Raw genomic sequence first — 71610 nt, forward strand, 5'->3', positions numbered from 1 at the left:
ATAGGGGTTGCAAATGACAGACAGATACAGATAGTGACACAGGAGGAGGAGAGAACCCTGCCCCGAAGAGCTTACAATCTAGGGAGTGGGGGAAGTAACACACAATAGTTGGAAACTATTAATATTATAGTAATAAAATAAAAAATAAATATTAGTAAAAAAATAAAAACTTTATTTTAGAACACAACAATTGTATAAAGTTTAAATATTAAAAACATGACAATTTGAGGTAGGACGATCTCAGTTATTGTTCAACGCGTTCCATTTCATCAAGAACTTAGTTGAGATCTACAAATTACACATTCTATGTGTAATTTCTATGTGTAATTTTTAGATCTCAATAAAGTCCCTGATGAAGTGGACTCTGTCTATGAAACGGGTTAAACAATAATTTAGATTGCTGTATCTAATATGGTCATGTTTTAAATATTTAAAATTTTATACAATTGTTGTGTGTGTTGTAAAATAAAATCTTTATTTTATTACTAATATTTAGATTGAAATATCATGGCTTAAAAATCCTTTCTTTTTTCTTTTGCTTGTATTTGTGTATATCCCCAGATATTGACCAAATATTAGTACATGAGTATGATATTCATGTAGTATAGGGTAATACTTAAAGCTCCACTGTGCCAAGATCTCCCTTTATCCCCTGAAGGCCCCATCAGCTATATTTTATTTTATTTTTAAATATTAAGCTTTTCCAGATGTCTTCAGGCCTGGCACATGACCAACATTGCTCTCTTCTTCAGCACTGGGTGAATCTTAAAAAATATGAAGAGCTGAAGTGATGGCGTCAGCACTACTTCCTACCGACATTGGATGTCTGCTGGTTCCAAGGTTTATAATGCAGAGTAATATTCAACCGAAAAAGACTTTAAATATCTAGCAATAAAAATAGATTACTGCAGGGGACAACACTAGAGAGAAGGCGAGTGTTGCAGCAAAAGAGCTGCTTTTTTATTTTAAACTTGCTAGGGAACATTTAAAAAATATTAAAAAGTCATGGTGCCCTTTTTACCTTAGGGGAGCTTATCTTCTCTCCTGATGTCAAACTGCGACGAATACAGGAAAAAAAAATGTTTTTGTATATTTATGTTAACTGTTTGGCTAACTCTGTTTGTTGGGACTTTTTTTTAATTTTTATTGTTTATTTTTTTTAATTGATTTATTACATTTTTTTTTGTTTTAACTTCAGCATTAACTTATACAAGTGAACCATTGTAGGTTAGCATTATAGAGCTTTGTTGTTATTGGGGAGGCAGAGTTAGATCAAATCTAATTAAAGATGCTTGCTACTTACAAGACGTTCTTATGATGTCACTGATGACGTCACGGCACTTCTCCTTCAAACCCAATATAAAGAATACGTAGCTGAAGCCCATACTAGGAAGACCTTGTAAGGTGCACCAGGCACAAATCAGCTTTTCAAGTGAAACAGTTTTGTTGAGAAACCAAAAATTTAGGAATAAAATAATTTTAGTCTTTTTGTTTTGGTTCATTTGTTGTTTAGGTTTTAGATTTGTATTTAGATTTGTTTAGTTTATTTATTTAGCATTTTTGTATTTTGTTTTCCCCTTATTTGTGTGTACCTTTATTTATTTATTTTTCAGCTTTACTGTTTGTGTTTTTTCTGTGAAAGAAACATAAAATAATAAGGTCAATGCAGGGTTGCGTTTTTGGTACAAGAACTAATCCAGGATAGCTGAAAGGAACTGCTGTACCCTATTTCACTCCTAAGGAGACCCCAATACTCTCACTTATTGAAGAATTTTTAATAAAACAAGTACTTGTAAGAAGATAATGATGTCACTAGGGTTGGTGTTGCCCAGTGCACTCATTGTACTTGATTATAAAAGCTCTCCAAGGCTGGAGAAGATACACTTTCATCAGCAAACCTGGACTGGATCTGGTCCAGGATTAAAAATACTTGCTTGCAAATAGCAAATTACTTTGGAGAAATCCATTCCAGGTTCGCTGGATCACCCAGCTTCACTGATAAAAGTGTATCCTCTCCAGCCTTGGAGAGCTTTTATAAACCAGACTCATTGTGTCACCCGACATAGACTTCCTATACCAAGCCCTAAAGCACCAATATTCTGGAACATTGGACATCAAAAGAGCAGCCAAGCAGGAACTAAGAAAGGTGGGAAAAAGGATAAGTGTATCATCTTTTCATTATCGCAGCCAAATCATCCAATAACCCTTGGAGTAGGAAAAAAGACCCTCTGCATAGCTAAATCTTTTTATTTCTTGGAGTTCAGTTTTTGTCCCAGTTATTTCCATGCACCCAAGGCAAGAATGGCAAAGTGCACTCTCCCGAACTTGAGCTCGTAACTTTTAAATTCAGTGTTGAGAATTTGTAACTACAATAAAGGTTAGGTAAAATTCTAACTACAAACTTCAGGGTTAAAGAAAATAATTAAGAACCTTGTTACTAATACAAAGCATTCTATTTTTGTAATCAGTGCTACAAACGCCAAACTATCAATTAATAAATAGAATAGGATAAAGTAACTAATAAAAACATATTTGGGTTAACTAATATTCATTAGGGGTTAATAAATGTTTTTAAAAAGTAAGTTTTTTTATTTACACATAAAAGTCAGTAAAGAATAAAAACTACAATAATAGTTTTAAATAAAAATAAATAATGTAAAAATGAATGCAAGGCAAGACCCCAGCTGTCAAACTAATAGCTCAGTCCTGCAGATTACACAGGGAGAATATGGCTCTCCTTTGTAATCATGGGAGCCTTCGTGACAGCCAGGTGCTGGGCTCAGTTTACTGAACAGGCGTCTGTCTCTAGCGGGAAGATTTCAGCAAAATTTAGATTGGCAGTGAGGTTGCAATGCTGCTACCACTTCCTCATGCCGCTGAATCACTACCTTGATGGAGATACTACATTTAGCGTCTACCCATTACAGCCCAATAGAAAATGAATGGGGTGGCAATGAGCGGTATTAGTACTGCTCACTTTTGCCCAGTGCCCGAGGTGTGGGCAGCCAAGCGTTTGCCAGCTGCTGAGAGCCGTGTGGGTATTCTTGTTATGGACACAGGTCTGAATTTACCTTTACACTCTCTGGTTGTACTGACCACCACTGTGTTTGTAACAATGTGTTTGTATCCAATGGGCATACTTGTTCCAGTGACAACTCTCTAAGGCAGGCCATATACAGTTCAATTGTTTTGTTCAATTGTAAAGCCCATTCAATTATTTTACAGAATCCACCATGAATCAAATCTTTATTTTTGAATTTGATCGACCAAACAATGATTAATTTTAACTTTAGAATTGAAAGAGCCTCAATTGGTAAAATCGAAATATTTCCTTCAGTCATCAAAGTATTTGATGGTTTTCTAAGATCTTTCGATCCATTTCTGTTCAATCAAATTTTGAAGCATGAGCACATAGACCCATATTCATTAGCTGAGAAGTCAGGCAAATGAAAACAAAATGATCAATTAGCATTGCAATCTTGGATGACTGAAGGAAATATCTCGATTTTACCAATTGAGAATTACTACTAAAGAATTAATACTAAAGAATTGGTTTAGTGTGTGTATTAGTCTGATAGATTTTGAACAAGGTGATTGAATTGAAAACTGATCTAACTAAAGTCATATAGTAAATTGCTAGCTTTACAGTGCACTTTTCTCATAGTGGACTTTCTTACTTTTTTTTTTTTTTTTTTTTACAAAAGAGGAGTTTTCCTGATTTGGCTGCAGTAATCTGTAATACAATTGGCTGGTATGGGTTCATGCCCCCTATGCTGCTTTACTAAGCAAGTCTGTTACACGAAGGGTTCATTCCTCCATTGTAATAGATGAGTTTCAGGGTTCATACAGACAATACAAGCATGGGCCCAATCCAGATCTCGCCCCAGGCTCTAGTCCCATCTGACCCTATTATTGTCCCATATTGTTAGCAACAATGACTGGGTGCCCCCCTCATGTGCTACTATAACCTAATGACATTTTAATACCACCGTGACAGAGATAATAACATCTGTTTCAGCCATGGAGCTGCTTCTGGACAGACTGCCATATAAACCATATATTTATTTCTACACTGATGTCAGGTCAGAAGTATGAACGCATCCCTAAGCAAAGAACTGACTAATCTGGGGACTATTCAAAGCAGATTTACAAGTTGTTTGCTGATTTTTTACATTTATTTGCTGTATATACCTTTTTCATTTCTTGTAACATATTAGTGATGTTGATCTCCTGCAGCCCCTCTGGATGTCTCAGGTTCAATTGTAACACAAGACGGTAACACGGGAGCACAAGGAGAGACAGTGATCTTTACCAGCACACTTTGGTATAGTGATGATCCCCTTTATTCACATATTGGGCTGATTTATTAAAGCTCTCCAAGGAACGAGAGGATAGACTTTCATCAGTGAAGCTGGGTGATCCAGCAAACCTGGGACGGATCTGTTCCAGGATTGAAAAGTTTTACTAACAAATAGCAAATAACTGTTAGGAAACCCATTCCAGGATTGCTGGATCACCCAGCATTATTATGAAAATGTACCCTTTCCGGCTTTAGGGAGCTTTAATAACTCAAGCCCAAAGCATCAGGCATTACATGCCAATGTTTCAGGACTGCACCGAATTCCTTTCTCACAATTTGTTTTCTTGTTTATAAATTGAAACCGATTCATCAGAATAACAGCCAGCCAACTGGCATTCTTAGAGGCTGCCAACAATGGCAACCTCCACATTTTAGTCATGGCTGCGGTAGATTATAGAGAGCATTTTGTGCATCACCATGACTTTTTTCAGCTGATTTATATGTCTGATGGGCCACCCAGGAACAAAGAACTGTCCCTTGTATGTGGTGCTGACATCTCCCAAAAAATACATAGGCTTACATAGAAGAGGAGTATGCTATGGGAATATTTTGCAGCACTATAAGAGGGTTCTTTCTATTTTGTTTTATATTATATATATATATATATATATATATATATATATATATATAATGCAGATTGCAGAAAGTAAAATGGCTTCCTAATATTTTTCTATGTATTCACTGTTTGCCTGGAGTCTTGTTTTATAGGTACATTTAGGCTTTAAATCATGCCTTTCAACCTAAGAAGGCCCCAGAACTGTTTATGTGCCAAAGGGAAACCTCAATATTAACCTCAATATTAAAAAACAAAAAAAAGCAAAGTAAATAAATAAAATAAAACTCAAAAAGAAAATTAAATTAGGAAAACATTAAAATATACAAAAAAACCTAAATGCTCTTAAAATGGGAACAAAAACAAAAATACAAGTAATAATAAACAAAATACCATCTAAAAGAAAAATGTTGCATTTTTGAGCTCAGCGAGTGAATTTTAGAAATGTGCCTGAAAATTATTATTTTTGTAGTTAAAATTGCCTGACCAAGTGACCACAGCAGATCCGCGTGAGTCTGTATAGGTGTTGTATAGCCAATATTAGTAAGCCCCTTTGGGGTCAGGGATTGGCATAAAAGGTCTTCCACGTAATATGTTGGTGCCCCGGAAATAAATAAGCAGTGTCACTACATTGCAAACATTTTGCTATCAGCCCAAGTAAGCTGGCCGGGTTTGTGTATCAGCGGCTTGAGCTGTAGAAGAGGCCAGAAATAAAGATCTGATGATGGATGGCTGGCTGCAGCTACTCTTTATAAAAGAATAAACTCTGTTTCGGCTCTTGGCAATTGTGCATTTTGACTTAGGGGGCCTTCTGCCAAAGAGGCTTATTTCCCGCTACTCGTCCGCTAACCCCTTGGTACGCTGCAAGCTTTATGAGGCATTTAGATAACCCAGGTCCTAGGAGAGGCCTTGGCTGTTTAAAAGCCGTAAAGCAAAGCATTGGAAATTCGGCTGGAGCAGAGAAAAAATAAATAGACCTATTTAGAGTAAAAACACACTGGGGGTCATTCATAAAAATCAAACCTGAGAGGAGGAAAAATAGGGCTGTTTCCTATAGCAACCAACTGGCATGCTAGGCTAAAATAGTCAGTGGTCAGGGCCTATGCCCCTGAGGCAGTGCTAATGGCTAATGCACCCGTGTGGGCATGAAGCCTGGGTTCCCCCCAAACTATGTATCTTCCTCTTCCATTATTCATTTTCATAACTCAATATAATGTTACAGGTAGCATAAAACCCAAACAACTGCAGTACACACATTTGGTGCAAGGTGCTGCATGTGTAATTGGCAACGTACAGATTGTAAAGGCAACATAAAGTTTACATGAAGCCAAAACAAATTTGGGTTGGGGACGCAGGAGGGAACAATTAGGGCCCTTTCACACTCCTGGTATAAAACTGTGCAGTTTTCTACTGCTGCTGTGCTGGCTGGGAGAGGCAAACTGCACCACGGACAACCAGTTTTGCACGCGGCCACAGTGCAAATCTTCAAGCAACAACAGCATGGCCAAAAGCATCATGTGGCTTTTGGGAACTCCCCTATTCACTTGAATGGAAGAGGCTGCCAACTCATCTTCATACAATTTACATTGCATGCCTAAAGGTAATTGAATCTTTACAATTTATTCTAAGAGAGTAAAGATGGGGTCAGGAGCCAAAGGATGGGTACATATTGCTGAATATGGGGACACTCCCTGCTTTTTATTACAGCTGTACATATCAAGGGTAAATGTTGGATATAAACCCTAATGGAACAACATATAGGTTGCTAAAACATTGTGTATCATGAGCAATGCCTTATTTTTTCCTTATGTCATCCTGTGCTGGATCTGGTCTATGGCAGGATTTCAGCTATTTCCTGTCTACATGCATTACAGTGCCTAGAGTTCCTCATGGTGACAACATTGGCAATACCATTGTACAGAGTGCTGAAATGGTCACTTGTAGTGTCCATCAGACAGGACATGGGAGCATGACTAGAAGGCATAGATAGAGTGTTGTCACCTACCAACAGGAAGTGCCTGACCTAGGTTTCTTTAAGCAGGATCACCAGGTAATACTTTAATCAGACTATAAATATCAATATTTGAAATTACATGAAGATGTCAAGGTGTATATGTGATTTTTTTATTTTTTTCCTGCAAATGCTTTAATTATTTATTAAGAATAATGGTAGAAAAGTTTCTGAAGAACAGTTTTTGCTCCATGAATCGTCCAGTGATTTTCTGACTTTGGCAATGCAGTAATGGCGGATGAAAGGGAATATCTAGTTACATTGGGTTACTGGCACTATAGATGCAATAAAGTATGCGTCTCAATGTTGCAATGTGCAATAACGTACAGCTGACCACCTATAGATGACCCTTGTGCCTTGCAGTCTGGTTGCTATGGGTTATGACACTGAGCAGAGAGGAGGCTCTGTCTGTATATGGTGAGTGTCTGTCCCATGCCCGTCTGTCTGTCTAGATGCCCCTCTGTCATTGATGGAGATGATGTGCGTTCGGGGCTCGGAGGGCCGCTCCACAGCTGTCAGCCTAAGATATAGATATGGACCGGATTACAAATTGCACGCAGCGCAGGAGAGAGAAGAGCCATCAATAAGGCAATTTCTAATGTCATAACAGCTGTGCTTTTTGCAAACCACCTTTCAAAAAATTTCCTTCTGAAAATGCTACAGCCGACCATTAGGGCTGGATTGTGAATTTAATGGATCTCGTACAAATAATATTCCATCGGAATGGAAAAGGTTGAAGCCACCGAAGACAGATGAAGCCATAAACACGTATAATTGAGAATCAAAGACCGATAAATTTTAAACTGCTATTCATTTTGCCTTTTAGATGATGATCTATGGCGTGGAGCTGCCGGGAAAATGGAGGAGATTACTCGGGGAAAATTATAACAATAAATTTTCCAAACATACACCTTGATTATGCTTCGATTTTTTGGAGGCTAGGATTGCCGAGGAGCTCGCTGGCTAAATGGCTCCATAAAGCAGAAGCTGTGCAGAGTGCTGGGAGCAGGCTGTGCCCGCAGGCTGGATTCTCTCCGGGAAGCCGGCCCTGTAATTTATAGCGGAACGCAAGCCAGTCAGATCAGGCTCTATATCCCATCAAAAGGAGCGCTATTCATCAAACTCTAGTTAACAGCTTGAAACGCATAAACTGGACCTGCTAATAGCTTTCCAATTTATTAGATTGATAGACTAATGGCTTCCCAGGGGAGGAATTAAAACAAGGCAACAAAAAAAAGATTCACCCCTATCGGGACTCAATGTCCCCTTCTCTTCATCCTGTAATTTAACTACATATCCTTTCTGCCCTGGGGATCAGGCCAAGGAACAGATGAATGCCAGACTGGGCATACAGATGTAGTAGACTGGCCCATGGGGACAAAGTTTGCCAAGGGAGAGCTACGTGTCTTCCCATTGAGCCTTTTAACTTATTGGCCATATCTTAAAATAGCAATGTTGGTAAAGTAGAGAATCTCTTGGGTATTTTGGCAGCCCGTGGTGATGGTGACTGAATTCAGACATGTGCCCAGTCCATATACCTTTATGTACCATAACTGGCACCTATGTTATATGGTATAAAACCCATGGAGGTAGGTATTATAAAATAATATAATGATAACCCTATTATTGTCACAGCTACATAGACTGGCACAATTGTGTCTTATAAGACCTGTGATAAGGGGTAAGATAGCCATAGCCCTGTTTATGTTTCAGCATCATATATTTGCACCTTTGTGTCTTAAAAAACCCATGGAAGTTGGTATTATAGCGCTATTTAGGTGTCAGAACATGGACTGGCACCTTTGTGGGTTATAAAACCCATGGCAGTGTGTATTCTATTGTAATAAAATGATAGTCTTATTTATGTGTCAGCCATATAGACTGGCAGAATTGTATCTTATCAGACCCATGGTAGTATTCTATTGTAATAAAACCACAGACATATTTATGTTTGAGAACATAGACTGGCATACTGGCATCCTATACAATGAATGACAGTGGATCTTCTATTATAATATAATGACAACTTAATGTTATGTGTCAGGCACATTGTGTGTTAGGCACAATTTTGTATTTTAAAATTTGTGTCAGGGGGTATTCTATTGTAATATAATATAATATAATATAACACAGGTCCTTTTTTTCTGTCAGCCACATAGACTGACAATACTATGACTTTCAAAAGACTTTGCCCGTCTATATTATTTACAGCATGGCCAGCTGCCCCTAGTGCCATTTCTTAGTCACATATCTGCCTGACTCTGTATTGTTTGCTAACCAAGTACCACCAAGTTAATACCAAGCTCTTAATACTTACACATACACTCACCTAGCTGGTAACTGTTAAGTGACATATTGCAAATCTTGGCATGAAATAAAGGCTTCTATTTACCATGACTTCAATATGAACTGTCTGTGTGGCCCCATAGCAATAAGAATGGAGCTTATTTATCAGACACTCTGCAGTATGGACTATTTGTGTTACGCAATAGAAATCAAGGTTTAGTGAAGGAATCAGGCAGATAGCTAGGGAAATTCTCAGATAGGCAAAGTGGAGGTATTATTGGGAAAGTTGGGGCAGGTAAAATTAGGAGATAGGAGAGGTATTGGGCTGGGAAGGCAGGCAGATTGGAGGTATTGGGCAGAAAGTTGAGGCTAGTAAAAGGCAGGCAGTGGAGGGATTATTGTGAAAGTTGAGGAGGTAAAATCAAGAGATAGGAAAAGTATTGAGCAGGGAAGGTGGACAGACTGGAGGTATTGGCCAGAAGGTTGTGGGAAGGTAAAAGGCAGGCATAGTGGAGGTATTGGCCAGAAGGTTGTGGGAAGGTGGGGGCAGTTTGGGGCAGCTATACAGTGGATGGTAAAGGCAGGCAGCAAACAGAAGGAGTGGAGGTATTGAAGATGTTGGAGGTATCAGCCAGAAGACAAGTGGCAGACAGGTAATAGTATACAGGGTATAAGTCATGTGAAGTCAGAAGCAACCAATTTGCAGCAAATATAAAAAAATAAGACAAAGTATAACCAGGAGGAGGAGCTCAGGTTTGAAAACCAGAAGACAAAGCAATTGCAAACCAAAGTAATCAAACACATCCTTCACTGCTATACAAAGAGAATTTCATCCTATATACTTTATTTGCCATGTGTCAAATATGCAATTAATGTGTGCAGTAACTAGCATTACTTATCAAGAGAAAGGTCACCATTGGAACCAACAACTCTAAATCATTTATTGCCGATTAATTTATTCTTTAAATGTGTTTGATTGCTCTTTCAAGTACTTTCAAGTACATCTAAACCCAGAACCAAGAATTATATATACTCCAGCTTAGCAATTCTCAGATATTTGGCTGCCTTGGTTTCCTTTTTCTCTTTATTTTACTAGTAATTTATTTGTTATTGGTAAATTATTTTTAACAGGTAATCCTCCAGGAACACGATTCCTGTCCTTGAGTGACAACACTAATTCAATGCACTGTATCTAAGGAAGAACCGGTCTCCTGATTTGGACTACAAGGACCTCCTCCTCTCAATTACATAGGGCTATGTAGATCACATTAGACAGCTTGCAAAGCTAATATCAAATGTTGACACTTCTGTTCACCTATTGTTTGACAGTAGGCAACAAACGCCGTTGTAAAATATCTGTAGTCTGAACTTTGCCTAAGGACTGGTAATCAGCTATATATTACATTTTTTGTGTTTAGGTATACTTTCTGTTCTTTATAAATTTTTTCCTCAGTTATCTGTTTTCCAAGTGTTGTGGGTAACAAGACAAATTAAAAAGATTACACAGTATGCTGTCCCTGCCAGTGTGCTCTGCATGTGTGTGACTTTCTGCCGGGGTCAGAATCCGTCCTCATCTGGTGCTGTGGGTATTAGTGGGTGCCAGGTTGTGGCATTTAAATGCCCCAGTGTGCCATCTGACATTGGCAGTGAACAGGTTAACACTTCTTGCAGATTTTCTCACTCACAAATAAATTTGCTTCATATTGGCTCATTTAAGAGTGAAATGACTCTAAACTCTCCTCACCCCCCTTCCTCCTGTGCCCCTGATTTATAGAAAGACTTTTTTCCTTCTCTTTTTTCCTGGCGTCTGGCCGTATTTTATTTTTATCCCCCTGCATTTTATCGGCATCTGTCTCGTCACGCGTTCCGCGGCAAAGGGATCCCCAGTGTGCTTCCCCAATTTATTTCGGCATTATGTTCTGAAAGCTTTTGCATGCTCAGTTACCTTCCCACTTTCTGCTGCGTTTAAACACGAGCAGGATATCTCCCAATCAGCGCAATGTGATGTGTGATGGATGGGGCGCTCTACGGCTTCAGAAGGACGAGGCCGCTCTTCAAGCCTCTATTTGGAGGGCACTGTAACCTTCAAAGGAGCCCTTCACTGAACACTGTAAAGGGCCAGTAAACATCAATTACAAGTTAGTTTATATACAAGGCTGATGGTGTCATTCATGGATAAATATGGAAAAGTTTCAAGAACTTCTCAGAACTAAAGATAATTTGTGGTAAAAATGGGTTTGGAAAGGAAGGGGATGATGTTCCTCTATGCACGGATGACTTCCTGTCTTGGGGGACTATAGACTGATCCTCAAAGGACATGTGACCACCTAAAGCATTGGCAGGGCCTATATGAATTAATGATCAAGGATTTCTCAACGTCTTGACAAATGTGAGTAGCCAATGGTCAACAGGTCAAAGAGAACCAATCCTTTTTAACAGAGTTCAGGAGTTGGAACCATAGGGTCTGCTATTGCGACAAGTTCTTTTTGCAATATTTTTTTGGCTGAGGCATTCAAGATAGCTAGAAATACCTTTACCACCTTTTCTCTCCTTTGTTGTATCCCATTGTTGCTGCTCTCTGCCTGTTTGTTGTATTGCGTATTCTTGATCCAAAAGTTGGTTTGAGTTGTGTGGATCTCTTGATCCATTCTTGGTCGCTTGTATAAGTTGGAGTGTTTTCTTGAACTGTCCTTGGTCACACATACTTGGAGTTGTGTATTCCTGATCTGTTTTCGGTCACACATACTTGGAGTTGTGTATTCCTGATCTGTTCCTGATCTGTTTTCGGTCACACATACTTGGAGTTGTGTATTCCTGATCTGTTCTCGGTCACACATACTTGGAGTTGTGTATTCCTGATCTGTTCTTGGTCACACATTTAGGCAGCAGTTGGATAGTCTTGATTTGTTCTCAGTCACACATGGAGGCTGGAGTTGTGTATCCCTGAACCATTTTCAGTAACACATGTAGTTTAGAGTTTTGTATTCCTGATTTGTTCTTGGTCACACGTGTAAGTCGGGGTGGTGTATTCCTGATCTATTCTTGGTCACACATGTAGTTTAGAGTTGTCTATACCTGATCCGTTCTCAGTCACACATGTAGGTTGGGGTTGTAAATTTGTGATCTGTTCTCAGTCATGCATGTAGCTGGATTTGTGTATCTCTGAACCATTCTCAGTCACACATGTAGTTTAGAGTTGTGTATTGCTGATCCGATGTCAGTCACACATGTAAGCTGGAGTTTTGTATTCCTCACCTGTTTTTGGTCACATGTATAAGTTAGATTTGTGTATTTCTAATCCACTCTGGGTCACACATGTAGGCTGGATTTGTGTATTCCTTATCTGTTCTAGATCACATGTGTAAGTTATGAAATCCTTATCTGACATCAGTCACACATGTGGCTTGGAGTTGTCTATACTGCATGTATATTATATACTATCATGCATGTAGATTGGAGTTGTGTATTCCTGATCCATTCTTGGTCACACATGTATATTGTAGTTGTGTATTCCTGACCTGTTCTAGATCACACGTGTAAGCTGGAGTTATGCATACCTGATCCATTTTCTGTCACATGTGTGGGCTGGGTGTTTTGGGTGCTGTGTGCACTGGTTGTCTCCCAGTCACCCTCGGAAGGTTATTGATGACGATGACATTGGGGCTTTCAATTTCTCCTCAGCTGACCGGTCTGCAGAGCGCAGCTGTGTCCCGGGACTCCAATCTATAGAGGTCAGGGATCAGTCACCGTTCCTTGCTATCAATCCCTATACAGAGACGGCTGCCTGGTGTTCACCTCATTGTTGCTTGTTTACTTCAGGCCTGTAATTAAACAACTCCACTCTCATTAAAAAGCCGCAGTTCATTTTCAAATGGGCTGTTAAAAACACTAAATGCAACCAATTAACAGTTTTAACTACTTCCCTTGTAATGGAGAGTAGTTACTGGTATGATGTTTATGTCATTCAGAATGACAGCACTGCTTATGCAGTAGCAGAGCCCAGAGAGGAGCCACTACTGGTGATGGGTAACACAGCTATGACATATATAGAAAGAAATGGCTAAAGCTAAATTGTGGACAACAACATCTCTCAAGGGGAGCAGAGTCCGGAATGAGGCAGGGGGATCTCTGCTGATACTGTTGAAGTTTAACTGCAATAACTGCAATTTAACTTTTCAGTGAATGAATCATTTAGTTATTATGTGATATCATACTATATCATCATATTTATATCTTTCATATTTAGAGACCATAACAAGAAAACTACACCCTATAAAGGACAATTCATGTGAAAACCTCTGCACCTTGGATTGGTAACCAAAGCTCTCTGTATGTGTTGGGTCTCAGCAAAGGTCCTGCACACTCCCTGCTGAGCCAGGGCTTTCCATTCAGCAAATTTCATTCGGAGAGCTGTACCTCTCACTCATTTAGGGTGTTGTGGATCTGTGCAGGGAGACTACTGCTTTCCCGTCGAGAGAAAAGGTCAAGAAACATTTATTATATATGCAGGTATTAAACAGTGATCACATATATACCAATGACACTAGACCAGAGGAGGTGTATGGAGGACTGTAACACCATGATAGCAAGAGGGTTACAAGCAAAATTGGACCCTGCAGTATCAATCTGCTCCCCCCCCCTCTTCTAACCATGATGCCATCAGGTATTGCACCATAACAGGCTGCCCTACCATGGCAAGAAAAAGTACAAGGAAATCTGTTGTGTGAGAAATATGCAGCTCAACCATCTTAGTTAAATAATTGTGAACTTGTTGGTAGGTTTGTTTTTTTTCTGCAGAAAATACATTGCCTGACTCTTCTGCAATAAAAACCTACCTGCTTGCACTTTCTTTTGATTTTTTGATTTACTTTTTGATTTAGTTTTGCTTTAAAGACCTGGTGCTACCTGAAGGTAACTCTACATTCTTGCACATTGCTGCACATTTTAAAGCAGAGAAGAAAAAATAAAGCAGTAATATGTTTTTTTTTTTAAATACATACTTTAAAATGCAACTACCGTCAGCCAACAGCTTTCTGCAACTCCAGTGTAATGGAAGAAGCAGGACCAGCCCCAGGGGCTCCTTCATTGTCCAATCACAGGCTATAGGGAGAGAACCACACTGTAATACATGAGAAATACAATATATAAGTGTGATCCATAGTCTCCTGCAGGATCCACCTTTTTTGTTCCATGAAGACCATAGAGCCTACCACTGAAATACATGGCACTGTGTTTGTCCTAGCTCCAGCAATGTTTTTTCTTTTGGGTTGCAGTAATAAAAATACTATGAGTACCCATCTGACATGAAAGTGGTATTGAATCAGCAGTGACAGTAGTCTTAGGGCCTGGGAAGGACACACAAGACCATTTCCCATACGGGGCTTCAGTGGCTGCCAAGTTTGGGCCCGGAGTGATACATTTGGTACAGTGCAGTCGGGAGAGATGTAGTCAGGCTCGCCGCCTCACTCACCATCACTCACGCACACTTTCCGCTGTGAGCGCTGACAGCCCGGAGAAATACTCCCACTTCTCACACTGTACAAATGGCACTTGGACACAGTAAGTCAATGGCGGACACCTCATTCAGAGTTTAAAGCCAGCTCGCCACTCACCAGCGGCTCCTCAATCTTCTTTATTTGTGGAGCTGGCTTTTGTGCTCCTTCAGAATCAAATAAATACCGGCATAATGGTTGGAAGGTGCCATTCCCATGGAAAATACGGCTAAACTCACCTATAAGTCTTCCCTCTTCCGCTCACATAAATTTATGAGGCGGCCAGAGGCTGCGTCTCAGACACTAACAGGATGTTTTACAGATTCCTGCATTTCTCCTTAATTTAGGTGTCTTCTTTATTACCACAGGAGCACTCAATATGTTCAGGGAGAAAGGTCACAGCAAGCTCCCGGTGCATGGGGATCATTACCATACCAACACAGGATGCTGGAGGGATCGCTGACAATATACTACATGGCACAAACAAGATTGTATGCAGATAATGCCAGGCTTCTTATATACAGTACACATAGGCACAGGTGTTGCTAGTACAGGTATGCACATCTCATTATATACAGTACACAAGCTCATTATATACAGTACACATAGGCACAAGTGGTGCTAGTACAGGTATGCACAGCTCATTATATACAGTACACATAGGTACAAATAGGATTGCATGCAGATAATGCCAGGCTTCTTATATACAGTACACATAGACACAAGTGAGGCTTAAAGGCACATAATGCCCAGCTCCCTATAGACAGTACACATAGGCACACATTAGGCTGGTATGTGCACAATGCATAGCTCATTATATACAGCACACATAGGACGTGTATATAATGCCAGGCTTCTACAGCTCCCTGTAGACAGTACACATAGCTGCAGTCTCAAATATATGAGTTTCCACTTTGACATTAGTGTGAATCTCTTCTGAGACATTCACAATTTATTGACAGCTGCATTTGACCTCCTGACCAGCTTCAAGTGGGGGTTTCATTCCTCTTTCAGCCCACAGAAGCCTTAAAAAAATGCCTCCTCTTCTGTGTACATAGCACAAAAATGTACAAAGTCTTCATTTTAGATACTGTGTGATAGTGTTAGAATTATGGTTGGGGAACGGGTATTTGTAACTATATCCAGAAGGAGGAACAGGTCATACATGTTACTTCACATGTAATTAAACCCACTGAATAACATGAGGGACTTGGTATAGAGGAGGTCAAAATTGCTGGGAATGAGGGAGGGCCTGGTGGAAGAAGGCTGTGCTTGGTGGGTACAGGGAGCACTTGGTGGAAAGGAGTCTGTGCTTGGTAGGAAGAAGAAAGAACTAGTGGTGACAAGATAGTGCTTGTTGGGTAGGGGGATGACTTGGCAGAAGAGCGGCAGTTCTTGGTGGGTAGAATGATGACTTGGAAGAAGAGTGGCAGTGCTTTTGGGTAGAGGGATGCCATGGTAGAACAAAAAAAGTGCTTTGTGGGTATAGGGATGACTTGGTAAAAAAGAGGCAGTGCTTGTTGGGTATGGGGATGACTTGGCAGAAGAGTGGCAGTGCTTGTTGGGTAGAAGGATGACAATAGAAAGGAGGCATTGCTTGGTGGGTAAAGATATAGCTTGGAGGAAAAGAGGTGGTTCTTGATATGTAGATATGGGGCTTGATGAAAGAAAGCAGTGCTTGGTGGGTATAGGAAGGGCTTGATGGAGAGAAGGCAGTACTGGGTTGGTAGAAGAATGGCTTGATAAAGAGGATGCAGTGATTGGTGGGTAGAATGGGTTCTCAGTAGAAAGAAGGCAGTACTTGGTGTATAGAGAGCGTGCTTGGCAGAAAAGGGGTAAGGCCCAATGGGAAATGGGTCGGTGCTTGGTGGGAAAAGGCAAGGTTTAGTAGGAACAAGACAGTCCTTGACTAAAAGGGGTCAAGGGACAAGTGGGAAAAAGGCAGTACTTGGCCAAACAGAGGCTGAGTTTGGTAGAATGGGGGCAGGGCTTAATAAGAAGGGGCAGGACTTTGTGAAATTAAATATTGCTGGACATAGGACAACATACACGCGTACAGCACTATTTTTGGTTCTCTTTTTTCATGTGGGCATTTATTGGTATTGGCAACAAAGAAAATCAGCAATAGGCCATGTAACACAGTCAGGAGGGAGCAGTGTAGGACTGTAGATGACCCCTGGCCTGTCCATTAACCACCACTGTTTTACAATACCTCCTAGGAATCTCCTTTTCCATCACATCGTCCCCAAGAGAAAATTATAACAGGGCACACACCAAAACGGTAACATCTAAGGTGTCATCTAACACATCTGAAGATTTCATAGGTATGAAACTACCGGCACTATTATGTTCCTGACAGTCCCTGAGCATCAAATGGACGTAGCTGGGAAGATTTTCTCTCTCCCCTTCATCTTTTAAAGATAGCAAATTGTTTGAGTGTTCAGCAGGAAATTAATGTGTAATCTAGGCATTGTTCCCTGCTTGCCTGCCTCTCGTAGCTCGCTCCTCCTGACACGCAGCTCTATTGTGCCGCGGCCACTTGATAGGGGAATAATTAGAGGCGAGAGTCTCTGTGTTTAAAGAGAGAAGCGCTTTGCCACTGTAACGTGTGATCAGGATAATAGTATTTTCATGAAAGACGACAATTACATTTATTAACTGGGACAGGCCTAGCAGTGAGGAAATTAAGTAAAGGGTGAGTTTATAAAAAGGCACAAAAAGAGACCCCCTCCGAACACGCTGATCCCCCACTGGCTTCCTTTCATTGGGCTCTTTACAGGCGGCACAGCTCCTGAGGATACATAACTGGAACATAAATATCTGCAGCTTACTGATAAAGCCATCTTAACCTTTGTAGAAGAATGAGGAGCATATAAGGCCCATTGTGCACACATAACCGAGCACACTTTCTGCCGAAAAGAAAAATCTCTTCTCCCGCGTATTCTTTCTGAGATATTGCTTTTTCTACACTTAGGCCCATAAGAGCTGGATTCTTAATTGGCTACTTAGAGAGAGAATCACTTTGGTAGGATTATGCATCTTCTCCATACTGTCAAATTTAACCCATGAATAGAACAGCAAAGAGAGGCATACAAAAAAAGAAGAGCGGGTTTTAACCTACATATACAGAAGTACTCTGATTAGATTGCTAGCAGCTTGGGAAATTGGGTCTGAATCCCACCTGGGGCACTATCTGCATGAAGTCTCTTCTTCCTGTTTGTGTGGGTTTCTTCCAACAATTCGAAGATATACTGATAAGAAAATGTAGATATGAAGCCCAACTAAATGATTTTTCATTTTCTCAAGCATGGTGTTTAATAATAATCAGTTGGCATTTTTTAAAGCAGATTTAAACCCCGCTATACTTACCTGTCCCTGTTCAATCACTGGGCTCCACCATATGCTTCCTTTCACTCTTTCTTTCTGTGATCTTCATCGCAGAATGATTGGCCGAGCATCCTGATTGGCCGAGCTTGGTTGACGCAACTCGGTTTATTCAGCCTCAACAAGTGCAGGGGAAGCCAGAATTGCCGGGTATCCTGGAAAACAACACTGAGCTGCTCATATACTTACCTGTCCCTGTTCCATCACTGGGCTCCACCTTATTCTTTTCACTCTTTCTTCTTGCGATCTTCAGCCATCCTGATTGACCAGGCTTGGTTGACGCAACTCAGTTCATTCAGTCCCAACAAGTGCAGGGGAAGCTGGGATTGCCAGGTATCCTGGCAAACAACACTGAGCTGCTCATATGCAGTTCAGCATTTTTGACATTCCTCTGGCGCGATTAGGCAGGTAAGAATGATTATTGCAGAAGGGAAATTGCCTGCTCCTTCTTGCAATAATGCCCTGCCCGATACATCATTTTTAAAGTGGAGCTTTAGATTTGCTTTAAATAAAAAAAGTATTTTCCCTTTTTTCAATTTGTAGCATCATAAGGCGACTGACCTCCTGCAGCCTCATAGATCATTCTATGATTACTATAATGTATGCTGAAATGGACATGTGTAGTCACCAACAGAAGCGCATGTGACAGGATGACAACACAGGAGCACAAGTGGGAGACACCCTCAACAGGTCTTCCAATGGTCCTCTGGAAGCAGAGTGGGAGAAGGACACAGAGGGCACAGATGACCAAGCGCTTTGAAATGTTTTTCTCTAATTGACAGGAAAAATAAAATAGAGATCTTTTTCAGGAATTTGCAAAATGTTGAATCTTTGGCCTTTAGCTATCACGTTGTTAGGTCTATCTATGAAGAACATAAACTTCACTTATTATTCCACTTTACTTGACTGACTTTTCGCTGATCACCAACTGTCATCAACAACTGTTTGACTCCATGTTCACACCATCAGTTGTCTTACAGCTTTTGAAGCATATGAGCATTAAATATGATATTGTGAAAAGGAATGAAACATACAAACAGAATCATAATTAAAGCATCTGCAGACTAAAACGAAGAGGTCACTGGTAGCATTGAATTACAAATGTATGTGTATAACATGTAGAGCTTTACTTTAAAGAAAATTCCCAAAAGAGCAACAATGAAAATCTGTGCACCTTCCCTTCTTGTTTTGCTAGTTTCCAACACATTAAAGGAGCTGTTATTTTTGCTTTTAGGTGCAGACACACACTGAAGGCCTTTTGTTGCCCTGCAAGGGCGATGTCTGGGGTGTTGGTGTGTAGCTGTACTTTTAAGAGATATTTTGAAAAATTAGACCAGTGTTTCTCTTTTTAACATAAGGTGAACCTGTGGAGCAATGAAGGTCTTCAGGGGATCCCTGCTACAATTAATTTATCCACAGCTCACATTATTGTTATGGTCAATGGGAAGAATGATATTCTTACAGAAAGCCAAAAAGATCATTGGTGCCAGGTAGACTGACCTCAGACCCACAAATTGCTCTTTGCTCAACCACCAGCAACCTCTGGAAGAACCCTGGATTAGAATAAAATGTTGAATACATCAAAAATCAAGAAAAGATTTCTATGATTGGTCAAATTATTTGTAATTATAACAGTAATACCTATAAAAAAATAACATTTAAAGAAATTCACCAACACCCTGCATTATGGACCACACTTCCACATATACAGCATTTGGAAATGTTTTTTAACCGAGTACCTAGAACATTTGAGTGATCAATTCTGGGTGTATTACAGGCAGTTTTATATGTAACAGTAGCACAGCTAAAACCCACCCGTATTTAATAATTTTAAAGACATAAATGGTCATAAAAACACTTCAACAATTTTTTATTTCTCCATATAACAAAGTGCTGTATTAGGAAAACAGAATTGCTACATTAATAAACGGATTTCTCATTGTGACCTGAATCAGCATGGATACAAGAAGTGCTTCAGTCCAGCACAGCCATCATCATGTAACATTTTTGCACATATTATATTACCAAAGCAAACCTTAACAACATAATAATCTTCATTCGGAAACACAAAGGTCTGAGCCATACAAAGCAGTTATCAGTTATAGGGGAACTCATATCAAAGACAGTGAATGGTTCCCCCCATTACACTTTCCAGCTTAGACCTCCACCATGGCATCATTAAAGTCTCCTTTCCCTGCTGTACTTTGTAATGTAATCAGCAGGGAGAGTGGGACCCCCTTGTGTTGCTTAAAGGTAAGGAAACCCAAAAAAATTAGACACAGTGATTTTTACCATCTGAAGAATAAGCGGAAAGTGGATTCAAGCTGCTGATTTGAAAAAACTGGATTTTCATGTTTGTGGAATTACCCCTTTAGTGTGCACCTGTCACTTATTAGCACCAAAAGCTTAAAGAATACTCAAGAATATCCAGATGATTACCCTCAATAAAGGAAGATCCCTCATCTGCCAGTTACTGGTTTCTAGGAAGTTGAATAGCTGAATACTTGGTAAGTCCAGTAAATTAATAGCACCATTACATATAGAAAGAGATACACTTGAAGTAGTCTCTAAAAGAACAGCCCATGGAAGAAGAAGCTTTATACTTGCGTGTAAAATGAGGGTGAGTTAAAAGTTTGATCTCTTGGACTCTGCTACAAAAACAACACTTTCAGGTGCAAAACATAATGTGTTGCCGGCCAAGCCAAGTGAAATCTTGGCGTGTCCTAGTTGCCGGGATGAATTTATTCTCGTGTGTCGACCAACATGAACGAAGATGCTGAACCCGGTAGGAGACACAAAGCATCGAAGGAGAACACAGACTTGTACCAATGAAGGGGGCACTTTGGGAAGTAACAGTCCAATTATACAGCACATACTTGCAAAAGCCCATCAACCACAATATGTGCTTTGGTTCTGCTTTTATTCCCTGCACAATGAATAGGTAGACATAAAGCTGCTTCTTTCACACTCAAGTGTTTTCATTGATAACAGGGTCAACCTACCCAATCTCATAGTGTAGTTCTTGACTATACCAAAAAATCTTAATCATCCAATAACTCTTATATCTCTCTGAGACTACAGTTGTGGGATCCTAGCTCTTACTTTCCAGGACAACATTTTATCCAAACAAGAGCTAGTGTTTCAAAAGGTTTTAATTGCAATATCTGCAATTATTTCTTATGCTAATCTCATAACAGACATGGAGCTTCCATTGTATTTCATTACCATATAGAGAATGCCTTCCAGCTGAATGATTACAGAAAATGCAATAGGGGAAGTAAAACTTCCACACATGGGGATCGGAGTGTGTGTACTCCATCATGGGATCTTGCCACTGCAGCCCCTGAGAGATATAATATAATGGTGATTGTTTCCACCAGTCTCCTCCCAAGATCAAACCATCTATTTTGGGTAGACTGACCCTCTAAGAGCCATTGGCTTGTGAAGGCTGTAGTGCATTATTTGCATTGTCTTTTTATGATAAATGTTCCTTTTTGGGAGAACACTGAAGAAATTGGGACCTGGGAATCAGTGGCAATGATATCTGGACAATCAAACAATAATACTCATTGATCCCGGTAAGAACATTCATGTGCGTCATTAATTTTGTAAAATCAGAGGGACCCTGAGGATGGATCGGATTCCTTTGCTTCAATATTCCTCATCAATGAACTTGGCAATTGTGCTCAGTTGGATGTTGGATGTTCCCTCATAGACTGTACCTTTAAAAACAATAATATATATATTCTCAGTACAAAGAACATAGAATGATAATAGGTTTGTTAATGAAACCATGACACATGCTGGTCTGTTATCATCAAACTTAGATTTTCTTTTGAAAAGTTCATATTTAGAGATATTTATGAACAAATGAAAACAGCTGACAGACAAGTGACACACCTGATGGAAGACAGAGACTGACAAGGAACTAGACTAAGAACTCCAATAAATGGACAAAATGGTGCGGGGAAACCGAATACAAAACCCAATACAATAAAATACATATCTAGGATCAGATATATATTACAAATATATGCTTCACATCATGGTAATACAGGACAGTGTGATGCATCTTACCGATCTTGACATCCCGGTAATATTTTTCTATTGGATAATCCTTGGTAAAGCCAACACCTCCCATCCATTCTAAGCACTTGCTAGTTGTCATTGCTGCCACCTAAGAAAATGAAAAGATCATTTGGTCATGTGACGGTTCATAAAAGGTGAACAAAGTCTTCTCTAGAACTGAAGGAGAGTTACTTCTGACAAGCATGAATATAATTTAGCATGTCAGAATATTACGGTGGCACCAAACCATTCCAGAACCTGGACTCACTACAGCCGTAATATTATTTAAAATGATAAATTGTGAAAGTTAAAAAAGTGTTGGAGTTCTATGAACATACTCATCTGAGTTGGTCCTAACCTAACATTAAAAATGTACCTGTAGCCACCAATGTAACCAAAAAAAGGCTGCACTACATCCTAACTCCAGGCTTACCTTTAAAACCTAAGTCCTTAGCGCCTGGCCCTCACCCTAAGGCTGCATACACACGTTAGATTTTTGTTGTTGGAAACGATCTTTCATGATTGTTTCCAATGACAAAAGACAAAAAATGAATGAGCACTGTACATACAGCGCTGTTCTGCTCTATGGAGAGGGGAGGGGGGAGAACGTGTGAGTGACATCCGGCTGCGCTCTCTCCCCTTCACTTCCATTGCAGCTGTTCGTCCTCTGTGGTTCATGGAGCCGCCAGGACGGATCCTTGAAGGACAGTGGACAACTGCTTCACACATGTCAGATTCTCGTCCGAGACAAGCCCCGAGGCTCATATTGGATGATAATTATCTGCTGTGTGTACATAGCCAAACTAAACCCCCGCAATAGCTTACTTGGCACCTGGTTTTGAATATATTCAGATTGTTTCCTGAAAGTTTTGGAAATTAGGCCATGAAGATTAGTAAAACATCTTTAACAAAAATTGAGGTTTAGTTAGGATATATTTACCCAAGAATCTACATGCAATAAAATAAGTGATGTACCTAGAGTTGAATAACAAACTAAAGCTAAAATGATCTAAACTGGTTAATACAAATATTTTTTTATTTAAATTATAAGTGAAACATTTTAAACATTATTTTGTCAATGCATTATTAAATTTATAATGAGAATAGGCTGCAAGGACCACTAGTATAGGGCCATACTATGTACTACTATTAGTGGGATTTTATAATTGTATATATGGCGCCACCTAGTGGCAATGGAGCAGAGAAAGGAAACAAAACAGAAGAGTTTGATTTCTAGAATCTGAGCTCCCTACAGTAGCCAACCAGTTTCAATATATTGTTTGACTTTAGGCATAAAGAAAAAAAATGTGAACTTTAAAATCACCATAGGCATTTCTGGATGCCTTTATTTCTGCTATTTAGTCCATTAAACTGGATTGGACATACTTTACACTAATCCACTGGTTACTGTACTACCACATAATGCAGCATTACCTCTGAGGAGAAGTACTTGGCCATGCAGGCCTCCTTTCTAAAAGGTCTGCCAGCTTCCCTCAGCCTGGCTGCATTGTAGGTAAGCAGTCGGGCAGCCTCCAGCTGAGTGGCCACGTGTGAGATCTGATGCTGCATACCCTGTGCAGAAGAAGAAAAAGAAAAGGTATTTTTCAATTATTCTTAAAACGGACGGTTCCAAACTGATCATACAGGCAAAAAACAGGTTTCGGGGGAATAATACAAAACAGGAGTATTTTAAGCGGATATCAACTCAATTACTGCAGTTGGGAGAGACAAGAAGAACCCAACTATATAGGTAATAGTGAATAGGTAATAAAATAAATGGCTGGTAATAGGATTTTATATATCATTGCTCAGATTTGCTGTTATATGAGACACTGCCTTGTTAAGGTAGTCAAACACTTGCCACTCTTTGTATAAGAAAGCTTCCAAGGGACCTTACCCACCCCAATATGAAGAATATCAGACTTTTATGTCTGATTATCCACATATTAAATGTGCTGGATAGGGAGTTAACTGTACATCATTTACATCTGCCTCCATGTGGGGAGATGTGATGATGTTGCACACACAATCTCAAATTTTGTTAGGGTGCCAAACAATTGTATTGTTTAGATTTGACCACATATGTCAAGGGTTAATAAAGGAATGGAAGGGACCAGGATATGAATGGAAATCAGTATGCCACATATATTTACACTAAGTTCATTAACCCTCCTAGTGGTAACCCTGAGTGTGACTCGGGGTCTCTTAAAAGCTAAAAAAAAAAAAAACACTTACTTTGCTCCGTCAGCATCCCCCGCCGTCCTGCTGGTGCCCGCAGGTCCTGGGGACACATCCTTTCATCTACAGCCTCGAACTACGGAGACGATTTCCGGTGACGTTGGTGCATGCGTGGGTGCGGGCAGGAGGAGGGGCAGGAAAATCAAATATTTTGTATTGGATTCAATAAAAAATAGCTGTATTGAGTTCAATACAAAGAAATCTTCATATAATATATATATATATTATATTATACATGCTTCTGTACAGTTATATTATATGTTTCACTATTTTTTACAACAGATTTTTGTGTGTTTTTCTTTAAAATTTAATAAATATTGGACATTTTTCGGTGAGTTTTGCCTAATTGCTATAAAACCCGTAAAAAAACAACAAAAGTATCTCAGAGCAATGTCAGCCCTATGAAGCAGAGGCATAAAGGTATGGCTTTAAAGACTTACAACATCTCTGCCTCCCAAACAACTCACATGAGGATGGCCAGATACTTTCCTTTTACTATTTGCTCTTAGGACTGCAAACTGAGAGCTGAAAGCTCATCCTAAATAGGGTATCCATGATCAGTTTTAAGGAACACAATATTAGTAAACATGACCTTAGCTTTATTCTAACATGATATGATTTGGGGGTTACAAACCAGCAATCACTTGTTAGCTAAATAATAATACGCCTGCCCCAAGAAAAAAATGGCTGCTCCAATTTGATACGGGTAACACAAACATGCAAACTGTAATGATTATACCTGAAAGTCAAATATCCTTTTCCCAAACTGCACCCTCTGCTTGGTGTATGGGATGGTCTGATCAAAACAGCCCTGAGCCAATCCCAGCATCTGCAGCACACAGAAGGAGTAAAATCAGATTATTTAATGACATGAAATTAGATAATGAATCAGAGATGAAAGGTCTAGACATTAGAAATAAATAATTATTTAAAAATACTCAGACTTTATAGGCAGTTGTACGTTCAGGCTAAATAAAAAATATAAAGTACATCTCTACAATACATTTCTCCAGGTTTTATCCTCATAATAAATCAACTTTCCAATAATAAACATGGCAGATGACAGCATACTATCAAATGTCTACAACCACTCCTCCAGTGTGACTATGGCTTTTAGTATACATGACTATTGTTTTGTATATAAGGAAATATAAGGGAAATAAAAGAAGTGGGTTTATAAGCAAAAGTGCAGCATATCTGGTGTGACATGACATCACCTGGGCAGCAATTCCAATTCGCCCTTCATTCAGCATTCCTATAGCGTATTTGTAGCCTTGTCCCAGCTGGCCGAGGATACTGGATTCTGGAACCTGTATGAAATACAGCACATGATCACTTTTACAGAGTGCAGTGGATGGAATGACTGCTCTTTATAAAATGCCCAATTCTAGTCCCCCCCCCCCTACTTCATCCACCCCCACACTCCCATGGATCACCCCTGCATCCACTCTTGTCCATATAGAAAACTTTTTTCTATGGGCCTTAGGTCCATTTGTGTGGTCACAGGTTCATCTTTGTCATCTTAGTGGTGTATGTGTCCCGCATTCTGTAGAGAGTAGTGTCACATAATAATATGGTACTGCTCTCTGAAACTCTAACGCTCTTCAGTAAGCCCAAGGTGGGTTGAAATGGGTTGAATGAAGCTGGCTGTTATTTAACCTGGAAAATTGGTGGTGGAAAAAATAACTGTGATGGACACCTATCGATGACAGGGCCTTAGAAAACTGTTCAGATTGATTAGAAGCAACAGAACCTATCTGCAAATCTTTTTCTGGTTCAGCTGACCAACCTTCTGTGTCACTTCCCCTTCTCTAACTACGTTGGCTGATAAATAAGCTTTCGCCTTACTGTCCAATGAAAATGCAGATGACACAGTCACACTTTATCAGGTGACAACTCTTCCCTGATTTTAAGAAGATATCCACTCCCTGTTATGTCTCTGAGGGGTAATTCCGAACACCAATAAATACCCACCAGTTGTTCTAAACCTTTCCCACTCCACTAATTGTAAAATAAAATAGGTTTTGACTGGGGTTACATTGAAATACACAGAACTGCCCTTCCATAGTCATGAAAAAAAGCATTAACCCTCCTCCTAGTCCCAGCTGTACCTTCACATTATCAAATGACAGAGTGCAGGTTGATGATGCTCGGAGTCCCAATTTATCCTCTTTTTTTCCAATGTGAAATCCTTCAGCGTCCTTAGGCACTATGAAACAAGTAATCCCTCTGTATCCCTGAAATACACAAGAAAAGTATGATTTGAATGGTTGTACAACTACTGTGTAATCCAAGAGTCTAGAAAGCATTGCTATGCTGCACAATCCTCCTGCTGTGTAAATCACAAAGAAATGATCAATTTTTACATATAACAATTCTATTATATTCTATAATATAGTGGCTATGTTACTTTTTTCACTTTTGGGGGGCTTCCACCGCATCCCTATATTTACTTGGTTTGTCTGCCAGTAACATACTTCCTGTCCTAAGATGACAACACTAATTGTACCTAGTGTTAGTGTACCTTAGAGAAGCAACACTGTCTAATGATTTAGGAACTCATTGGATATTGGATATTTTCGACATCCAACAGTTGGAGTATTTTTATTATTTAGGAGGAGGAGGCAGCAAAGCTTCACAACGGCCTCAACCTTGACATAAGTAAGAGTCAATTATAATGGAATGTATATAATTATCCAGCACACCTTAGGGTAACTGTATCCTTTTTACAAATACCATCAGAACCAGTAGAGAAGTTTCTAGTTTCTGTACCTCTCAGGTTAGTCTGTTTTGGTTATCTGTAAGGGTGACATTCTTCTCACTGTACTGTGAGCTGTGGATTTAGTAATTTTATCAGCGGTTCCTTGAAGATCTGAAAGTTATTTCAAGGGTTCCCCATGTTATAAAAGTTCAGAAAGGCTGACCAAGAGTGTACAATCACCGTATAAAGGAATAAATATAGGAAGGAATAAAATGAATACAAAACAGTCATAACACAATATTCAGCTTCTTAATATATGTACAATTATAAGGTGCTTTCCACTACAAAAATGTCAGGCTGCTCCATATATAAATTTAAAAGGTACAAAAATACCTGCATAGTTTTTATGATAACAATCATGCAGACTAAAACGTCGGACCTCCGGATCTGCATATTTCAACCACGAGATAAGCCTTACTGCTAAACCAAACATCAGTTTCAAAAGGAAAGTTCAGCATTAGCGGCGTGCAGAAATTTGACATTACACTATTGATTTAAAAAAAGCAGATAGAAAAGAGGAGACAAACAGAGGACTTACTGCAGAGACATCAGCATTGGCCATGACCAGGAAGACTCCGGCCTCCTCGGAATTACTGATCCACATTTTGGAGCCGTTGATCACATAGTAATCTTTGTGCTTCTGAGCTGTGGTCTTCAGGGAAAAAGCATCACTGCCAGAACCCGCTTCAGAAAGGCAGAAACTGCCCACCTGTGAATAAGGTACAATGCGGGTTTATTCTCAATTATCTGCATACTGGTAACAACACTGATCACAATACCAGCAGGACAAATGTAGAGCATTATCCTGCTATAATAATCTGCTTCCACAAACATAGGTCTCCGCTATTGCTAATGTTTAAGCAAAACTGTGTTATACAGGCAAAGGGAACAGGTTTGCTTTATACCTGAATTCCTGGTCACTGGACCTCCACACCCTTTCCTTATGTCACCTAAAAAAACACCGTTAACTTTAAATCCATTGACATGTTTGCTCTAGGTTTAGTGTCCTTCGGAGCAAGAGGGTCTGTCCTTAGATGCCCATGTTGCTGCCCGGATTACATTGACATTTCTATTGCCTGTCTAGTAGCTGGGTCCTCTCTGGATCTAAAGGTGGCTGGCCAACAAGGAACATGAACAGTGGGGTTAGGCAAATAACATCTAGCTTCAGAATTTTTTTTAAACCAGGTGGATGGGTAATAAGGTGGATAGGAGGGAGAGATGGATAAGGGTAAACTTGGCGAGGTTGAAATGGATAAGGGTAAACTTAGTCTAGACTTGGGCCTAAATTGCCCCAGTCCCAGCAGCATATATTCAGCTTTCTTATTGCTGCTGCACCCCTATTGGCGAGATACTTATTTCTTAGTGACAGAACTTAGCTATTCACCAAGCATCAGCATTATCACATGGGGAAACTTAAGCAATGTACAGCTTACTCAGGAAGGCTCCTTCTGCTCCTGGTAGACATCATGGGTTGCAGGGAAGACAAGAAAAGGTAAGTATCTATGGCTAGAGTAAACAGGGGATTTAAGTGAATCTGTTGCTTTATCTTTCATGGCATAAAAAGAAAAAAATACTTAAACAGAATTTAGCTATTAGTTATTATAAAATAAAAATGTAACAAGTTCAATTTTGAATTCTCCCAAGTCTTTGATGCTCTACAGACTATCATGCAGCATTGACTCTAACTTTGGAGTCATCACTGGTGAAAGTCTCTTCAGTGAGAAGAGATAAGGGTCTAAATCATGACACAACTAGGAGGTTCTTACCATGTCTTTGCACAGCCTGTTAAGGTAGGTGTCTTTCTGTTCCTCTGTCCCCAATCTCATAAACAAGGCATTGATAAGTGTGTTCTGGATGTCACATATAAGTGACACTGATGGGTCCACTTTAGCCAACTCCTCAATCACCAGAATGGATGAAAAAAATGTTGATCCGGTGCCTCCGTACTTCGGATCCACCTCTATCCCCATTAGCTAAAAGGAAGAAGATATGGAGTCAAAAGGATGAAACACAAAAATACTTGAGTAGTTATCATTTGTAATAAAATAAATAGCTGTGCTGAATTTTAGGAGGCCTGCCATGAGCTTAATCTATAACACACTGTCTTTGTAATATGGAAAGAGTGGAAGCCAGGATATGCAAACCTCCTAGTTTTTATCTAAATGTCTCTACTACAAGATTATTCTTTTTGCATTTTGGTGACAACACAGATCTTTGTATTTTTTCCCTCACTTTTTTGCCCCAGAGACACTGATCCCCAGAACAAAAAAAGACGGTAATTTCTTTGAGAGGGTTAAAAGGCACAGAGGGAAGTAAAAACTAATATTCACTATTACTTTTCTATGTTATCCAAAACTAAAAAAAACTTTTCGATCAAGATATACTTTATTCAATAGAAAATATCTAAATCAACTCAGAAAGTTTCAAATAAGATGTACATACTATAAAAATAAAATGTAATGTCAAATATTCCATGTGTATATGTCTGTTATCTCATTAAACTGGTTTAAAAAAAATCCATCCAGCTTAAATAACACCATGGTCATGTATGACTTGCCAGGTGCAGCCAGTACTTTTACTCAGTGGCATCTATAAATCCCAGTAGTAAGACTAACATATCAAAGGCTCCCCTTTATGCAGGGTTTTTATTTTGCAGGGTGCAAAGGTGACTGATCAGGAAAATGGGCAGCAGAGGGAGGACACAGGACTACTGTAAGAAGACACAGAGCAGATCATGCAGAGGTGGAAGGGATAGATTATATCAAATAATGAAACACTGGGAATGAACTAGAAAATAGGATGTATCTTTTTCTGCAATTTAAATAAACTGATGCTGTGTATGTGCACTGATGCAGTGCAGTATGGCACTGCAAGTGGTTGAAGTTATAACCCCCACATGAATAGCTGTCATTGCCCATACAGTATATGCAGCCCCTTTAATATTGTGCACTTTATTTTTATTCATTATCCATATCTAAATCCCTTTATTCTTTTCTTGAAAACAAAGTCACAGATACTAGGAACTAGCACTCATACTGACCCCAAGTTCAAACAGACCCTGTATGACGGAGTCATCCATTTTTGAATTGGCATCCATAGTTTTCACAAGTGGAGCAATCCGATCCTGGGCAAATTTTCTCACTGCAAAGAAAAGAGATTCATCCAGGCTGTAAACTGATAACTAAACTGTGTGTTGGAAAAGTATGATCAGATTATGGTGATTAGATACATGGAATGAACTGAATAAATCCTTTTCTTCTATTGCATGCAGTTCGCTGTATGGATGAGGCAACTGAAAAGTTGCCCAACTGCTAACTTAAGGGGCCTGATTCATAAAAGCTCTCCAAGGCTGGAGAGGATACACTTTGAACCTGGGTGATCCAGCAAACCTAGAATAATTCGGGTCTAGGATTAAAAATATTTGCTAAAAATAGCATATGACCTAATAAATACATTCCAGGTTTGCTGGATCACCCAGCTTGACTGATGAAAGTGTATCCTCTCCAGACTTGGGGAGCTTTAACACATCAGCCCAAGAGGTGTGCATAATAGACAGGTAACAGTTAACTGATGGAATGAACATGGTAGGCACACGGCAGCTAATGGAGTGTGTCATGTAGGCGATAAAGCAGTGCCCCGTGCAGACTGACCACAGCTGATAGTAATCCAGTGGCTTAGCATTGTCAGTCTGCATCAGGAAGTGCTACTGCTGACAACATTTGAAACTAAGGATTCCATTCACATTTGTTTCAGCAATGTGCACCAATTGCATGTGTTAATGTGTGTTTCCACAACAGGCAGCAACCCAACCTATTGTATGGGGTGCCTCTTGGTGCCATTTATTATGAATGGCACCTCAATACATTGCAAAGCAAAGGCATTGCATGGCATGATGGCATTGCATTTATGACAAACTGGCTGCTGTAACTCAAACCATGTTAACATTACAAGTGTTGGCATGAGTCTACTGAAGCATGGCAATGAAATGGATGTGTGAATTGGTCGATTCCCAAAATGGATTGTAAACAGTGAGCCATGCTGCTTAACTGAAAACAGATTCAGGGTTTACAAACACTTAAAGCAAAATTAAACCCACTATACTCGCCTGTACCCGTTCCATCACAGGGCGCTGTCATCTTCTTCTCTTCCTGGAGATGCTCTATAGCCATTTTGATTGGCCAGGCTGGAATGACTCTTAGGGGTACTTATCCTGTAGTGTTAGCTTTGTGAATTGGGTTATTTTTCAGTCACCAGTGTACATTCTCCCCACTGTTGTGTGATCTGAAATTTCATCTGTAGTGTTTGGACCCAGTCCCTGCACCAGTCAAGTCCTGTATGTTGTTACTCTGTTACACTTTATAATGTTCTGAAGTGCAAAGTCTACCACACCAAACCCTCCCTCAACCTAACATCATCCTGCTACAAAGAGATGGGGGGTATACAAGACCAGAACAGGCCTCATCAAAGACAGAACCAAGTCTACCCACCCACACGTCCCTATTATTAAAACATCACAGGTGCTCTTTAATATTTAGACGAATTAGACGAAGACAACTGAGCGGACATCCCGTGAGGGAACCGTTCATTATCCAAATACCCATGTCTCTCATCATGGCCTCCTCTTCTGTGAATGTTGCCAGGGGAGGAAATGTTGAGCCCTCTCCAGGGCTTGAAGAAGATGCCTCTGGTTTTGCTGAACTCCATCGGCAATGGAGATTTTGAGTTGTGGCCAAACAGCGAGGAAAACCTCTGCCCAGAATCTACAATGAAAAAGTTCAAAACAAAGTGTTACTAATATTTTAACATTTTACACCAAATTCACAACTCCAGATCTAAATTCTTGTTCCAGGTCTGAAAATGACTATGTATTAAAATGTTTGATTAGCAGGTGAAGTAACGAGCATTTTCAGAATAGGCCAGCAAATCTAGTCTTTTATATTATTATTATTATTATGAATACAGTTTTTATATAGCGCCAATATATTATGCAGTGCTGTACATTGAATATGAGATGCAAATGTCAGACAGATACAGACAGTGACACAGAAGGAGGAGAGGACCCTGCACAGAAGGGCTTCATACACACTACAAAAGAGGTTGCCAACCTTTGGGACCACACAGACCACTAAATTCATAATTTTAAATCCTTTGGACCATTAATAATACTTTTGTGATATAATGATCTTCTTAATGGTGCCTGATGAGGACTGTTGAGGCTCTGATTCACTGATAAGCTCACGGTTAAGTGAAGTATTACTATTGTTACTATTATCATTAGTTGCATTATCTTTGGTACTACTAAAAAAATGCAAAGTATTTCTTTGCTTTTTCTTACTCATTATGGGTTTATTTAATTCCAGTCTAAGACCAAACAAGAAATGATAGTTATCAATGTCAAACTATTTGATGCCAATAAATATAGCAGTTAAATAAACAGTTAAAGTCATACTTACCTCAAACAGCATCTGGGAAATAAATAAAATAAAAAACGGATGAGAATCGGTAATTGCGGAGCGGGGTGACTGTTGTAATGTTGGAAACAACACTGAAGCGTACAGCTCGGCAATGGTCGCCTCATCCAATTTAAGACTACACTGACATCATACTGCGCCTCCCTTGTTTTTCCATCTCTAGTACAGTTCCTGAATATAGCGCAATGTAAAAGTGAAAATGGTCACAGAATATAAGAATTTATTAGAATATTCTTTATGTTTGATTATAATTAAAACATAAAAATTGCAAATAATATCCAAATATTTCTGTGGACCACTGGTTGGTGACTGCTGCACTACACGTTCCTTTTAACCCCTTTGTTTTCCTTTTGGAAGTTCTGTACTGTGTGGCCATTCTCTCTGCTCTACATTAGAAAGCTAAGACACATGAACTGGGAGTAAAGATGTAGAATTGTACTAACACTTTTTCAAGTGGGGCCTGGGGTGTCTGACCACTGCAGCCTAATAGACTTCTATTGGGCTCTCTCCTCTGGGATAAGCAGACAGACAAGTCTATCATAGTGCTGGAATGCAAAACAATATAGGAACTGATCTGGGGTAAGTATAGATCTGTAGATGAGGGGGGGGGGGTTACTTCAGATCGGGGATGAGGTCAAACACAATCCACACTGCAACACTCTTAAGTGCACTGTCCTCTTTAAAAAAATGCAAGTCATATTTTAAAACTGCTCATTGAAATAAATAGGTTACCCAAACATACATGGGCTGATGCAGAACATATTTTATTGGGGCCTTAAGGTTTATTGTTTGCATGCTGGTTGTTCCGCCTCTCTTTTTGTAAAAGGGGCCCTACGTGTCCCTAAAACACTGCGATAATCAGTAGGTGTGAATGTTCTTCCTGATGACATCCATTTATATACAAGTTGCAGGGATCTGACAGGTGGTGATGAATACCTGGGCTGCAGTATTGCTGCTCCCCTAGCTCCTATGTGGTGATATGAGACACACCTGGAAGTAGCAGATGCCCACAGCAACCGCAGGTCTGCAACCCAGATGATGTAGACAGAAACATGAGCAACACACAGAAACATGCCATATGTGCATTGCAAGTGATTGACATTGCCGGGGCAGCATGGTTGATCAGTGGTTAGCACTCTCACCTTTGCAGTGCTGGGTCCCAGGTTTGAATCTCGGCCAGGACAGTATCTGCATGGAGTTTGCTGGTTGTGTTTGTGTGGGTTTCCTCCAGGTAAGAAGCCAATTAACCTAACTATGGTAACTATTTTTGGAATGTGGGAGACATTCCAAAAACATAGTTAGGTTAATTGGCTTCTTCCCAAAATTGTCCTTAGACTGTATTAATAACATGTGCATTAATGAAATGCCCCCTTTGGGGGCAGCTAGTCACATGACTTTGTCCAGCGCTGCGTAATATGTTGGCGCTATATAAATACTGTGTAATAATAATAATGTATGGGTGAATAAATATGATGGAGATTTAACTTTGCATACACATTAAATGAGACTATACAGAGGTCTCATCTTAGCAGCACATGGCTCAGAGGTTAGCCCTCCGGCCTTTGCAGCGCTGGGTCCTATGTTCGAATCTCGGCCAGGACTGCCTGCATGGAGTTTGCAGGTTCTCCCCGTGTTTTGGACTCCAGTTTTCTTCCCAAAAACACGCAGTTAGGTTAATTGGCTTCTTCCCAAAATTGTCCTTAGACTGTATTAAAGACATAACTGAGATAGGGGCATTAGATTGTGAGCTCCTTTGGGGACAGCTAGTCACATGACTTTGTACAGCGCTGTGTAATATGTTGGCGCTATATAAATACTGTGTAATAATAATAATATTTCCAGGACATTTTGCATAAAGTCACCCAGCATGCACCAGGGTCTTCCCCGGATCAGGATACCAAATATTTAAAAAATTGTAAAAAAGTTTTACCTAGATATAATAGTAATGTTACAATTTTATATAATATACACACAGGTACACATGAGTCTCCCACTGCAGGTAATAGGAGGGGGTTGTGGGCACCAAGGACACAAGCTTGCAATGTGAGGGTGAGCCCAGATTTGTGTGCCCCTAACAGGTCACACAGTGCCAGCAGTCATGTCATTGTCCTTCTCACCTGGGCACTGCGACACAGCACTGCAGCCATAGCTTGTCACCTGCCCGTCTGCTCTCGCGAGAGCTGCGCTTCAGCTACACAAAATCTCGCAAGATGTTGCGTCTCACTCTGCGTTCCAAGCCTCTCCTTGTCGGAAGATCAGTATTTGGAAATAACATAAATACCATGCGTTTAATGGAATATATAAAACACTTATTAGCAATTAAAAGCAGAATTGTTTTATTTGTCGAAATCTCGCGTCATTTAGAAATTCCCAGCATGCCCTGCGCCGTCCTGGCGTCATGGAGACGCACTCTGCCGTCACGGGGGCGGGGTCGGTTGCGCGCCTGCGTACCGTGAACGGCTACGGGGCCCCGAGAGCTACGGAGATTCTGGAGACGGGGCAGAGAAAGCGGCGGCTGCTTCCCTCGGAGGGCTGGGGGCGGAATGCTGAGCCGTCCTGGAAGAAGCTCCCGCTGACGGTAAGGCGCAAAAAGAGCGAGGGGCGGGGCCTGAGGGGGCGTGACGTCATGTCAGGGTTCACAACAATGATCCAGTGTTGTTGTGTGAGGGCAGAACAGGGGGCAGCTGTGGGGTATATCAGGGGCACTCAGGGGGTCATTCTGGGGCACAGAACTAATGGGTATTCCTCGGGGGGCTTCCAGGAAGAGTTCTGAGAGGGGGAGGGGAGTTCTTCCTGGAGTCACTGTGGGGGTTCTTTAAGGGACACTTTTTGGGGAGGGGTCTCCTCAGGGTCACTCTGGGGCTCATCAAGGGTCAGTTTAGGAAATCTTCCTAAGGCCTCTTCCCGTGACTATTCAGGTGGTAAGGGTTCACTCTGGGATATCTTGAAGGGTCAGATTAGGGTGATCAGTTTGGGGTGGGGGGTCACTCTGGGGTTCTTTCCTGGGGTCACTTTGGGGTCCTTCAAGGGTCAGTTTAGGGATATAGTCCTAAAGTTTTTTCCTGTGACTATTTAGGAGGGGGAGGGGGTCCTTCTGGGATATTTACTTTAAGGGTCCTTTAAGGGTCAGTTTTGGGTTATCTTCCACAGGTCACTCAGGGGTTCCTTCCTATGAAAATTGTAATGGTGGGGGGGGGGGGTCACTCTGGGGGTCCTTCCGGTGATATCTTCCTGGGGTCACATTGGGGATCCTTCTAGGGAAAGTTCCAAGGGGGGGATGGTCTTCCTAGAGTCACGATGGGGGCCCTTCCGCGGTAAATTCTGTGAGGTCCCTGAAGGCTCCTTTTATAGAATTGTTCTGGGGGATCATCCTTGGGTTTCCTTCCAGGGACAATTCCAGGGGGGTCACTCGGGGGATCCTTTAAATTACTAAGAGAACCTGTCATATTTTGGCTATGATTGCTTTGTCAGTTTCCTCACCACTTGCTTATAATACACAGATCCCAGAGTGCGCATAACAGCATCACATTCTATTCCTGTAATGAAGTAGAATGTAAACCTTTACACTGCTCTGTGCTGGTATGGTTACTTAAGCTGGACGACACCATCACATGACCAGGAAACTGATTATTCCGCACTCACATGACACTATAGAGTCTCTTTTCCTTACATCTGCACTCTTAGAGCCATCTATGTGGTCTGTGAATGTTTTACCTCAATATTCACACCACTTGTACCTAAGGTTCACCTGTTTTTTAATGGAAATGAAAACTGTGAAGTCTGGTGGTGTCATTCTCCTGGTCTCCTGCAGGTGTCGCCGGTTCCTCCTCTGACCTCCATGACATTATTGTATTATGGGTCAGGAGGGTTTTGGATTCCCATACAAGTCCAAAGGAATACAAAGTAAAAGCAGGTCACCTGTCGGTGAAATCTGAACAATCTCAGAAGTCATGTTCTCAACATAAGTCCAAACCCCATTGATGCAGGCTCTTGTAGTGAGTGGAGGTCAGCAGGAGGAATTTGCTGGTGACCCAGGACAGCGACACTCCTGGAATTGATGTTTTCCCTGTTATTTTGCAGATAGGTCTGGTTAGGAAAATATCACCTAGTGACAAATTTTTCAAACCCCAACACTTAAACACCCCAAAAACTTAAACATGCCATTGAACTATTGAAAGTCGCTGTTTTTAAATATGCAGCTTTCATTAAAATACTTGGTGATCCTTCCATGATTGTCCCGGTTCAGACACTTCCTGTTCTAGGGTGACAACACATTGCCCTGTCCCCCGTTTGTTCTCTGGTCTACTCAGGCCTTGTCCCCATCACCATTAGTGAACTCACCCTGTGAAATGCTATTCAGCCATCTCTGGAGTGGATGCGTAAAGGCTGCAGGAGATCAGTAACTCAGTGATGTAGCTAAGGATGGAACAAGTGTTTTATAAAAATGAAGAATGAGTTGTTTGATGATACACAGAGCCTTATGTATATATACAGAGTTTTAGCAAACTGTCTCATGTAGCTTGTGCCAGGATTTTAGCATCAATCACCTTCACAGTACATGTCTGTCTGTTATGTGGTTATCACAGGTCTGTATTTCCCCCCATCGTATTCTCGATACTCTGATATGTAGATGTCTCTGGAGAAGAAGTGCAGGTGTCACTGCCATGGGCTCCTTGTATTGTCAGTGGTTCAGAATAGTTATCATGGTGTCCCATGTTACTTATATACATATATATGTGTAGCATCAATTCATAAGGATCATAGAAGGGTCTGTGCGTGACTACTCTTCTTTCTTGAGGTTTTTTTGTTTGCTTTGTGAATAACTTTGCCATGTTATTATTATTAGACAGAATTTATATAGCACTGACATATTATGCAGCGTTGTACAAAGTCCATACTCATGTCACGAACTGTCACTCAAAGGAGCTTTCAATCTAATCTCCCAACGATAGTCATATGTCTTTAACACCGTCAATTTTTTTTTTTGGGGGGGTTGGGGGCAATTAACCTAACTTCTTTTTTGTGGAAGGTTGGAGGAAACCCATGCAAATACAGGGAGAATCTGCACACTCCATGCAGATAGTGTCCTGGCCAAGATTTGAACCTGGGTCCTAGTGCTTTAAAGACCAAAATGCTGCCCATGTTTAACTTGTGTTAAATTCTGGATAGGATCTACCCAGCTGTAATTATTCTTTATTGCACACACACAATATTGGGGAACGTTTACATTAAAGCTAAGACCGTCTTCATGGGATCTGTAGATGAGCTGTGAAAGGGCTCTACACCACTCCAACACATTTTGTAAACGAAAACACAAAGGGTCACAAAGAGTTAAATGCATATGGCAAGAATAGACCCCGTAACAGGAATGCAGGATGTCTAAAATGTTTCTTTAGAATGTTTGCCCTGAACATAAAATTCTAGCACTATGTTGCTGTCGGCCCTACGTCAGTACAGCGCTGTACTTGTATCAATGCCCCTTCTGTGTGCAGCAATGCCTGGCAGTGCCCTGGTGTAGATTGGATGGTGGGCCGGAGACTCTGCGTACAGGCCACCCAGCTCTGTACACACACAGGCCTGTTATACAAACACGGAATAAGACGGTCACTGTGTCTCTGACGGTGGGTGGGCTTCCATCAATAACGCTCTACACACAGAGCTCAGCATGCCGAGAGGTAATCAGGACATCGGAAGGATGCCAAAAAATCAGCAATATTCAATATCAATCTATACATAATATACATAAACAGTGTACTATGACATGTAAAATGTATGTACTGTTATATATGAAAAGGCATCTGAAATATGTCCAGGCCTGGTTATGTTTGTTATGTTATGTTTGAAGATTTAAAGCTGGACGTACCTTGTGCAATTTGTATTCAAATTCCTATGTAGCAAAGACCTACCTACTTGTGTCTAGTCAGGTATGTTCTCATAGTAATAGATTGTTTAATTTTCCAGATCAATGAACAATCTGATTGTAAGGTGTACAGCCACACATGCGGCAATCTGATTGTACACCCTTCCGAAATAAAAGCTTTGCAGTTCCAAAGGCCTGTTTGAAAAGATGTAAATTGTATGAATCTCACTGTCTAGTTGTTACAATTTTACTTACCAAAGGTGGCCAGTCTAATAGAAGAATGCTTTTATATTTCTGTAGAGTGTATTAACTCTCTTCAGTAATAAACCACTTCTAATCGGCTTTACCAGAATAAACACTCCAATCAGACTATTTACTCTGCAAATAGAAAATTCTGAAATTCCTTCTTTTGGAAAACAATGGTTATGAAGGCCAGTCGCATGAGCAAAAGTCTAGGCATTTAATCACATAACCACTGCTGAAAAGAGAAGGATCGGTGTTTTTTTCTGGCCAATCCTCTGCTGCAACAGAGGTCACATGACTAAATGCCTAGGTGTTGGCCACCTGTTTCTTTGCAACATTTACTGCACAAAAGGTACCATAATCTTCAGTTTATTATAATTTCCAAATCAGTCTCTTAGGAAATAGGCCTGGACCTTGAAAGGTGACTGGGAAACACCAGTACCACTGGGGAGATTTCCCTTTACTTCCCTTTCCAGAGACTCAAGGGGTGTTTCCCTGTTAGATATTTTTCACCAGAACAGATGCTTCATTGGAAGATTTCCCCTCACATCTTGACTCTAAAAGCAGTCATCGCCCCAGAATTGTACTTAAGCTGGGTAGTAAAAAGCTGTAGGTGGGTGACAGCCCCTGTATTGTGACCCAACTCTTTACTAGCCACCCAAAAACAGCCGGGTGGTTACTGAAAAGTTCCGGGTGGTGTGCCCAGCTAAAAGGGGCCGGGGAGAAGTCTGTAAAAGGTTTCTGTTTAAGACATTGATCATCAGTACAAAGAGAAGAATGAATCACCCCAAGGGAGATTCAATCAGCAAATAAGACTTAAAAAAGATGACACATTATCAGATCCACTTTTATATCACATACAGGGATATATTATGTCTGTTTATCTTTGCTGTGTTGTGACAATACTGCAGAGTTTGATTTCCCGTGTACATTAATATTTTTCATCTCCTGTCCAGGCAGGGGCTCTGCAGGGATACACAGTGATTGAATATGGGTGAGAAAAAGCCAGAGGCGCTGGACTTTGTTAAGGATTTCCAGGAATATCTCACACAGCAGACCCATCACGTCAACATGATATCAGGCTCTGTGAGTGGAGAGAAGGAAGCTGACACCCTGCAAGGAGGTACGTGACACAAATTACCCCTGACATAGATATTGCCATACACCAAATCATTGATATAGGGAATAAACATAAGGCCAGGGTATTTTACCGAAAGAGTGGATGAATCATACGATGCCTTGCTGCAAGGAGTAATATTAGGTGAAACACATAATGACTGCTTTTTAGGAGGTCTCCAGCCCATATGTACTTAACTGTGCTCCCTTGCAGTTCTTTCCTGCTCTGTAGTCAATTACCCCAGTGTGCCGTGGATATCACCCCATTGATCATGCAACAGCCAATTGTTAGACACAGTCACAGGGGGTCCAGATAACAGGTTCCTTCATATTCAGAAGTGCCCGCTGCAGAAGAGCTGCAAAGAAATACAGGAAAGAAAAATATATGGGGGTCCCTGATGTCCTTTTCAAAGGCACTGTCACTTTGCCCTGCATGGTGATGGTCACAGTTTCTCCTTTGTGGGCTCAAGAGACAGTTCTTTTTCTGAGAAAAGGCTTCCAATAAATCTAGACAGGTTACAGATTAGAGGTACATAGAATACCAGTTTTTGTCTAAAGTCCCCCAACTAGACATTCAAGAACATGTAGAGAAACATGATCTTTATTGGGGAGTTACATGCCTACAATGAGTTGTTGTATTCTGTTACATTCACATCTCTGTTTTATATATGGTAAATAGAAATATGCCATAATATTTATATAATGCCTACGATTCCATTACTCAACAATGGTCCTTGGACCCTCATAAAATGTCTCCTGAATGATCTGTGTGCTGATGCCAGGGTTGCCAGGCTGGTTGGTTAATGGGAAATTATTACAGGGTTCTGATCTGAGAGAAATACATAGGCCACCAATGTTGGCATCTCATCTGCAATGCCAGTCTATAGGCTTCAGTGCTTTAAAGCACTGTCCAGCAACAACTACAGACAAGACAATTCCCAGTCTGCCTGCAGAATTGGGGGTAAATGTATGAGAAATGATGGGAAACTTTGGATCAGCATGACAGCCGGGGAACTAGCACCTCTAAACAAGGTCAGCAATAGCAGACTATGTATATCTCTCACACCATTTCTATTTAAATACTCTGTTACTAGATTTTATTTGGGGATTTCAATTTATTTTATATATATGTAACATCTGGCAACCCTGGCTGAAGCTTTCCCATGACGGTTGGCAGAGAAGTTCTGTTCATTGACTGACTTTCTGTAAATTAGGGCCACAAAACCTCGATGTGTTCACCGCTAACTCTCCGTGCCTTGCTCTACCGGCAGCTGGGACAGACAGTGATCAGAACGGCCTGGACCACCCGTCAGTGGAGGTGTCGCTGGATGAGAGCGCAGGAATGCTGGTTGATGGCTTTGAGCGGACATATGACGGAAAACTAAAATGCCGTTACTGTAACTATGCCAGCAAAGGCACGGCTCGTCTCATAGAACATATTCGCATACACACAGGTAGGACCCTGTCTGTGTATGCATGGGGGAGTGGGTTGTGTGTTGCTGAGGTATGTTTGTATAGAGTTTAGTAGATACCCAAGAATTGTAAACTTACTCATGTTCCATGATAACTGTGTGCTGGAAGTTTAGCTTTCTAAGTAATGAGAAGGTTACTAGTTGCCCTGGTATTATCAAAGAAAGTAATGTAGGGGGTGTCCCTTCTGCACAGTGATTGCAGCTCACTTAGGCAGGCCTGCTTGGCATTTGCTGTCTGATATACAGATGGCTACTACTCTTCACGAAACAGAACCAATTAACATTGCAATGGTAATTATTATACAAATCATAACAATTAATTTGTTAAATCACAAAGTACTATCTCAGAAAATAGATTTCTTTATTATTAAAAAAAATATAGAAATAAAAATTGTGCATTCAACAAAGCTGAGCACGTTCCCCACCTAAGATACCCCCACTCTGTCTAAATCTAGGAATGTTGTGGCTTGAGTTCTGCTTTAATATCATTGCACTTTGTACAAGTCTTTAGTATGTTATCATTTCAGTATTTAACTAGTAAATTAGTTCCAGGCTATTTTAGAAGTCTTTGTTGATGACTGGAATTAAATTGTTGCATGATATATTATTTATTTTATGTATAATTTAATTCTGCCCTATCTGTTCACAGGTGAAAAGCCACATCGCTGCCATCTGTGTCCCTTTGCATCCGCCTATGAGCGCCATTTGGAAGCTCACATGCGCTCTCACACCGGGGAGAAACCTTACAAGTGCGAGCTGTGTTCTTTCCGCTGCAGCGACCGCAGCAACCTGTCCCATCACCGGCGCCGCAAACACAAGATGCTCCCGATTAAAGGCACGCGCCCATCTCTCGGCAATAAGAAAATGTGGGGGGTTCTTCAAAAGAAGGTCAGCAGCCTGGGGTACAGCCGCAGAATGCTAATCAACTTAAGTCCACCATCTATGGTAGTGCACAAGCCTGACTATTTGAGTGACTTCTCTCACGAGATCCCCAGCATTCAGAGTGAAGCCTACGAGTCTCTAGCTAAGACCTCTCACACAGGACTGTCTAGAGATCCACAGGAACTCATGGTGGACAATCCTTTAAATCAGCTGTCTACGTTGGCTGGACAGCTTTCTAGCCTACCCCCAGACACTCAGAACCCCGCCTCTCCTGATCCAGGTCCTTGCCCAGACGAAAAACCATTTATGATTCAACAGCCTCCAGCACCAGCCTGTGCTTCTGCTGTCTCCACCAGTGTTCCCCAGAGCTCTTCACCAGCCAGCCCCGAGGTCCGTGCCACTCACAATCACAGGAACTGTAGTCCAATGGCTGGGCCAAGCAGCGAACGTAGCGGAAGAACCAGCACCCCTAGCATTAGCAACAGCCAACCTAGTACACCTGCTCCTGCACTCCCAGTCCAGGATCCTCAACTTCTCCATCACTGCCAGCACTGTGACATGTACTTTGCAGACAATATACTATACACAATCCACATGGGTTGCCACGGCTTTGAAAATCCTTTCCAATGCAACATTTGTGGCTGCAAGTGCAAAAACAAGTATGACTTTGCTTGTCATTTTGCTCGAGGCCAGCACAGCCAAAACTGACTCCTAGTGGCCTTTTTTTTAAAACCCCAGATTATTATTTCAATCTGCTCCTTGGGGGACGATCTGTTTTTACTGTGCCTGTTATTTGAGGAAAATACGAATAGGATGTAAATATATATGTGTGTTTGTCTTTTGTGATGCTTTGACTTCTGTCAGGAAAGCTAAGGTTTTATTGTAAACAGTATTTGAGAAGAAATAGAATTAAATGGCTCAAAAGGTGCAAGTCAAGATTGCTAAAAGCAGAATGCACCTATAAAATTGACTTTAAGCCTAGATGGGCATGGTATTTGTGCACTGGATACAGCACCTAATGTTTAGATGCCTTCCAGTTATCCCAAGCCTCTTACTATAATATGCATCTGGAGCCACAAAATTATTTATTGTGAGCATCATTGCTGTATTCTATGGAGGAATATTGATTGTTGTTGCTGGGAGTGTTTATGAATGTTGTATAACGGAGTACCACACACTCTTTGTAATGGTTCGTCATAGGGATAACACATTTTATTTAATAGCAGATTCCCCTTCTGAGATAAGGGGTCTTGAAGGAAATAACGTATGTTTAAATATGGTAAACTGCAGCTTAATTAATGTTATTTTTTTCCCATTAATTTATGCTCACATGTTGCTAAGTATGTTTGTATAGGTATATTCACAGTGTGTTATGTGTTTTTCCAAAGACTGAAACTTCTCCGTGACCCATCCTGTTTAATAAATGTATTGTCTTTTGTCATCATTTGGTCCAAAGCACTTCTGTCTATCATGGCCTGTTCCTTATATCTGTTTTTTGTGTTTATAAAGTTGAAGCTGTACAACGTATACTAAAGCTATTTTTGGTGCCTTGAGGTCCTGGTGATAAACAGACAGCACTGGTGCCTGTAAAGGTAAGGATTCATTTGTATTGAGGTTATGGTCTATGTCACTCCTGCAATATTGGTATTAATGGGGTTTTCCAATGACAGGAATGAAAACACATTGGGGGATATAAATCTGCTTGATATGGGCCCCTACCTAAAAAGAAAAAAATTGCTTTTGTTCTTCTAGTCATTGCAGGAGGGACCCACACAAGCAGGTGAGTGTTTTTCATCTCCGTTGTGTCCTCTAAAGGCATATTTTCACCAGCAACTGGATCACCAATGTGACATGGCTCTATGTATTAGTATTACCAACATCTTGATTCTGATACAGAAAATCTCAGCGATATTAGGAAAGGTCCGTATGACATTTTAAATCTTAATATGGTTCAGAGTTAGAACCCTTCTCAAATTTGTATTGGATGAAATACAACATAATACAGTTATCCACAAACCAGAAAGTGGAGTGACAGCAATGTAAGCCAGGCTGATCCTTCGCTGTCATAAGAAGAACATATGTAATCTTATGCAAAAAAATTGTATGGTGGAATACATATGTTAGGTAATAAATAAAGATCAATAATTTATTAGCTTGAATAAATAAAAAGGCTTCTTGTAGAAACTGGATTTAGTAAAACTGAGCAAAGAGCAAAACAGAAGCACAAAGTGCATTACACATAGCAACCAATAAGTCATAATCTTTTCTAGAATTTGATTTTTGTGATCAGATTGGTTATTGCAGCTATCAGAGCAGTACTGCACCCACTATACCAAATAATTGTATTCCAGGTTTAGGTTTTTCTTCACAAAATGAAATAATCCAATTGGGTACGATCTAAATTTTTGGCTTTCAGGCACTTTATCCACAAGGCTTACCTAATTGTAGTGGTACTAAAGTGATGACAAGTAAACTCAAGTCCATGTTAAAACTGCCATGTGCCTGGCTCTTGTTGCATCCAGTCATGTGTCTTGTAAGAATATAAGCAAAGAAAACAAAACAACTGCTACTCTACCAAACCATGTACTAAGTAGGCACGGTTATTTCTAAACCCATTGCCCTCTGAGCTCCCTACAATCAAATGGTCCAAACTATTTGGTAAAATAGTTGAATAGTTTTTTTTGGTATATAAAGCTGTACCTGAAGTACCGGATACTGGTAAAATAACACCAAAGTAATTCAGTACTAATGCTATTAACATGGGTTTGTTATTAGTAGTCTGCCCAAGAATGTTAAGACCTTAGATAAAGGCAGTATTATTGATTGCATGGAGGACGTTTTAATCCCTCAACGTTACTAAACAGAAGGTCCATATCTTCTGGTTCTGTGGGAAAACCAACGTAAAAACATAATTGATAAAAGAGAAGTTCATACAAGCAGTAGTGGGTATCTGGATATTTACTAGGATATGGCGGGAGAGTTTTGGCAACTAGTCCGTCGTTCCTGGGACTGGCACAAGTATGGCTCCAATATCCGCTCTTTTTCTTTTTTGAAATAGGACTGTACATTAAAAGTTCTGTCATGTAGGAGAGTGTTTTCAGTGATATTCTTCTTTAATTGTTCAAGAGCCTTGGACTTTGCACACTGCAGTTCCTGAGCAATTCTTTTGATATCCTGGCTAGCAACTGACCCTGGAATACAAAAAAAAAAAAGTTTATGTGAAACTTTTGAGTATAGTTTAAAGGTCTATTGTCCTGACCCTGGCCTAATACCTTAGATCTGGAATGTGTATATCAGGTGTCCTAACACTCAACTACTAGATATGCATATGCTTGGTTTAGGTCAGTCACTTACTAAGTAATGAAGGAACATAGAATGCCCGCCCTGGAGTTTGCACCTTCAAATACAAATCAGCATTTCCTATATTTGTATTCCTAGCTTCTATTTAGATCTTTTGTTCATGTCAGAAAATATTCTTCACCCCTATAGAGGTCAAAAAGAGGCTTGAAGCAAGTTGATGAGAAGAGGTTAGCTGTATTTGCCCATTAACACACCTGTTGTACTTATCCTGTATGTCCCTAAACCAGTGAGGTATTGCCTCTGTCAGCTGGTTTCTCAAAATCTTCTGAGCTGGACCTGCACAAGCACAATCACTCTCAACATAATGCTATGGTGCATGCATACTCTGCTGGAGCATGGGATTGATAGGAACGTTAATGTACTAGCATGTGCCTGGCTCAGAAGACTTATACAAGCATCACTGCTGGTGACATCTCATTGGATCAGGGATAGGCGAGTTTATAATTTGCTCAGGATACAGCACAACTGCACCAAACTCCGTGTAGGCCTCAGAGGGACAAAGTAGGTAACACCTTAGTCTTAGCTGTCCACACCAAGGGAACAAGGTGCACAGCATTAGGAATATATTTTTGCTGAGCTGATAGAAAGCAATTGTCCAGTCAAGGATCTATACTGTAATAATAAAGTTGTAGTAGTTTTTAAACCAACGTAACTCTTTGGATAGTCAACAACATTTGACATGTACACCATAGCTGCTTCTATATCAGATTTTGCTGGTTTCTCACAAAGCTGACCAATAAAACATTTTAGATAAATGGGTCCCTGGCTGCTGCTTGTTTAAATAATCCATGCAAAGCTGTCAAGCTAGGAATACATGCTGTGCTGCCATTGTACATCATTACCTTTCACCATCTGCATTGTCTCTGAGATGAGCCTTCGTAGACTTTGATCTGCCTGGTGGATAAGACTGGCTGCACAGATTTTACGATCCCGTTTCTATTTAAAGGATGACAAATTAATAATAGAAAGTACAAAACATACAGCTTGACTATGCACATTATTAACATGACAGCTGTTCATACCAGATGCAGTTAGAAATGCATGCAGTGTCATTTAATACCTAAACTCTGCTACAATGTGTTTTTCATATACATAGTAACTCACTGTATTGTAAGGATTTATTTCTGCATTCAGGATTTTTTAAAAACTTCCAACAATTAGGTGAAGAACATAAGACACAATGTAATTTACAAATTACTATTTAGTTATACCTGCTAAGAATAAGTCCCAGCTGCAACCAGCCTGTTATTTACAGCCATGGTCACAGTGCCCGAGTGGCTGGAAAGCCTGTTCCCCTTTCTGTCAGGGTGTAGAAATTGGCAGATAAACCACCTGCCCGTCCACTTTGTAGCTGCAAAGCCTTCTGACTGGAATAACCCCATTACATCTACCCCCATTCTTGAAGAGGTTTAAAAGTGCCCAAACATCTAGAGGCCATTAACCCAAAACTTTACCATGCATTCTGATGCACTGCTATAAGGCAGGCAATTTATTTTAAATTGGACATGCACCTTTTTCTATGCTATGTGTGTTTAGGTATGTACAGACTTGTAACATTTTACCCAGCATTGAACTCCATAGCTGACTAATTTGCACAACTTAGTTGCCTGTGTGTACGATGATATGATACACAAAAATAAAAATGATTATAGATCATGTACCCACCCTTTCCTCACTGTCATCATCTAGAGGTTGCACAGGGTTTTCCAGGGCTTGATTCAGCAAATCAATGATCCGTGTACTAAAAAAAGCCATATAGTGAATACAGTGAAATTGTAGAATATTAAAATCAAACCACATGAAAATGGTCCCATAAAAGCAGATCATTCATTTAGAGATAATAATGTAAGCTGCCATTGCCGACCTGGTTTTATAATATACAGCTTGCCTGGCTGATATTCTGATCCTCGGCCTTTATTACCTTCTGAATCACTGACCCAGAATAAGGATGCAGCTCAGGTGTTCAGGTAACGGTCACACAAATATCTGCATGATTGTTTCATGTATGTGACTGACACCAAAAGATCAGCTTTACATCCAGGTTACCAGCCTTCTGTATATTCTGTTTATAAATGGCAGCTTTTAGAAAAATCTCACACTGATAAATTTGTTTTAAGTTTCCCTAACCTCCTTGAAATTCTTAGTGCTGTGCAGAAATGTATTCTATACATTAGTCGGGGAGCTCATATTGTAACTTAGGTCTGCCATCTCCCTCAACACTTTACTCAAAATAAAAACATTTTAGTTACTAACAATGAATACAACTTTAGAATAATTGTGGTCTGAAAGAAAAATCAAGCCCAGATGACTAAAAATCTGGATATCTGCATGTTGTTACACGCCACATTGTCAGTCAGCGTCAATGGGAGTTTCTATCGGGTTATAGGTTTGCTCTTTACCACCGGCAGTAATGCTCATTGTGATACCAGGCAAGCATAAATATCATCTATAACTGTATATGTAGAAAGTTCTTTCCATTCTTACTCCTCTGCTCTGACCCCTCCAGAGCTGTCCAGAAAAAGACTGTTCTCTTCCCATGTGTTCTTCTCAGGATTGGGCTTCTCTATTTTCTTCTCCATCAGCAGGATTGTTTTATCCATTACAGGGTTCTGTCTGCCATTATTCCTCTGTAAGCAGCTCTCCACTGAGCATTGTAGATACAACTGACAGAATCCCAAAGAATCTGAGATAGGAAAAGCAAGGATAAGTATGCAAGCAAAGCACAAATTCTTTCTAATAGTAAACTGCATGTTCAGATAAAGCTATTTCTATACGTTTGGGGAGTAAAACCAAAGGTCAGCCTTGTTTGAGAATGGGACCTTTTTTGGCACCCTAATCCCACTAGTAATTGCAGAATTTGGATGGAGCAGCTCCTAACTTATCTCTAACAACAGCTGAAGATGAACAAATCTAAGACCTACCTGCTTTTGGAGTTATCCCCCCTTTTCTGTTCCCAATTCTCACTATGACCCCACACACAATCCTTTACTTATAGAGGAGCAACAGTTCAAAGTACGTAAACCTAAGACCCCCCTTGTGTGGGAATGAGACCTTCTCTTTTATGCCAATTACTATTGTAAACCTTGTCAATCCACTGTCCGAAGTGTTTAAATTTTAGGTCCCCAAACCTCTGTCCATACCAGGGATGAGAACCAAAAATGAAAAAATCTAAAGCCACTTCTTGCTTAGGAAGAAACAAACCTAAGATCATTTTTATTCTAATTCTCACTATGACTTTCTTTCCCAACAATCTACTGTCTGCAGACTATATGTGGGGCAGCTCCGTCACATCTCCTGTCCATACAGAACAGCTGAAATGAAATAAACATAAGACTGCTACTTGTTTAGGAAATAGACCTTCTCTTCTATACTAATACTTCCCAATGAAAGCCCATCATTTTATTGTCTGCAGGGTTTACATGGAGCATTTCTGAGGCCTCCTGAACCCTTTCCATACCAGGGATGAGAATGTAAATCAGATGAGCATTCACCCCTATTATATTATATTGTAATCTATGTGTATGATAGGAAAATAAAATAACCATTCGAGAGATTGTGAGAATAGAACGTTTAACCTGTAATGAATTGAAAGTACTTACACTTGCGTGCCAGCTGATACACTTCATAGCGCATACTCTGATAGTAGAAATTATCGTCCAGAATTATATACAAAGGACCAAGAAGCGGATTGATGATGAAATGATGGAACTCGGAGTTTGTTTCTGATGTAGTTATTAAGCCCTGACGCTCCAGACAATGACAAAATCGTTTCCATAAACTGTCAGTGACGTCACTGGGGGCTTCTAGAGGAGAGCAGCTGGACAAAGACACGATAAGATTCTCCAGGCACCGCAGAAGATGTTGGCGATATTGCTTCCATAGGGACTGCTACAACACACAATACAATGATATGTACAGTAAAGTTAGACTTTTTATACTTAATACCAGCAATGCAGGTGCCAGTAAGTCATACAGCCAGTAGACAGGTTTAGGATTTCTGGCACCTTACAATATTTATATAGCACCAACATATTACGCAGCTCTGTACAAACTGTATAGTCATGTCACTAACTGTCCCTCAAAAGGAGCTCACAATCTATCCCTATCATGGTCATAAGTCATTTTTACAGTCTAAGGTCAGTTTTGGGAGAAAGCCAATTACCTAACTGCATGTTTTTGGGATGTGGGAGGAAACCAGAGTACCCAAAGAAAACTCACACAGACACGGGGAGAACATGCAAACTCCATGCAGGTAGTGTCCTGGCTGAGATTCGAACTTGGGACACAGTGCTGCAAAGATCAGAGTGCTAACCACTGAGCCACTGTGCTACCTACATTGTAATTCCCAACCACCAGCCATACATTTGCTTGGTTCCCATAGATTACTGCACACTGGCAATTTTTGAGCACTGTAACTCATAACAACCAATTATTATTAAACAGTATTTATTTGTTTTTTTTTATAACACTTTATTTTTTATGTATTTTAAAACAATAACAATAAACAAACTCAGATACAAAACATAATAAAAACAGGTAACAATATACTTTTCTCTATGTTAAAATAAAGAGAATAGTTATCGGGAGAACTCTAGTATTATAAATCACCCCAAAATTCAATGTACCTATCAAAGTACAACTGTTAAGTTTGAATTATTACACTGCTTGGTAATCAACTAAATTCTTATAGTCTACCATTTCCTGGAAGGAGATCCAGGGAGCCCATGTGTCTAAATACCATTCTGTTCTATCATAAATCCCTGCAGTCAGATCTTCCATATTCTGAATCTCTTGAACTTTAGTTTTCTTCCACATTCTGGGGATACAGGTTTTAGCTGCTATCACCAAGATTTGTTGTACAATTGTTAGGGCCAATCATTAGGATGTAATAGGAAAAATGCTGGTTCATCCGCTATATACCTAATCGTCATTTTTTGACAAATTTCTCGGACTCCTTCCCAGAAAGTCCTCAACACAGGACATGTCCAGAATATGTGTAATACATCTATGCCACATCTCCAGCATCTATCAGATTTAGAAGGGAACATATTATGTAGCTTTTTTGTATCACCTAGTCAAAATCTTTTATCCCATTGCATATTACTATGTATTAATCTTTTGTGAGTAAATGAAATCATCCTGTTCCTCTGTGAGGGAGTAAGTTGCATATTTATATTTCTCTCCCATGTTTTTAAAAATGTAGGTATAAAGATTTCCGGGGGGTCATTTAGTATGGGAGTAGAGTTGACACAATACGTGATGTATTCCTACCTCTCCTGTACACAATCGTTCAAAAACACCCAGTGGTCTATTGAAATCTAGTGACCGAGGTTGGAATCTCAAAAAATGTTAAGGCTGTGCTGCTCTTCAGAAGTCCAACTTAAAAGGCAAAGTTGAACTCTGGAGTTCAATTATGGAATACTAGTTTCCAATATTTACAAAATCCTATATCTTCATCAGACCTCCATCCCATAATTCCTGGAATTTACCCCTTTCCATTCCAGGGGGACAATCTGGGTTTCCAAACACTGGTAACAATGGACTAGGTTCAGCAGTGTAGCCTGTATGAGCCGGTGTTTCCGATCAATATGTTGGATTGGTGAAACCATCCATGATAGGTTACATAAAGGGATTTTACTGCATTTCTGTTCCAAGGCTACCCATTGTTTCAATCTCAAATCAGAACACCAATCCGGCAGACGTACTAGATATGATGCTGTGTAATACAAGGCGAAGTCAGGAACCCCAAGTCCCCCTACCTTCTTATGTTTGAATAAAAAATGTCTACTTAACCTTGGATACTTGCCCCTCCAAATAAACCGGAAAATCTTCGAATGTAGTTGTTTACCTTCCCTAGCGGTTCATTTCTTTCCAGTTTTATATGTCTAAAAGCGGTACATTGTTTTTCATGAAAATTTATTTTACAGTATATCATAATAGTATGAGTATAATAAAGTTTGAAACACAAAAAAAATGTAAAAATAATAAATTAAATAAATGTAAAATATATATATATTAAATTAAAAAAAACTCTATATATATATTAAATTAAAAAAAATTATACTCTACTATAAAAATACTATATATTACACATATAAATCCAATGTATTGCATTCAATAGTTATTTTGTATTGAATGCAATACAAACGGATTTTGAATTTCCCGCCCCACCAGCAACGTACACACGCACCAACGTCACCGGGAACTCCCTGGTGACTCATCAGATGCAGAAGCCGGCCAGTGGAAGAATAAAGAAGACAGGGATCGAGGTGATGGACGACACGGGAGGCCGGCGGATCAGGTAAGGCTGTATTTACTATTACTTCTCATAGGTTTACATACCCCGAGTGTGACTCGGGGTTACCGCTTTCAGCAACTTTTTTACACTCAGAGTCACACTTGGGGTTACCACTAGGGAGGTTAAAGAAGGTCTGGGGGAGGTGGATGGGTAAGGTCTGAAACAGGTATAGAAATCTAGGTGGAAGATTCATCTTAACCACCTGGATATGTCCTAGCCATGTAAAGGACCTCGACATCCAAGTTTCTAAGTAACTTTTGATTTTGTACAGCAAAGTCAGATTAAGGGTCCCGCTCTTTGCTTGGTTTACTTGAAAATTTGATAAATCACCATACTCCTTTAATGTCCCCAAAAGATTTGGAAAAGTAATTACTGGTGATGATATAAAAAAAAAAAAAATCCAGCCTTCCGCCCATGGCTCCACCTTTTTGCTCCGTTTTGCCAAAAACAACCCCTAATTTTCGTTGAAAGCGGTATATGACAAAGAAAGGGCTCCAAGGTTAAATATAAAGATCAATGATGACAAGGGGCAACCCGGTCGTGTACCACTGGTAATTGCAAGGGGTTCTGACAAATCCATTGACTCGCACAGATGTGGATGGCTTCGAGTATATGGAATTTATCCAAGTTAACATTCGCTCACCCGACCCTATATGAGCGAGTGTAGGTTTCATGAACTGCCAGTCAACTCTATCAAAAGCCTTTAAACAGTAAATTTAACAGTATTTATATATCGTCAACATATTACGTGGTTCTGTACATTAAATAGGGGTTGCAACACCGGAGAAGGAAAGGACCCTGGCCTGAAGAGCTTACAATCTAGGAGGTGAAATGTATCAGTGTATGTCAGAGCAGAAAAATCATATCTGCAATACATGCACATTTCCCCAACAGTACCGAGAATTACCTGATAATCTGTCAAAATTCCAATGTGTTTCCAGCTTTCTCTTAGGGATGACAACACATTACTTGTGCTGCACTGAAGTCTAAACCAATGTTGTCAGCACTTTGTGGATTTAATCCTTGAACTCTGCCTGCCCTCTAAAATATCAATTTCTTTCTTAGTATAACAATGTTGCTGCCTTGACTGCTCAATGACCTACCCACATACTCTCTGTAGGAAAAGAGGTCTCGGGAGATGTAGTTTTGGGGACACATCTAAATTAATAGGAACTGATGCAAGGTACTCTGCATGGACTTTAGATGTTCTTCCCCTGATTTCATGGGTTCCCTCTGGGCACTTCTATTTCCTCCCAAAAACAGACTTGTAGGTTAATAGTATCCCTCTACAATTTGAGTACAGTAGGGATTGTGAGGGACATTTAGTGACGTGACTGATATGTAATGCTATATAAAGGTAATAAAGATTGTGGCCCGTGGGCCTGTGTACATGAACTTGGATCAGAACTGCTTTTCTCATCTTCTTCATCACATCATACATAGGGTAGCAGACAAAGCCATAGCCAGTGTTGTGATCAGTAGGCACCAGGGATGGAAACATGTTGTAGGTAATGTAACATCGCTCTGTTTTATCTCTGGATGCCAGGTAGAGCACTGATATTATACACAGATGTTAAATAAAATGATATGAATGCACTGTAACAGTGCAATAGCAGCCATTTGTAAACTTTGCAATATCCCTTTAAATAAGCAGCAACAATTGAATGTATTATTATACTGAAAGACCCCATATGGTATATTATGGAACAAATGTCAGGTAAAATAACACACTGTTGCCCACACACATTGGCCACACAGGCTTATATCAAATTAGCAAGCGCCATCTTTACTATGGGAAGCCGTTTGCTAAGCTCTGATTGGCTGATAAGCGGAAGCATTAATTTTTCATTGGTCAGCTCGCTCACCTCTTTTCCGCCCGGTTGCAAAGGTTGGCAGGGGATCTCGCGGAGCGATTCTGCTTCAAAAGCGTCTTCCGCTAGAATATCGTCATACGATAATACGACTATGGTATTCGGGCTCTTCTTTTGTCTCAGTGCGGCTGCCAATGTAGATTTCCCAACCCCGGGCAGACCGCATAACACACAGAGCCCCATTGGCCAGCTTCTCTTCCAATCGTTCATGTCGAGGCTCTCGTAGAACACTGCGCATGCGTCAGAAGACTGATTGGCATTTCTCGGGGCTATTTGCTTAGCTCGGCCACGCCCGCCCCGCACAAAGGGCCTGCCTGTCGCCATAGTTACCATCCTGCCATAGCTAATGAGAACGCGGGAAAGTACAATACCCGCCCATGTGGGCATTAAGTAAGCTTAGGTTTGTGATGTGGGCTTCCTGTTGTCACGCTCCGTTGTTCAAAGTACCCCCTTAAACCTGTACAAGAAACCTGGTGGTTTTGCCTGTAAATCTGGTTTCTTTGAACTTCCTGTAGAAGGGTGACAACGCTTTTTTTTCAGCAGTGAAATTGCCTCAGGGTTGTCACCTTGTAGCTGCTTCATCTGCAAAAGTGTGTGAGCATTTAATGGGAGGGCCAGGTGAACATTGCTATCACCTCTGACAATAATCATTCTCCTGGCTGCTCGTCGGAGGCTGGACGCCCCAAGCACCACCCACGGGGCTCCTGAACGCCGGCCCCATCGCCTGCACTGTGCAGGTAAGTGGATTTCTTTTATCTGATGGTGGTGGTGGGGGGGGGATATACAATGGTATCATTTAACATATAAAGGACTGAGACATTCACTCAGGCTAAGGTGAATAGTCCAAAGGGGGACTCCGGGCATGGGTGCAAGAGAATAAGTAGAAATGTTTCATTCCTTATTCCCCAGCAGATGGCGCTCTTCCCAGCTCTGTGATGCTGCAGAATATGGGCGGGGCTTTCAGCATCCTCCTGTACCATGCAGGACTGCTGGTCCTGCAATGACATCAGACCATCTGCGATTGGTTGAAAAAGAAGGGGGAGGAAACCTGGAATATAGTGCTGATTTTTTGCCCCTTCATGAAGGGTGGGTGGGGCAATATTAGGGTTAATTTTTCTTCCGTCTGATCTCTGCTTTGATATACCAGAATATCTAATAAAATCATACCGGATTGTGGTGCACTGTGTATGGTGTCCGCATATTCTAGACCTGGAGATCCCGCCAGCACTTTCTGTTCCTGGTTGCTCTGCAATAAATCTGATGGATCACAAACACGGCAGACTACCCTCAGCATAAAAGTTTTCCCTAGAGTTCAGCTTTAATGCAGAATAACAAAGGAGAGCGTTGTCACCCCAGCAAGGTTCTAATCCGGCAGGGGCCCCGTGATCTCCGGTTTCCCCTGCCCATGTGACAAGGCTCAGGTGTAGCATCAGTAATGTCCTCTATCCTCTGTGCATCGGACATCCGGGTTTTATGTCGGCTCTGTGCAGAAGTGGCGAGGGATGAATGTCGGGGGGCTTACCAAAATATTTTCACCTAAATTCCTAAATGATTGTTTAAAGCCCAAATCCAGGCAAAACTTTTCTCTTTGTTTTTACTTGACTTTTGGAACGCTAATTATAATTAACTCTCATTGTTGTCTGTGACCCTTATAAAAGTTAATAAATAAGGAATTCATGAACTGTGATTGGCTGAGGTTGTCAGGGATGAGCTGATATCAGGCCCAGTGGATGAGGTTATAATAACGTTATCTTTTCATTTCAGGTCTCTACTTTTTCTTCACATTTTATGAACCTGCAAATATTTGAAGCTTCAACCCATTTGGACTTAAAGTCCATCCGAAGCCAGAGACAAGTAAGAACGCTTTTTTTTTTTGTTTTGTGTCGCATAGTTTTCCCAATATCCATGATAGATAAAAGAATTGGTTCACACAAATGTCCAAGAGAAGCGGCATTCTTGATTTCCTTTTCTTCTATACTGGTGACAAGGAACCTGATTTATTAAAGCTCTCAGAGACTGGAGAAGATGGACTATCATTGGAGAACCTGGGTGATCCAGCAAACTTGAATTTGATCTGGTCCAGGACTGAAATTATTGCCAGTTAATAGTAAATGCTTTTTAGGAAATCCATTCCAGGTTCTCCCATCACAGCCTATCTTCTCCAGTCTTCAAGCTTTAATAAATCAGCCCCAATGTGTCAATAAATGTCACTAGGAGAGCTACCAGCACTGAATTATTTCCGAGTTTCGGAAGACACGCTCCAACTTCAGCTTGTTATTGTGTGTGCTTTGGCAGGACTTTGTGTCATGGAGTTAAGTGACATGAAGTAACCACAAGCTTGAGATCGTACCCCATGGTGCCCAGCCTGAGGCTCTTTGGTGTTTGTAGTACAGCCGTGGATCCCAGTAGACATTGTTAAGTCAGGGATCTCTATTATTCTCATGTAATAGAACAAGGCTGCAGCCTGGGAAAAACACACACACCTACATTCTCTCAAATCCGGAGCAAATGTTCTGTTTCCTAAATCAACCACAAGGGACAATGGAGTTTACAAATAGAATAAATAAGGTTTATTTAGGAGGACACAATAAGTAGTGACAATACCTTGCCCCATCTTTTCATAGCTCCTCAGTCATAATGTCCTCCAAGTGTGCAGCCGCTTTGGTAGCCTTACATCACTTTCTTAGGCTTTTTAACTTAAATAACCTTCAGATCCTAAATAACCCCGGAAAACTATTATAATATCCACAGCTCACAGTACATTACCATGGTGGTCTGTGGGAAGAATATCACCCTACATTGCTAACCAGTGACAAGAATGTCACAGATTGCCAAAAAGATTATTGGTGTCACCTCAAATTGTTTTGGAGGAACAAACTGCTCATTGTTTAAGGAAACCCTAACAACCTCTGCATGAATCCTGGTCTAGAATCACTTTTGTTTCAGAATAAAATTCATAGGATAACACCTTTTGTGAGAAGAGTGGAAAAATTGGCTAAATTATATTATAGGTTTTATATAATAATATTCATACACAGTATTTATAAAGCCCCATCATATTACGCAGTGCTATACCAACTATAGTCATGTCACTAACTGTCCCTCAAATGGGCTCACAATGTCCCCTCCATAGTCATATGTCTTTCATACAGGTCAATTTTTTGGGGAAAGCCAATTAACCTAACTGCATAGTTTTGGGATGTGGGAGAAAACAGGAGTACCTGGAGAAAACCCATGAAACATGAGGAGAACCTGCAAACTCCATGCAGATAGTGTCCTAGCCGAGATTCGAACCTGGGACCCAGCACTGCAAAGACTAAAGCACTTACCTCTAAGCCACCGTGCTGCCCATATTGATAACATTTGTCTCAACAAGGGCAAGAATAAGGATACAATTGAATACAAAACAGGAAAATTTCTGTTTCCTGACTCAGTATTCTAGAAAGTAGAAACTTGTGTTTCAATTTTTTATTTTTTGTAGTTAGAGCTCGTAAAATTTAAGCAGAACTAAAGCCGCGTAATTTGCCTACCTGCGTTCCATCGTAAGACACCGCTATCTTCCTTTCTTCTTCTTTCTCGAGATCTTTAGTCATCTTTATTGGCCATTCCTGGATGACGTAACTTCATCCCGACACATGCAAGAGAAGCCCGGATTGCCAGATTTCCCTGGCAATCAAAGCTGACCCTGTGTATGTGTAGTTTAGCTTTTTCACATTTCACCAGCGCGATCAGGGAGGTAGGAGGGCTTATTGCATCATTTCCTGTCCCATTCTGCAATACCCACCATGCCTGAGCCTTTATTTTGTAAAGTGGGGCTTTAGCTCCATTTAAGTTTAATTAATAATCATACACAAACTCTTTTCACAATTATGTGATCCAGTGTTTATGTTGATGGTTTGTCTTCTTTATTTTCCCTCCAGCATGCCAAGTTGTTTAGTGCCGGGATGTACATTCTCCTGGAGAACCAGACAGGCGGAAACCATGCTTCATGTGTTTCCCAGGAAATGGGATATCTTACAGATTTGGTTGGAAAAAATCTTTGTGGCGGATGAGCAGATGGAAGACCTCATGACAAAAATTCACAGTTCCAGAAAGGGTGCTTATCGGATCTGTTCCAGCCATTTCACAGAGAATGATTATGAGACGCGGGGTCCTAATAAAGTTCTGAAAAAAAACGCAGTGCCTTCCATGAATTTGAAACCACCCGTGGAGCTTCATGTAGACCATCCGTACACTAAACGTGCAAGGCTGGATGAAGGAATGCAGCCTGTACCCTCTGCGTCCTGCTTGCAACAATCTGAGTCCTCAGAGTCACCCTCCCAGCAGGCTGTGCCTTCTGTGTCCTCCTTGCAGGACTCTGAGCAACATCCAGATCCAAGCTTGCTTTCCATTTCCTTGACAGATCCAGAAGACATCGCTACGGCATCTGATAGTGAAAGTCAGAATATAGAATACATGTCTGTTGAGGAGTATCAAATGGAGCAAATGGTTGAATCCTTGAGTGAGTTTGTGGAAAGCAGTACCGCAACCCCTGAGCCTGTAACACAAAGGCAAAAAAGAAAGTACACACCAAGAGTTCGTCGAGCAGTGGGCATGGTCACTAAGCATTGTCCCACTTATGTGCATAAAAGCACTCAATATGATAAATTTGCCGGAAAAAAAAGCAAAATTGTGCAAGCAGAGCGCCGCAAACCGCACATGTCTATAGGAGTGCAATGCAACCTTGCAAACTTACCATCCCTAAGCAGATTTGAAGGAAAGGTTGGAATATCGGGAGCAGACAATGACCAGAAATACATAAATTTTGTCCTACAATCTACTTTTCTACCAGACTTACCAAGTGATACCAGAACCACAGAGGAAATTATAACAAAGTCAATTCCGCGTCCTTCAACTCAATATCAACCACCTAATCTGTTTGTACCATCAAAAAGTAGAATGCCAGGAAATAATTCTCTTTCTTTAAACAAGTCTATCACTGAACCAAAAAGTGTTACAATTTCTAAACAACACAAAAAGAACTTCAGATCATCTAAAGATAGTCAAAAGGTCCTTACTGAGGATGAGATATATACAGATCCTGAGGACCCTGATGTCTCCTTTATTCCAGTTCAAGATTCAGCAGAGGCCATTTCTTACACTCGTGAAAAAAAATATTTGGTTTTTAGTTCCTGTTTGGATGAGCTGCTTTGGAACTGCAAATGTAAAGCAAGCAGCACTTGCACTGGAAAAATCCAAAAAATAAAAAAATATCTGGTAGGCTCCGCACTTGTGGTTACAGGAGTCTGTTCGAAGGATCACAAGTTTCGCATGTGGGCAAGTCAACCTTTTGTGGGCCACATGCCCATGGGAAATCTTTTTCTTTCTGGTGCAATAGTTTGTAGCGGCTCCTATTTTCAGAAAATGAAGGATTTTTTCTCTCTTCTGTGCATGCCAGATATATCTCAATCCACACATGAAAAGAACCAGCAGAAGTACATCTATCCAACAATTGAACACCACTGGGAAAATGATCGAAACAGAGTGTTAAAATCTCTGGGTAATAAACCTGTTGCCCTGGCTGGTGATGGCCAATGTGATCCTTCAGGATTTAATAAAATGTCTTGTTCTTACATATTCATGGAAATGGACACTCAGAAGATTGTCGATTTCCAAGTCGAGCAACTACAACAAGGAGACTCGCCAGACATGCTTGAGCCAAACACATTTCGTACAGCACTAGATCGCCTCCTGAACACTAAACTAAAAGTAAAAGTCATCGCATCTGCTAGAAATGCTGGCATTCGAAGGATTCTAAGAAGTGACTACAGAAATATCCTGCACAAATATGATTTATGGCACTTGGCAAAATCAATTGAAAGCAAACTGCAAGCTGCTAGTAAAGAAGCAAACTGCGCTCAATTGTCTGCTTGGGTTGTCCCAGCCAAGAATCATCTTCTGTGGTCTGCAAGTACATGTCGTCAGGATCCTCAACTTTTAAAAGAAAAGTGGATTTCAATTGCTTGTCATGCTGCCAATATCCATCAGTGGTATTCTGCATCACAGTACCACTCATGTCACCATTCCAGCATTAGGTCGGAAGAGGTTGACACCTATGACTGGCTACAAGCCGGGTCTGCAGCTCATCATAGGTTGAAGGAGATTGTTCAAGATAAAAGACTCCTTGGAGACCTGGAACAGTTGCCACATTATTTCCACACTGGTGGGCTTGAAATCTTCCATAGCTTGGCTCACAAGTATCGTTCAAAAAGACACTACCTTCCCATAGACGATATGGTGGCACAATCACAACTTGCCATCTTGGATCACAACCACAACATCAGTCGAATGCAAGCTGTAGTTAAAAGATTGTATGTTTATAGTGACATTGATGGGGTTCTGCATTATCGCCAATCCTATAGCAATAGCAAGAAACAATGGACACTATCCAAGATATATGATCCTGCAAATCGGTTATTCTTGTTTGATATTATGTCAGACACTGTGGCCCTTGCATCTGGGGAAAAAAACTTCGCTTGGCAGTCAAGAAGGAAAGACACACACTAAAAAATATGTTTACATCACTGTTCTACTAATACCTGAGAAGGCATCATTGCTCCAAAAACTTACTAGATTTCGGAACATGGTCTTTTTATTTTTCTTTAGTTATTAAACCCGGACCTTGTCTATTATTTGTGTTAACGGCATAATTCTCTGTAACTGTGCAGCACCATTGTATACAGCATGAAGAGTAAATGTATGTGTAGTGTGTTGCTTGAAATGGTCCCGGTTATGTTGACCATTTTTTTTTATTTGTTTTACTTTGTATTAATATAATATAGCTTTTTTTAACATTTTTAAGTAAAGTTGTTTCTTTATTTTGTCTATGTTCTATTTACAAAATGACCCTTTATTTTCTGTTAAGGCCCACTTTGAGCAAGGCAGAAATCTCTCCAAAGACTGCTGAGATACCATTTGGAGCCAGTGTCTGCAGTCAATGTTTTTACGTCCTATCCCGTTTTAATTTCCTAATTCACTCAATATTATGGTGGATTGTCCAATCAAGCCCTCACTCTCTCATCAAACTGCCTCCTTTCCCCAGTTTATAGGGCCCTTCTACCTGGGGTTGGTATTAGGCTCAGGATGGTATGGGGCATAGATTAATGTTTAGTTTAGTGAAACCTGAGCTCGCCATGTTTATGCCAACCTGCATAAACATGGGTTGTGTTTCCTGAAAACTACATAGTGAGGAAAACTTTCATATGAAGTGAATCTAAATGTAGAAGCAAAACATTTATATCCTGAAGGGTGATGGTTGCATTATTTACTCAATCTTTTCCCCTTTTTTTTATGTCTGAACTTATTTCTCTGCTCTGTGGAGGTTTGTTACCCAAGGTGGACATCATATATATAGTGGGAGATTACCTTTAAAACCACTTGCTGAAGAGAGGTGCTTCAGACTATTGTCTCAATTTCAGGGCACTTTGCCCCCCCCCTTTTTTTTTTTACAAACACTCCAAAACAGCAGAAACAGTTCTTCCTTGCAGGTGATTAAAGTCATCGCGAAAAACTTAAAATTTCTCCTCCTGGCTCTGGGCTCTCAGACCTAACTTACTCCCAGTTTACAGGCTGCACACAGCCTTTGCAGCTGGCCTCAGGCTGCAACTTCCTCGTTGCCTACAAAAATAGGGGCACTTTTAATATTGCCTATTACCATCTTAAAATCTGGTCTAGAAAAGGGAGGAGTGTCTGGCCCACTGATTTTTATATATATATATATATATATATATATACCTCTTTTAGTTCAGCTCTTAGGAAGGAACAAGATTAATAGGTAGATTCTGTACTTGGTAAAGTGATATGAGTCTAATTTAAGAAAATAATGCAGCCATCACATCTACGGATTAGTAAATTGCAATGTATTACATTTTTGTTCTTTGGTTAAATATCCTTTAAGGTGACATCTGCTTTTATTTAGCATAAGCTCAGGCTGAATTTCACAGTTTTCTAAAAATTCTACATCAAGGAAATATAGGATCAGGACAAAGGAAGTGAGGGGGATGTGTGCAGGATCAGGGTGGGTGTGCTGGTTTTCCTGTGGGATGGAAACAGACAGGATGACAGAATTCTACCTTTGTTAACTATATGATTGGTTTTCGCCTTGTTCTTTTTATCTTTGTTTATCTGTAAATACTACATGCAATGCTTCATGTGGTAGCTGCTCTTCCAGATCAAGACACTAGTGCCAATGTAATTCTATATAGCCAATTCTGATTGAATAGAGAAAATACTTCCCGATCATATCTGCTGGGAATCTCATACAAACAAAGTGTTAGAGGCTCGTAAGCTGACAGCATTTAAACAGAACTAACATCCTATTTTATTTAAATAATGTCAGGCAGGCTTTTTGTAAACCAAAGAGATGTAAAGATGTGTAAAGTTTCTTCTGTCAAAAATCTGTGTCCGCCTGTCCGTATCATGCTTTTCTGTTCTGAAAAGTATGATGAACCAAGCATGTGCAAGTCCATGTAGAGGCAGGAGATGATTTTGTTCCATGGCAAAGTAACTGATGTGTGCCTGCCTGTGGTTTCTATATCCCAGCTCCTTCAATAAACATGACCTAAGACTCTGTACCCAGAGGAAAAGATGCAAGCACTGGTATTGGATGCAGCGCTGGATGTCTTCCTCTTGGCATATAAGCCCACCATATTGTGCAAATATTCAGTACCTACTTAAAGGTTATGGTAAACAACTCCTGGAACCCAGAATAAAGAAAACAAATGGCACATATTACATATATTAACATGGAAGATTTTGTGACTCCTTTATGTGATCATTTTATTATCTGTTGATTCTGCCAGTAGATCTATCGGTTGTCTTCTTAGTAGCAGAGGGGTTGAGCAAAATCATATAACCCAGGGGGAGGGAAAAAAATGGTAAGCTTTTCTATATAGTTTAAACTTTGTTGCCATACCCCAAAGGGGTCTTTGACAAATGCCACATGTACTAATACAACATTTTTTGTTTTTCTGAGCTCACCCCTAAGATGTTTCCTTTACTATTTTGTCTGGTGTCTTTTCCCAACCCCTGATACCCACACGTTGGCTTAAACATGACTTCATGGGAACTGGTTAGTAAGGGAAAACATTCACTTTCAGCCAATGCCTGGTTCAAATTTACTTATGAGAGAAAAAATGACATGAAAGTTGCAAATGTAAAAACAATATTTAGAATTGTGGTGTAGGAATGGACTTCCTGTCCTCACTGCTCCATTATCAAATTCTGTATCATCTACATAAAAAGAAAAAACATACAACACGTCCAGTTATTTTATTTTAAAAAATGAATTTATTTCATCATTAAATAGCAATGAAAATGTCCACATAATAGTCCATGCATCATCATTATAAAAGACTTTATAAGTATATATATATGAGCAGGAATCTCATCCTGTATTAGGCCAGGTATGTCCAGCACCTCCCTCTTGCTAATGGAATGGAGAAATAGAAAGGAAGAACCATGGAAGTCAAAACATTAGCAGACTGAATATCAGCATTAATTAAAAGTTATTTTTTTTGCCCCTTCCATGGATCATTCCTGCAAAACTATGTTCATTGGAATAATTCTTAGTATCTGAGTGGAGAGTACTAGAGGCCTGCATGTCCACCTGGGTGCAGTTGTCCCACCTGCCAGCTGCTACCTCACTGCTTTGTCCTGTGAGATATTCAAGAGAACCACATCATCTATCAGATAATAAGGATTCCTAGAATTCCTGTGCCAGTAGAGTTTTCAGAAAGAAAAAATCTATGGCACAGACAGTTAAGGTATTTTATCCTCTTTAACTTTTTTTTTTCTATGTGGAGGCAGAGTTGCATTAATTGATAGATTGATGGATTATAATCTCTCGGTCCATTGTTTCCATCGAATCAGGAGAAGATCTATATCCTATAGGGCACCTGTGGAAACTGCTGGCTGAAGGTTCTCAGGAGGAGAAGCTGGAAAATATTGTCTAGTGTGCATTACTTTCCACTATAAGGAGCCTTAATAGGCTTAGCATGAAATGCATCACAATGAAACCATTCATAAGTATAGAGGTGCCAGAAACTTTAGAGTGGGTCGTCAATTCTAGTCTTTGAGGGCCAGGATCTGCACACTTGCATAGAGAAAATGATTCCTGTACCAAAATCTGGCCATTATGTGACCTCCAAGGATTGGAGTCAAGGATTATCAAATTGTGCTTGTATGTCCAACAGCAATATATCTATGGCCCCTTTAATTGAATTTCTTCATTCATTACCTTTTCATAAAATCCACTACCCGCGCAGCAACCAGAGTTATTAAAAAAAAGAGCCTAGACCTGCCTTTTTATACCTTTCTACCCCTGAAGAACTCGTAAAACAATTTTCAGGTGTTGGGAACCATTGCTAAACTCAGTCAATAGGAAATTTGCATTGGTTGCTAGTGCGAAGAATGACTCCCATACATTAGTGGTCAGAATTCTATCTTTAAAGACAGCTAGAAAGGTCCTTAGTTTAATGCGGTTGGCTCTACCACGTAGTGTTGGCCCCCAGACTATGCAAGTCCCATCTCTTGGGAGGCCAATCAGCCACAGCTTACCTCTGCCAATTTCTGGAGTGGCTGATCTAGACCATCAGTTCTCCAAGCCTCAGTGTTCCCATTTTATTGGATCTGTTCTCTCAGCCAACTGAAGACATCTCTCTCTCTAATAAGTCTGCAACTGCAGCAGAATTGGGGTATGTAGTTAGGATATGAGAATGGTGGATAGCTTGGCCAGCTCAGAAAGAGGAACATCTATGGTCCTTTCTTTTTAATATTAATAAGGGATTGCATAAATGTCCATGTAAACATGAAACCTCCCTTAAATATTTACACTACAAGGTTTACTCTGCATAGGTCACATGATTGCAGGCTATAGAGCATTTCAACATACAGTATAATTAAAAAAATGTTTCAAAAATGCATAATAAAGACATCTTCTTTCAAACCATTCAGGAAAATATTCCTTCATTGTATTCCCGTCATGGTGGTGTTGGCACAGCAACCGGCAGGGTTAGTGCAATGGCACTAGCACCAATTTCCAAGAAATGTTAATCGTTCCAATTTAGTAAGATAATGAACACTGGCTTCTTTCCTGATATAAATTAAATTCACTGGGATACGGTTACCGCTTTCAGACATTTGGCTGCCAGTTATATTGTGAAGGTGCTGTTGGTCGGGGTGGAGGAGGGCGGGCAGGGACAGGCGGTCTTGCAGCCGGCATTGGTGGTCTAAAGTATAAAAAAAACATGTTATTGGAAGTAATAAGGTGAAAAAATTTATATATAACACCATTTCTACCTACAGTATTCATGGGTAATTTAGAGAAGGTTCAGATCTTCTAGTCGCTTGGCTGCCTTAATAGGTTATAAAAGAACCAGCGTTTGCAGGTTTACACTACAGCCCCCATTCATTTTCTATTGGGCCGCAGTTGGAGGACTCTACATGAAGCCTTTCCTGGAGGCAGCTTAAGGTGATAGTAATAAGGTTGAAAAATTTATATATAACACCATTTCTACCTACAGTATTAATGGGTAATTTAGAGAAGGTTCAGATCTAGTCGCTTGGCTGCCTTAATAGGTTATAAAAGAACCAGCGTTTGCAGGTTTACACTACAGCCCCCATTCATTTTCTATTGGGCCGCAGTCGGAGGACTCTACATGAAGCCTTTCCTGGAGGCAGCTTTTGACTGCTGCACAGATCTGGTAACCATACCATAGCCTCACCACCAGTTCGAACAAAAAATTAGAGGACTATAAGGAGCCAGCAGTAGTAACCATTAAAGTGTATCTAACTCCAAAAACTATAATGTAATACATTGCAGCTTACCAGTCCTTAGATTTGGATTCTGTAATAGATTCTGTAATAGGGTGACAACACCCCTCACAATAATAAATTTATACAGGAGCAGTGTTGCCACCCCACGGCAGGACTAAAGAAAACCTCTCTATCTTCAACCATAGAGGTGAGGTTTTCTGTAGTCACCGAAAAAGCTGAGAACAATGAAAACTGACAACTATCACAAGACTGCTGCCAACATTTATTGTTATGTGCCTATAGAACAAATATAACTGAACATTGGTAGATTTAACCAACCAAAAGGGAGCAAGCAAGTTATTTCATTGTTGAGCTTTTCTTTGCAATATTACAGTTGGGTGGTCAATATGGTAAAATAGGGTCTTTATTTGTGGTTGGTATATTCCCATATATAATATGCATATGATACAGAAAATATTCCATACGATAGGCTGGTATTTGAAAATCACACATCTTGGAATTTGTAGGTCCCACATAAGACCCTGTTGATGACATTGTAGCTTACAATTTTCACAACAGTGTTCTCATCCATAAGCATGTACATGTAAACCATACCTACCTTTGTGGTACATCGCGGGATATGGTAAATACATCAGAGAAGCCTTTGTCCTGTTAATGGGAAAAAGTATTTCTGATCAGCAATGACAATGTTTGAGGACAAATCAGATACAGCCCAATTCTGGCTTTGCTAGGAGCCAGTTCCGTGCAAAAGAATTTCATTTTTAATACTCCTCATCCAAGGCATGCAAGCACAATGTGACCGTCTCACAATATTTGATGTGGCCACTATGGCCCTTTACTTGGGTCATATATGTGTCCATTTTAGGCAATAAAGGTGGGAGATGACTTGGGTACTGTAGCTTACTAGTCACAGGACTCCCAGTAGCTTAGGTGACAGAAATGGATTTTCAGGCCCCCCATACGGACGTTGGTTAACATGGTGGTGGAATTCTGTATTTACTTTTGTCAAAACCATGCCAAAGTGGCTGGAGGCAGTAAAATGGATGGACAAATGTTCACAGGGGTAGTTTGAGTTTATAAAGTGGCTTATTCTATTCCTAGACCTGAATATTTTACCTGGTTACTTGGTGCATTTCTGGCAACATTTTGAGTTGTATGTTGGTTTTGTGTTGGTCTTTGTGTGGTTTGAGTTCTGTTGAAGAAAAAAAAAAGACATTGGAAGCAGTTTTGGCATCGTTGAAATTTATTTATTAAATTTATTAGCACTCTTCTAAGGCCTAAATCAGATTTGTGCAATGTATAACCCTCAGGTCTTAATTCCACAAACTATTTTGATTATCCATGGAAAAGGGTTCCACTTAGTTGTTATTTTGCCAACAGGGCAGTGTTTTTACTCTGTAGTGACAGACTTGTAATTAAGATTTTTTAAAATTATTTTTAAATTCCTGCCAGCTGATCAAAGTGCCCTTAATGGCGATATTACTTTTCGGGGTGCAGCTGGGGCTCTATAGGTGCCCGGCTATTTAATTTTTCAACCATTGCCCATCCAGCCTGAGCATGTCTATAGTTCCATTTAGGCTAGAATAATGCCTTAGAATAACCCCATCCCTAAATTTACCCCTTCTGCAGTTCCTTGACCCCATCATTAGCAAGGAGCATCCATGAAGACCAATCAGGCCTGTTCCAAAAACTACCAACAATTGATGCAGGCATAGAGAACGACTGATCTGTCCTGCTTAGTTCTTTATTGCAATGGGCCACCCTACAGACCAATATGAAGAATCAGAAGGTAGGATGTAAATAGTAAATGTTCTACTTTTCCGGAATCGTTTAGATTTGCATATACTGTAACTTTACCTGTTCTATTCAACCACCTTACACCCCGTCCCCATTTTTCAAGTAGAAATTTTGCAACACTTGGATTACAGGTTATGAAAAGTACCTGCTCCTTCTTTTTCTTCGACAAAACCTCCTTCTTAGTGCATCACGTTTTATCCACATGACGACAAGTAGGATGAGAATTGGCAATACCAGCAGGAAAAATATCAGCAGTCCATCGCGTAATGATGTATCTGCAAAGACAATATATATTGTAAAAGCATTCATTATCTGTACCTGGACTTGTGTCTGGGATCCAAGATGTAATAGATAGATTGTTAGGGTCCTCCTAATACAGATCACTACTCATTTGAACTTTATATTCTTTGATTATGTAATAATAGTCGTTGTTACATTATGTCCTCAAATTACAGATCAACAACCATTCACACAAAATATCCCCTAATATAGATTACTAGATATTGAAGTTTTGCCATGGGGTACCAGTTTGGCCCCCTTAAGACTTGGCTGCTCCCAGTTGCCCATCACAGTGCAATTTTACCTTGTGATTGTGTCAACTACATTTTAACCTCTGTGTCATGGGGTTGGGGTATTCTTCATAAAGAAGTAGTTCCCATAATGCATTTATGTCTAAAAAAACATTTTGGCCACTGTTTTGGGTAAATATCACTGAGTTCTAAGACTCGCTGGCTTCTTTTAACATTTGAGGTTCCTGATGAGGATCTCTCCATAAAAATCCCTCCTATAGGCAATATAAAAAAACTCCAATATTTGTGAGTGCCAATTAAACATACAGGTCATGACCTTGTGTGATTAATATTATTTTGCCTTTGGCAGTACACAACCTCTGACTAAGGGGTTCCAACACTATCACACCTAACATCATTGGGCCCTGGGCCCTTGTGTATCTGCACAGATGGTATGTTCAGTAAGCAGCCTTGCCAGTCAGCCGTTGTCCTTGGATAAAATTATTGAGCAAGCTAAATTCCTAGATAGACACACATTGCAGGTTGATAATCTCTGAGCAATATAATGCCAATATTTATTTTTCTGTGGCGCAAGGGACATAACCAGCCACTGTGCAAACATCACAACCATCCAATGTCTGATCACTCATTGCTTTTATTAAAGCCTGTCTATGGTCAGCTGTACTTACCAATATGAGCAGGCCCGCTGTCAATACTTCCACCATAGCCCGACTTGTCACAGTAAGGAGGGGCCCAGCCATCATTGCAGTGACAGTTCCCATTGTTGTTGCACACCTGACATAAAATAATGGGAATGTTAGAATTAGAATCAATTCCTTTTCTCAGAAAGATCTGATATTCCACGAACAGACATGAACATCATCAGGTTTAGTCATTCAGGTGGAAGTCATTGGCTAGATAGTTTGATTTTGGCTGTGCAAGTACCGAAATGATCAATTCTACCTAGTGGCCAAACTCTCGCTATAGGTGTGTTGGAATACTTCATACAGATAGCTGTGATTGCAGTGCCTACATGCCATCTTGCTACTTTTTTTTCTGGAAACCATCCGAATTTCAGTAACTTATAAAATGTATTATATTGTACCAAGCTCTGAAATATTGGGAAAATGCACCATTTTTATTCTTTAATGTTCAAGGATAAGGCAGTTTAATAAATATGAGTGGCCCAGAAACTGAAGGCAACCTTTAAAAAAAAAGACTGGACCCCTTTTCCTAATTCTATGCATGGTATGCACATTGTGTTATACTTCATTACATTGATTGCTATTACAACCCTGTGCCGGGGTGGAGGAATGGGTCCTAAAACTACCATGTTATACTTTGCAGGCCAAAATATGCATTCTCAGCTTTTAGGAGATAAACATAGTGGTCTTTTTAAAAAAAAATAAGTTAACAGACCACAAAATAAAGGCATGGATGACAATTAGAGCAATTGAGCTGGTAAACCACATCCCTTGGGTGTTGTAAAGGTGTCATGCCCAATGGCTCTGTACCTTCTAGTCTTAGGGACCCTGTCACTAACTTAAAAATCCAGGAAAAGTCTGTTCCCTAGCACAGCTCACTCCTTTCCGTCTTCTGCATTTGTGTCCATTTACTATAAAGTAATACTTTATTCTGTTGGAATACACAGTTCAGCGATGAGATCTCTTTACTTCTACTGCAGGGTCATCACTTTGTATGTATGTATATGATAGTTACCCCCACGTGTTCACATTGTACAGCAATATAGAAAAAGTTGGCTTGTAACGTAGACATGATTTAGCTGGCGATCACAGCAAAAAACATCAATTATACCATCACAGAACAATAGATAATATTGGACCATACTTACCCCATGGTCATTACATTTTCCTTTGATGTCACAGTTGAATCCCAGTGCAGTGGCGTTCACACATTCATAGTTGATACAAGCCTAAACAGGAACAAACTGTTAATTACATTGTCAGCACATATATGGCAGAATTGCTTTCCTGCTTTAAATGTGTTTTTAAATATTAATGCATGTTTTGCTGCTTTTTCCATAATTCTGTTTTCATGCATTTAAAAAAAAAAATAGGATCATGTACAGTATGTATTAAAATGTTGCACATTATGGTTGACAAAATGTATGGAAGCTTACTGTGGTTTGTAGTTTGCAGAGACAATACAACATTAGCAGATATTCTACAAATTACCTTTCCCTGCCCACAGGCTGTCCCCTCAAGCACCATTGAAGGGTCTGGTACATCGGGTCCTAGGTTGAATTCTACTGATATACACTCCGTCCCATTGACTTTTATATTGCTGAAGCTCGCTATGCTAGTATTAAAAGTTCCTGTACACTGTATCTTTCCACAAAGACTGTTTCTGTAGGGGAACACAAAGGACAAAAATGACATGGCTAGTAGAAATTTGTATAAAACACATGAAGATCATTTCTTAGTATGATGAAGTTTCAGAGTGCCAATGTCTTTTCAAAGGGGACCCCCTCCATCCACTAATGTTGCCATTCCACTAATAAAGAAGTGTGTGACCTCCCATGGACAGTGGGTCTAGCATTGATAGGGCCTAAGTAATATCATTATGTCATCACTGCCCCTAATGCCCCCATTTCAGCATTTTCTCTGTGCTTCCCTGCCCAAAATGCATACTACATTTCCCCAATGTCCTCCTAGGCTCCTTGCTATGCGGGTGTCACTGGGGCCGGAAGGCAGTTAAGCTAATTTCAGAGTTGCAGAAAACTGCAGTGATTTACAGCTTGCTCAAGTGCATTTCCAACTGGAGCCATTTTGTCCATGTGCTTGCACAAGATTGCATTTATACATAGTGAAAAAATGCCCCCAGGCATATATAGGGGGGCCCAGCAGCAACTACTGAATTAGACGGAATGCCTGAAGGAGGCCTAAAAGTGAAGGGAAGATTGTGTATAATGTTTGTTAGATGTGGTGGAGCAAGGTGAAGCTCAATTATGTTTTTGTTGGCAGGTATCAATCAGGATCTAACATTCTATACTTACTGAAGTGAACATTTCCTATAATTTCCAGACGCCATGCCACAATTCCCGTAAGGGGTGCCCAGTACATTCACACCCTGGAAGCATGTATCCATTGCTTTTCTCACACCTGGACAGAAGGCAGTGCCATTGTTATGACATTGTACTACTACAGCAGAAATTATTTCTAACATTCATGGGATTCTAGTAGGAAGCATTTCATTTTACATTTTTTCCAATTCATGACTGTTCCAAGTGCTTTTGCATAGACATAAACATGAATTTGTGTCCATCCATTGACCATGGATCAGTAGCTAGCCATGATCATCAGTATCTGCCTTTTAAAAATATATGGGCACCTTTACTCTATTGTGGTATATGGATTGACGCACCTTTACACAATTTCACAGACCTTAATTCCACACCTTGTAGCAACCTGGCCAATAATTGTCATGGTAAGTTGTCAGGAAAAAAAACGGTATCAAATTTAGGACAGTGTATTCCACACATACTGTATATGTGTGTGTATATACAATATACACACACACACACACACACACACACACACACACACACACTGTATACCTTCCCTGGGCTGCCTGCGGATACCGAAATACCAATCCAAAGAAAAATATATGGCAACATTTGGATTGTTTACTTTAAATATGTAAAGTACACCATCCTAAATTTGATACCCGTCTCTTCATTCCTGAAGAAGCAGATCTTGCGAAACACATTTTAAGAACATGAATTGCTCTAAATCATCTACTAT

The 71610-nt window shown here is 40.2% G+C and overlaps 5 protein-coding genes across 6 annotated transcripts in view; 2 read left to right on the forward strand and 3 right to left on the reverse strand.

Annotated features, from left to right (window-relative positions):
- Window positions 1-19939: 19939 nt before the first annotated feature.
- On the reverse strand, window positions 19940-34891 carry ACADSB (acyl-CoA dehydrogenase short/branched chain). Its single transcript, XM_072423156.1, has 11 exons — window positions 34742-34891; window positions 31751-31913; window positions 30194-30294; window positions 28920-29126; window positions 27692-27862; window positions 26504-26629; window positions 25610-25702; window positions 25132-25221; window positions 23589-23726; window positions 22164-22263; window positions 19940-21808 (listed from the first exon to the last, which is right to left on the reverse strand). Exons 1-11 carry the CDS (start codon window positions 34769-34771, stop codon window positions 21738-21740), a joined length of 1290 nt encoding a protein of 429 aa, XP_072279257.1. The 5' UTR covers window positions 34772-34891; the 3' UTR covers window positions 19940-21737.
- Window positions 34892-35053: 162 nt separating this feature from the next.
- On the forward strand, window positions 35054-43641 carry IKZF5 (IKAROS family zinc finger 5). Of its 2 annotated transcripts, none has more exons than XM_072423110.1 (4): window positions 35054-35202; window positions 39684-39850; window positions 41058-41297; window positions 41965-43641. In XM_072423110.1, exons 2-4 carry the CDS (start codon window positions 39718-39720, stop codon window positions 42903-42905), a joined length of 1314 nt encoding a protein of 437 aa, XP_072279211.1. In that variant the 5' UTR covers window positions 35054-35202; window positions 39684-39717; the 3' UTR covers window positions 42906-43641. The 2 variants fall into 2 exon arrangements, with proteins under 2 accessions (XP_072279211.1, XP_072279212.1); XM_072423111.1 differs by having other exon boundaries at window positions 41115-41297.
- A 676-nt stretch (window positions 43642-44317) lies between these two features.
- Window positions 44318-53943, reverse strand: PSTK (phosphoseryl-tRNA kinase). The gene is made up of 6 exons (XM_072423112.1): window positions 53721-53943; window positions 49157-49445; window positions 48042-48240; window positions 47223-47298; window positions 46400-46493; window positions 44318-45388 (listed from the first exon to the last, which is right to left on the reverse strand). The coding sequence occupies exons 1-6, from the start codon at window positions 53934-53936 to the stop codon at window positions 45159-45161; spliced, it is 1104 nt and encodes a 367-aa protein (XP_072279213.1). The 5' UTR covers window positions 53937-53943; the 3' UTR covers window positions 44318-45158.
- LOC140338806 (uncharacterized) lies at window positions 53747-60583 on the forward strand. The gene is made up of 3 exons (XM_072423109.1): window positions 53747-54463; window positions 55491-55580; window positions 57647-60583. Exon 3 carries the CDS (start codon window positions 57648-57650, stop codon window positions 60270-60272), a length of 2625 nt encoding a protein of 874 aa, XP_072279210.1. The 5' UTR covers window positions 53747-54463; window positions 55491-55580; window position 57647; the 3' UTR covers window positions 60273-60583.
- A 2435-nt stretch (window positions 60584-63018) lies between these two features.
- The window catches only part of LOC140339409 (disintegrin and metalloproteinase domain-containing protein 9-like), a 39660-nt gene continuing 31068 nt past the window's right edge, over window positions 63019-71610 (reverse strand). The window contains exons 15-22 of the mRNA XM_072424110.1: window positions 70863-70968; window positions 70042-70213; window positions 69699-69779; window positions 68536-68641; window positions 67483-67612; window positions 66657-66732; window positions 66139-66188; window positions 63019-64993 (exon numbers count right to left, since the gene is read on the reverse strand). Of these exons, the coding sequence (XP_072280211.1) occupies window positions 64897-64993; window positions 66139-66188; window positions 66657-66732; window positions 67483-67612; window positions 68536-68641; window positions 69699-69779; window positions 70042-70213; window positions 70863-70968 (818 nt within the window). The 3' untranslated portion in view covers window positions 63019-64896. The remainder of the gene's footprint in view (window positions 64994-66138; window positions 66189-66656; window positions 66733-67482; window positions 67613-68535; window positions 68642-69698; window positions 69780-70041; window positions 70214-70862; window positions 70969-71610) is intronic.

Source organism: Pyxicephalus adspersus, chromosome 10 (genome assembly GCF_032062135.1).
Source record: "Pyxicephalus adspersus chromosome 10, UCB_Pads_2.0, whole genome shotgun sequence".
Classification (NCBI taxonomy): domain Eukaryota; kingdom Metazoa; phylum Chordata; class Amphibia; order Anura; family Pyxicephalidae; genus Pyxicephalus; species Pyxicephalus adspersus.

What these genes read in the sequence shown, in the direction of transcription:
- ACADSB (XM_072423156.1), bottom strand. Translation starts at nt 34,771, where the DNA reads ATGGCTGCAGTGCTGTGTCGCAGTGCCCAG. An exon ending in GAATTGGAATTGCTGCCCAG is followed by an intron (nt 25,222 to 25,609) that starts GTGATGTCATGT and finishes TGTGTGCTGCAG; the next exon opens with ATGCTGGGATTGGCTCAGGG. An exon ending in AAAGGATATTTGACTTTCAG is followed by an intron (nt 23,727 to 25,131) that starts GTATAATCATTA and finishes TCTTCTGCACAG; the next exon opens with GGTATGCAGCATCAGATCTC.
- PSTK (XM_072423112.1), bottom strand. Translation starts at nt 53,936, where the DNA reads ATGAACGATTGGAAGAGAAGCTGGCCAATGGGGCTCTGTGTGTTATGC. An exon ending in TGCAACCGGGCGGAAAAGAG is followed by an intron (nt 49,446 to 53,720) that starts GTGAGCGAGCTG and finishes TGTGTGTTGTAG; the next exon opens with CAGTCCCTATGGAAGCAATA. An exon ending in GTATCAGCTGGCACGCAAGT is followed by an intron (nt 48,241 to 49,156) that starts GTAAGTACTTTC and finishes TTCCTATCTCAG; the next exon opens with ATTCTTTGGGATTCTGTCAG.
- LOC140338806 (XM_072423109.1), top strand. Translation starts at nt 57,648, where the DNA reads ATGCCAAGTTGTTTAGTGCCGGGATGTACATTCTCCTGGAGAACCAGA.
- IKZF5 (XM_072423110.1), top strand. Translation starts at nt 39,718, where the DNA reads ATGGGTGAGAAAAAGCCAGAGGCGCTGGACTTTGTTAAGGATTTCCAG. An exon ending in AGCTGACACCCTGCAAGGAG is followed by an intron (nt 39,851 to 41,057) that starts GTACGTGACACA and finishes TCTGTAAATTAG; the next exon opens with GGCCACAAAACCTCGATGTG. An exon ending in ACATATTCGCATACACACAG is followed by an intron (nt 41,298 to 41,964) that starts GTAGGACCCTGT and finishes ATCTGTTCACAG; the next exon opens with GTGAAAAGCCACATCGCTGC.